Source organism: Ixodes scapularis, unplaced genomic scaffold, assembly GCF_016920785.2.
Source record: "Ixodes scapularis isolate PalLabHiFi unplaced genomic scaffold, ASM1692078v2 PGA_scaffold8__174_contigs__length_109621045, whole genome shotgun sequence".
NCBI classification, from domain to species: Eukaryota; Metazoa; Arthropoda; class Arachnida; order Ixodida; family Ixodidae; genus Ixodes; species Ixodes scapularis.
Window position 1 is genome coordinate 72020480 of NW_024609883.1, and position 72089 is coordinate 72092568.

Sequence of the window (72089 nt, forward strand, 5' to 3'; positions counted from 1 at the left end):
GGCCGCCTTCCTCTCACCACCTGACCTCACTCTCTGCACATGGGTATGCGCGAGGGAGCGTGATCACCTGGATAAAGTGCGTGTGGCTGTGTCACCGAGCACGTAGCTTCCACAGCACTGTCAGCTTCGGGGCGAATGGAGTGGGGAAAGCAACTTATGTTCGAATTTTGAGCAACGGGCTAATCTTCTAGGAGGAGAATGGCGGTGTCCGGGTACACAAACGAGGATCCGAGCTAGAGGGGAGTCCCTCCTTTCCGTCTTCTTTAACTTTGGGTACAATGCGCGATGTGTGAGTTGAGGAGGAAAGCTAAGGAAAAAGTTGAAAAATCGTTTCACGACCCCTTTAAAGGCGAAGCTTAAAGGGACACTGACAGGGTATTTATGCTCGCCGAGGTTTTTAGTTGTACGTGACATATGAGAGCTCAACTACCCAGAACAGAATTTGCGGCTCGAAATTTGGTTTCTTTCCGCCCGAAAACCGCCGATCAAGAACTGGCCGGTTCGAGTCTCGCTCACTCTCTTTTTCGCGGTCACGGGCCGTTTTCTAAGGTATCGATGCGACCACCAAATTTAATCAAAGTCGTGGGTCACTGAAGGCACAGACTCAATATTAAAAATATAAAAAATATGAAACCCATTTTTTGTGGCTTCTAAAAAGCTGTAAATACGTTGGTTGAAAAAGAAAAAGTTCCACAGACAACCGGAAGCATTCTGTGCGTTCGTCGTTTCGCGTATCGTGGGACTCGCGGGGACGGCGATGGCAGCGGACGACGGGCATGGGACCTCTATTTCAGAACTGTCGTTCGCGGTACCGGCGAATTCCGTCTACCGTTAAAAGAGAAATTTGGGACTGATCAAAAGAATTGGTATTCATCCCGTACGACACGCCCGGCCACCAAGCCGATTTGCACGAAGACGTCGCCAAGCCGTCGCCGAGCCGTCGCTCCCTTCTCGTGGCTGAAGACATCGCTGGCGCAAACGTCAAGCACGACGTGTCTACTTCGAGTTGAATATGCACGCGTACGATTTCTTCACTAGGTGCGAATGTCCCCAAAACTTGGTGCTTCCCGACTTCGACCCGGGAGTGCTTTTGCTAGAGAAAAATCGACAGCAAACTTTCCAACTTACAGTTTACCGGCTGAATTATTAGTAAGGAAAGAGATCCGCCAGTAAAGAGATGCCCCAGTAGCTCAGTGGGAAATACGTCCGCTTCACGCGCGGTGGGTTCGATCCACCGTGAAACTTTTTTTTTTTATTCTCAATCATTTTCTAATGTTTACATATCTTTTTTTTTTTTTTTACAGTCATTACTGAAGAAACAAACAAAAAATAACAAACAAATGTTGTGGACGATACTTCGCTGAATTAAATGGTATGGGATTTCCGTTTTGACACCTGCGAACTCAATGTAATCACTTTCCACAAAATGCAAGGAGCATATAAATCAGGTAGCGTCCGCTTTCCGAGGTGCCCGTATATGTTCTACAGGAATTGCTGCCAGCCATTGGTCCCGATCCCGTTGATTTTTCGGAAACTCTGTCGCACAATGCCACTTTTTTTCGGATGCAGGACGTGTGAGCCAGCTCTTCACGTAACATCTTGGGTGTATTCTTTTCGGAGCCGATCATGGAAATTCACCACGGGCACTCACTACTCATCTCCAACTCCTCAATGTACAAAACAACTCATCTTGGAGTACAGAACAACGAGCGGAACATACATAACTGCAAAAGAATCCCACGGCGAACGGTTCCGCATGTCGTCTGCTACCGGGGAGAAAAAAAAAAAAAAAAAAATGCACGGTCGGGTGTAGCCACGTGACTTCCGCCACTCACTCTCTTCTCTCCACTTCTCCGACCTCCGTCGGGTTTCGGTTTCGGTTTCGAGCAGTTGCGTCTTTTGGCTTTATTAAAAAAATACGCTACTCTGTTGCAAAATATTAATTGGGTAGTCCTCCGACACGATAATGAAGCGCCTGGCAAAAAATTAAAAAAATATTTTGGGGGGTGTCAGTGTCCTTTTAAGCGTCCTCCAAGTTTTTGCGAAAATTGCGAAGGAAACTTTATCCTCAATCAGAAGTCACAAATGAAAACCCAAGTTTTCCAGGGAAGAGGAAAAACAACCCGTTATTGTGGATCATCGGGATATTTAATAATGAAAAAAGCAAGATACAAACAAAATCATTCTTACTTCGCTCTTGCCAAAATTACCCACAAGGCTAAATGTTTTTATTTTATTAGTAACTTTTGATTGAGGCAAGTGTTTCCTATGGATATTTCCACGCAGCAAATCTACCACCAGGCCCCCCCTCCATGGTACAGTGCCATAGCATGCAAAGCGGGTTAGTTCCACATGAACCAAGTTGCACAGTGCATTTACAACAATGCTAGTCTTTCTGGAAATGTGGGCCCCACGAAGGGCCCCCAAAACTTGTTTTTGAGAGGGGGGGCCAACTAGACCCCCCCCCCCCCCGGGCCGGGGGGGGGGGGGGGGGGCAGTGCCCTTGGTATCTCAAACTAGACCCCCCCCCCCCCCCCCAGGGCCGGGGAATCAGTGCCCTTGGTATCCCTCAGGCGCCGCCTGCCATGCCCGGTGCTGGGTGTTTCGGGGGGGGGGGCAAAACATGCCTTGCCCCTCCACTCTGAGAGCTGGGGGGGGGCAAGCGCCCCCTTGCCCCCCGGTTGGTACGCCCATGGACCGACCACTTTGCGACTCCTTGCTTACTGGAGAGATGAATGACGACTGAGCCCTTTAAATCGGGCGGCAGCTTGTGCCACCTAGCCGAAGCTTTTTATTTTTTAAGCATCACTTCTTTACTGTGGGCTTGAGTTTTGGGGCAACCTGATAGATGGCACCAGTGTGCTCTCGAGTAATCATCATCACCATAAGCGGTCACACCTAAATGGAAAGGTGTGAGTGAGGCAGCCCAACACCACCTAGATAAGCAGAAGGCCTCCGCACCATCGTCACAATCGGATAGATTGAGGCCAGAGATTCGGCATGAGTGCTGAGCCAGTGCTCGGCTCGTGTTTAATCAGCGCATCAAAGGTCGGACTCGGGCCCAATAGCAGAGTTAGCGCGATCCGACTCTGATGACGTTTCATGAAGGGAGGGGAGGCGATGCGGAGGCGGTGACAGGTCAAGAACGAAGTGGAAGCTCCTCCCACCTCTTTCCACTTTAGTAGAGCGAACAATGAAGAGGAGGCGACCTCCTCTCCACCGTTCGCTCTGCTGAAGTGGAAAGGGGTGGGAGGAGCTTCCACTTCGTTCTTGACCTGTCACTGGCTATAGGCGGTGTTAGGCAGCCTTGAGAGAAAACACAGCACAATGCGAATAACACAGTGGGCCATAGCGTTGCTTTTGCAATATACACATATATTTGCATATACTTTGTAAAGTATGCTCATAAGTTTGGTCGCGGCGATAATTTATTATGATATAGCATGCAGCAACATGGGCCCTGCTTTCTTAAACTTCTCCAGCTCTCATCTTAAAAAAAAAAAAAAGCAACAATACACACACACACACGCACACACACCTACCCTTGTTCTTTTTTATGGATGACACTCAAGATTGCAGCTCGTGACACCACCTTTGCCTTTTAGCTCCACTCGTGCCGGTACACTTCAATTCTGAGGGATGTTCAATTCAGTCGACGGAAAGAGCAAATTCGATCAGCTTCGCAACATGCAAGGCACATTCTTTTCAACAGTAGCGTCATCAATCCTACAAGACTAGCCCGGAGGGGATATTGACCTTTCAGTAGCTAGCAGGAGGCTTACGCTAAGGTACAAGTTTGTACTTCCCTCACGACGGGCGGCCATTTAAGGGCGACGTCATCGTGCAGCTTGCCGAAAAATCTTGCTACCCGAAAAACGAACTTCCTCAAAGCCTCATGCTGCTAACTGACATCATATCAAGAGACTTTGCCCAGAGAAGGCAAAGTTTCTCGGCAAAACACTTGCTACTGATGCAAGTACCTCCTACTAACTTCTGCTACTTTTGTGCTTTGTCTGAAAAACCTCTGTAGCGCCGTATTACCGCTGAAATGGCCGAAAGCCACCATTTTAACTGCGTAGCATTTACAGGGCGAGCTTTTTTCGCTTTCGCATCTGTGCCAGGATGTAAATTCGACCACGTCACAGTGGCGTCACAGTCACGGTGGTGTGACGTCGCACGACACCGTCACGTCACATTGTAATGTCGAGTTACGCGACACTGCAATGCCACGCGACAGACGTAGCTGCACAGTGAGAACGACGGGCACAGAGAGGCAAAAGGGACCTACAAATGCTACATACTTCGAGCGCCTTTGAAATGTATACCAAAGAGACAGGCGGTTCCTATCCCACATTCTCAAGAATGCACTCCGATATTTAGTAGACTGACACAGAGTCATCCCGAACAAAGTGTTTGGGAATCTCTCTTTAAAACACCAATCTCGTTCTTTGCGAAGATGCGGCGGCAATGCACATTTATATATAGTACTCTAGTTTTCATCCTTCCGTTCGCGTTCTTCCTTTTTCCTTTTTTCAGACGCAGTCATCCTGTCTCTCTTCGAGGCCAAATGCCGAGCGAAATCTCATTCCGACACAAAGAACGGCACAACTTCACCCCTGGTCGTCGAAGTGGTGCACTATAACCTCGAAACACGCTATTACACAAGTGATAAAAAAAGGTCAAAAAAGTATTTACAGGACTCGGTGTAATGACATACCTGTCAGGGATGTACATGGCTAGTTAAGGCTGGTTAAGCTGATGTTTACAGGGTGACTAGTCAGTGGTAGTTGGGTATAAAGGACTCTGTTGACGAAAAAGCTGCTACGTGAAAAGAGGTCACTCAGTTGCCTTCATTTTCTTTTCCATTAAAAAAAAAAAACAACCACAAATGAGAAACAATAAACTTTAGGCTCAATGTATGAATTCCCAACTGAAACTAAATTAGGTTTGCGCCCGTCATGGGGGCTGAGGAGGTTATGTTGTCGAACACTTCACGCACTCTCACAAGAGGGTTTAAGTAAGCTGCATTTGCGGTGGCATTAAAAAAACATACCTATAAAATCTGTAATAATAGCTGCTATGAATATGATCTAAAAACGGACAATGTAAAAACGACGGACGACAGTGCAAATTGAAAGCCCCGGACGCGATGTTCGCAGCCCGCCACCATACGCGATGATTCACGACGGTAGGTTAGGACATCGAAGTGATTCGGACAAGCCCGAAGAAAATATCCCGCAAGGTTAGGACATCCTAGTAAGCTCCATTATGCGGTGTGCCGTTAAGAAAAAGATTCCTATCACGCAAACGTAATGGCAAACTGGGCTCGGCGAGACGTCATGATTCAGTGCCGCGATCGTTAGAGCAACAAATTATATTAAACTGGACAGAGCTGCTAACCTTCGAGTAAATAAAAACGCAACAAAAATGGATTTAACCAAACGTTCAACCCTTTCTGCTGAGCAGCAGATGCCGTCGTAAATAAATGCTGTCGTTAAAGTCTAGTGGGACATTTCCTGCCGTTCCCCCCCAACCCCCGCCATTCAAATCTCGAAAAAACAGTCGAGATTGCTTTCACTCTTGTGCACAACCTGAAACCTGCAAACGCCGACATACTGCAGCGTGCAAAGAAAAATATAAGCACGACAAGTCACAGTACTGCCACACCACAACACTCTTCTAGTAGCTCGGCATTTTGGGAACAGAACTGTGGCGATACCGCCGGCTACAAAACGGTTACGGCGAGTTTTCCGACGCTTGGCAATCCAAACTTTTTGTTAGGTGCATGGCACTGCCGAAGCAGATATGCTTGAGACATTGTACTTGTACGTCGTTCGGGCTACTGCAAAAATGAATCGCCAGGCAGTCGGACTAAGCGGGACGAGACCACCTGCAGTGGTCGTTCCGCTTCCGTCGGGAAAACGTGACCCAATTCGCAAGCCGCTGGCTACGGCATTAAACGAGATGTGTTTAGCATAAATGGCTTTTGGGGCCGACCCTCACAGAGCTGCCACCCCTCGCAAAGTGACACCCCAAACTTTTAAAGTTATTTTGACAAAAACTAAATTCAGTTCACGATGCAGCCGGTAACCCTTTTGGGGCAGCCACAGTTCCAATCAAGCCACGTCGCATCGCTGCCGTCAAGGCAACGTTGAAACCAGACTGCGTTGCCGACGTTGACGGGGCATTGTAGCCATGTTGTGTCGCCAACGGCCAGGCAACATCACAATAACGTCGCCTCACCGACATTCAGGCGACGTCATAGTTTGGCTCGAGGTCGTTTCCAGCCGTCACCAATGGGGAAGGTGCCGAGCAGACGACTTCGTCGCCATCCAAGGTAGGCGATAAAGAAGCTGCCTGTCCGTTCCTGCTCGTAGCCGAAGCCAACGGCGAGGTCGGAGACGTTGGCACTTGTATCCGAAGTCGCACAGAGTCGACGACATCCAGAAGGTTCTTGGCGTCCAGTGCGAGCGCATGCGCTGACCCCAACATGCCCTTGCGGTATTCCGCGTCCAGAGTCGTCTTTGAGTACTTGACAGCCAACTTCATGGCTTGAACTAGATTTGCCATGTCTTTACTGAGGACGCGATGTGCCATCTCAACCTGTACAATGGAACGACACCAGCATGACATAAACCACATGCCCTCACTAACTTCTAGAGTGACTTTTGACCTTGTTTTCTTATGGGTCTAACATCATCTACCTACATCATGAAGTTCGAAAATCAAAAAATTCTTTGCGTCCACATTTGATTTTATATAAAAAAGCTACCAGAGTCCCAGTCTTTCCCTTCTTAGTGCCAATTCAATTGCACGTTTTATAAAAAAAAAGCAGGATGCAAATAATTTTTTTATTTTTAGCCTTTGCGACGTAGGCATGTATATCACGTTCAAGCCATTAAAAGCTAAGTCAAAAATCACTTTAGTGCACTTTTACAACTGCATAAAAAATTATCGGCCTCACCAAATGTATTCCTCAAGGCAGTTGAGAACTTGAGGATGCCTAGCATAAATAAGCCCTATAATTTCTCCAAATTTCTCCAATAGAGAAATTCCGGAATTCAGACTGGCCAATTTGATCACTATCATCATCTGAAAAATGGGATATCTGCTATACTAATGGCGGCCTTCCGTTCACTGACGGAGGAAGAAGTTGAAGATTCTCCTAAACAGATGACTCAAGGCCTGTACATTCTAGACGTTAGCGCGACGTGAAGCAGGAGTCGGATGCAAGAGCTGCGTAAGCATTAATTTCTAACTCGGTCCTAGTCAATCTGTTAGTAGCACACACTCGGCTTCAAAACCCCTTGATGTAAAGAACTTTGTCAAGGCGTCTATGTGGGTTGGCGCTTCATTCTGACTGGTTTCATCTTTTTCGACATCAACACTGAGAGATAAAAAAATAATTAACTGTACAGTGCAGCGCACATTCTCGTTTACCGTTGACTTGCGAAAGTGACGGTGCTTCATAAAATACTGCAGACCACAGGCTCATTGCCACCATTAGTACGGTAAAAGTTAAACTGCCATTTGAGTTGCCAGATGGCACTGAATTGCGGAAAGGGTCTATTATACTAGAAAGACTTCCCTGAGCATGTAAGCCAAGCAAGGAAGTTCTGCATGGTGGCTTTTTGTAGGAATGAGCCTCGATACACACATACAGCTACACCGATAAACACTGGCCATGCTACATTTGAAGGTTTAGCAAGCAGGTTGACAGTTTCAATTGAAACTCCCTAAAGTTTTGTAAGCTCGTCAAAACTCTCTAACAATTCTTTCTCAGTTTCCCTCATGGATACCGGACATACCAAATCGGCTCCAGAAGAAGACAACTCAGAACCAAACGTTAATTTCTCAAACTTAATTTCTTGTTCTGGGGGCTAGACCAGCATAAAGACATTCCCGACAACAACTAAATCCTCTCTTCCAAGTACCATAGCATGAACTCACTCCTATAAGATTAGGTGAATAACAAAAATCAGCATCCTCTTGTCGCCACGTTCAAGCACATTTGACCAGCACACTTATTTTCCACGCGACCTTCGACCATTTAAACTGAGAAAAAGACACGCAGTTGATTAAGTTAGGGCAAAGTTACACCCCCTCAGTGAGCATGAACATCATACCTCTTTTTTGGACCAAAGTGGAAAGAAGGTCATAAGCTCGTCAACGCTGGCCAGCAGGTTTCGAAGTTCAATGCCGACGTTCTGGAAGAAGCGTATTGCAGCTATGAGCACAGAAGCACCAAACACTAAGGTACGGATGTGCCCGCTGCACGACACAGTAAGCTTAAAAGCTACGTCGATGCTTCGTTGCAAATAATAATAATAATAATAATAATAATAATAATAATAATAATAATAATAATAATAATAATAATCCTTTATTTGTATAATGCCCCAGAACAACCTATTGGTTACAGTGTGGTAGCACATAAAAAATATAAAAAGAGAAAAAAACAACAAAAAAAACACCTAAAACAGTACACAATCTGCTCAAGTGGGTAAGTTGCACTGCACTAAACTCTTTGCCTCAATGCTGTCATAAGGTGTTAGGTTGCCCTTGTTCGGCTTTGCTTCCTCACAGCTTCTGCGTTCCTCCCAGCTTCCCTGAAAATTCTGTCAGTGTTCCTCGCGTTTCACGACATCAAGATTTCGACAAGACATAATTTCCAGAGGAGCGCACGAGGCATTTCAGATTAGGAACAAAGGCAAAGATTCTGTAAGCGAAGTGCTCACAGCCCCATCAAAGAAAGAGTATATGAATATGCCAAAAAGGGTTCACAAGGATATGACCAGGCACTCCCACAGCGTGCAAACCAACGCCTCGAACCCACTACGGTTAGCAAAAGTCAGTCTTTCGACGTCTCATGTCACAGTTTACTGCAGAGGTACGGCTTGGTGCTGGAAGTTTGGAGCGAAAATTCTTTGGCATTATAAAGTGTCTTGTAAATCCGTGGAAATTGCAACCGTGTCGCAACGCGACTGTCTTACTGGGTTTTGTCGTAGCACGTTTGGTTCTTAGAAACCTGTCAAGAAGGGAAATGGTGGTAATTGACATCAAAAGTCCAGCTGCAACATGATCCATCAAAAACCAAGAACTAAAATTATCCTGATCTTACAGACAGAGTCTGCATACCCGGAACATATTTCCGCAGCATTCTTGGGGGCATGTGGAAGACTTTGCAGTTATTCTTTTAATTTATATTTTCTTTGGTTGTACGACTAGCAACTGAGGGAGAGGAGAAGGAGACAAAAGTGCGCAGGGATCTCGGAATGCCAAGCCCTAGCTGATATTATTAGTGGGTACATGTAAAGCCTTTGTCTCTGCTCACTGTTCGAATTCAAATGCCCAACACAAGAGGTCAGCGTTCAGTGTTCCGACGTTCCGACCAGAGCTTGGTGCTCTGACGTCCTCGCAAATTCTCGTCTCCTGCTCTCCCTCACGTAGCATGGTCGCGTGACATAGTCACGTGGTTACCCACACACTTCCTGCCCTTGATGTGGGTGGACTTTCTCTTCTTCACAAGTCTCCCCTTTGCCGCAGTGGTAGGGTGTCGGGCTAAGTATCAGGGGATCGTGGAACTTCGTTCTTTCCTCTCAATTAATTATTACCTATGTCTTCTCAATTATGCATTCTTTTGTACAGATTGATGTCTGCAGTATGTTTCGTACTGCACAGGACAGAGGACACTTCATAATGATTTCTGTGTCGTTCCGTCACGCTTTCCTCGGGGACCTTTGTGTTAATATATCAATAGATCAATCTACCTGGTTAGAAAGGTAAAAATGAAGACACTGTTGTGGGCAATCTACCACGACATTTTGCAGGCGGTGCCATACAGCACTTGTCGACTTGCATGTGCTGCCAACAGATGGCGCAAGTTGAGACACGAGAGGATGCGGCACCTCTACCAACTGGAACAAGAAACGGGGTGCCCATGAGGAACCTAGAAATCTGTTTTCATGTTTAGCTTATTTAAATAAAGATCGCCCCACTTTGAAGATTGTACATTAGAGAGACACTCGCCGTGCTGAAGAAACTGCAGTACAATTTTTTTGGAAGATCGTCGGCTAAGCTTGGCTTTGGCATGCCCTCCAGCTTCCGAAATCTGTCGGCAGCATTCCGAAGACATCACGCGTCGTCTGCGAAATTCGGCCATAGATTGTTTGACGTTGGTTTTTTATTCTACCCTTTTGAACAAGGTGAAGTCATCCGTGAATATTTTCACTCCAAACTACCACTACGTAGCCAAAACCTCCATAGTAAATCACAGCGCGATATGCTAAAATCGATTTTTGCAGGCTGTGGATGCTTCTACTTGTTTTATAATGAAACTTGAGTTGTGAGCCTGCCTCGTATCATTCAACCTGCCTTGTCCCCGTCTCTTTTGGTGCCTTTCCCAAAATTTTATTGACCAAATCTTTGCAATTAACCCCTTTATTCTGCAATGATTGCGAGTTCAGTGAACGCGTAATGCGTGAGACGACCGATGTCCATCCATAGACAAGAACCATCGGCAGAAAGTGAGGGTAGAGAGCGTCCCCTTAGACACAGATGACGTGTTAGAACCCACCTTGACGTAGTCCAAGTAGTCGTCCACCCTCGCCTCCGTCACCCCTTGCGAGAGGACCATGACCGACCGGACAACCCTGGTTGTGCTCTCATAGACCCGGTCGTCCGTGCGGTCCATCTCCACGGTGGGCGGGTGGTGCCGTGACGGCTGCGAAGCGGTCAAGGGGGCCGTGGCCGCCTCCGACCTCTGAATCTGGCACTTCTGCAGAAAACCGAGAATGGTCGCACACGCGCAGAAAGGCATCGGGTATGCCCTCCTTGCTGAGAAGTGCGCATTTCCCCCTTTATGCGGCGAATTGAGGTACTTGCAAGAAGCGAAAGTATGCAGGTGAGCTGGATGGAAAACACAAATGATCTAAATCTCGAGACGGAGAAACAAAAAATTAAAGGATGGCACAACACTAAACGTGCGTTGCACTGTCCGCTATTTCCCTTCTTCATACCTCGAGGCTTAGGTTCCCGATGAGGTGCTTGTACGTGCGCTCGAGATTGGTTACTCGTCGTCTCATGACAGCGAGTGTGTATTTCACATGAAAAAAGCACAACTCCCCTTCCACCAAGGAACAAATCCCATGAAAACTGCTTTGGACACCTTACGAGATAGTACCATGCGCAACATGGTTCTTTCTTGAGTTGAAAATGAGCGTGGTTGAAGAGACATCTTTCTGAGAAACCACGAAAGAAAAGAAGCAAAAAAAAGCCCTCGAACGGATGTGAGGACTTCCTCCATATCTCGTAGTTAACTCCACTTCCAGATCTCCTCGATTGTACCACTGTGCTTGCCGACAGGATGCAACCTTTTAGTTGTCCCTCCTCTAGCGTGAACTTCCCACCTTCGCGACGTTTGCACATCTCGCGAGATTCCAGCGTGCACACGCGGCCAAAGCACCACCAAAGGCAACGGCACGTGCTGTGGGCCGGGCATCAAAAGAAGGCGCCTCGGATTTCTCGTCCTGTCGGTGGCTACAGCACCACCACTTCCTACTAGATCAAGAAAGAGGGAGAAGACATTTGTCACAGAACTCACCGACTTCTTGTCTACCATGGAGTACTCCAGAGTGCCGTTGGAGGCCTCTGTTCCAAAGACCCGGGGACTAGCCGCCGCTGAAATGATATTGAGCGCCGGCTCTGAGAGTGCGGTGAAACAAGCGTGCTTACGACTTGCACGCTTGCTAATTACATACTGCACAAGCAGCATTGGAAAAGACATATCCAACATGTGCACTGTCTTGCAGCAATTGCTCATGCGCTTACAATGTGAGGTAACTTTTCAAATTCTACAAAGGAGCGATTGCCAAAAGGCGGGACACTACATTCCCCAAAACCCCATCTACTTTGGAGGCCTCAACAGTGCATGTCAGTTTAAGTTAAAAAGAGGCCGCACCTCCACGTGGTGAATGATGTTGGTTGGGGCGAAGCTCTGGTAGTGCTGATGATACTGATTTTATTGTTCATAGGTAGTGCTGATGGTGCTGATTTTTTTTTTTATTGCTTATATGTAGTGCTGAGTTCCGGATTGCATTTCGACTCCATTATTACTGCTTTATGGTCGGTGAAATGCAGAGCCAGTGGTTCTTCTAGCGAATCAGCTTGGACCCGCTAGTAGCTGTGGGAATGCATCTCCACCGCTTAAGTCGACGGTCCATGTCAGAAAGAGAATGTGTGGTATGGATCGGGGTTACATACGCAATTGAGCATTTGACCGCAGCACCCTCTAGTCTAAAAACATTGAGCCAATGAATGCAAAGTTTAACGCAATAATATACACATTTGACCGCAGCGCCTTCTCCTGTATAGTTGTGAGCGGCTACATGCAACGTTGGAGTGTAGCATAGTGGTTAAGACATCTGCCTCGTAAGCAAGCGGTCCTGAGTTCGAACCTCCGTGCGGGCGTGCGTCTTTTTTTTTTAAAGTAAGCCGATCCCGGAGGCAGTGCAATCGATGTGAGCACAGATGTCGAACGGACAAGGCTAGACCCTAAGGAGCTTCTCCCCTAAAAATTGTAGATCCGATCCACTTCACGTGAAGATGGAAAACCAGCGAAGCTGCTATCTTTACAATGTCTAAGACGATGCCTACAGGACGACATCTAGGACGACTTCTACGACCTCAACAAGGACACCTAGAGGAGGATGCCTAGGACAACTTCTAAGACAGCCTCGAGGACGTCGCCTAGGACGACCTCAGGGACGACTTTTAGGATGACCTCAAGGACGATGCCTAGAGATGATGACAAGGGATCAGGACCTCACTATCTGATAATGCCAAGAAAGGCTGACTCACGCTGGTTGCCCCTCTTCTTATACTTGATAGTGGTTCCTAGAATAAAGCGACACTACAGCTAATCAGGCTGATAAATCTGGGGATCTTCCAGAGCCTCCCATACTCTCGAGCTCCTCTCCCTCAGTGCACACAGGTGGTCAAGCTCCTCCTTGCATGCCTACCCCTCCGGTCACATGACCCACCCGTTAACCAATCAGCATCCAGCCCCTCGCCCCTCCTCTCCTACCCGTCAACCAATCAGTATTGAGCCTCATGGTCATGCTTTTATTTAGACTTCCCTTTTATCTGGGCTTTACAAAATGCCGAACACCTAGCCAAGGAACGTTTCACGTTCAGAAGCGGAGCTTGGATGTGCACCAGTGTTCACTGGGAGTGGCGTGTCCTACCTGGTGAGGTGGGGCTCGTCCCATTGGTCGTTCCCATGCTGTCCGTCTCCGACCAATCGCTGCACGATGCTCGCACCCGGGTTGGCGTCGTCTGTCCCGGGAAAAGCGAGTTTGCCCAAGCCAAAGCCAAAGCAAGTGACAATGCAAAAGCTATATGCCAAAGCCAAAGCCATATTCAAATGGCAGGCTGCCCGTCCATGGCAAGTACAACAGCAAAGGACAACATGCAATTTGATCTGTATATACTATCTATAACTTAAACACCACACAATCCTCGGAGCTTTAATAGTCCACACACCGCTATTCCTATTAGCTCGCAAAAACTTGCAAAAAGCAAACCTTTTTATCTGACAGAGCTACGGACGGTGCACTGTCAAGCTGTCAATAAACTGTTGTCTTTTTTATGGGCGTCAGATGTTCTGATTTTATACTTGCGGCACCATAATATACAGAATGGGTGATTACTAATTTCTGAAGAATTAGTAAATATGCCCAATGACCTTCCAGAATATTCCAAAAAGGAAGACAATTATTTTTAATGAAGCGACGAATTCTAATTCTGTTGAATTGCCATATGTGACGCACAATCCGCTAAGCTAAGAAAAAAAAAAAAATCAATGAGCTTTTCTTTGCATCCGCTCAAAGGCCAGTAAGCTTTTCCCCGCATTTGCCGGTTTTGCGGTGGGCTTTTCTCCTGTGAGCTTTTCTCCGGTGAGCTATTCTCCAGTGATCTTTCCCCGGGTGAGTTTCTCTCCACCGCCCAGTAAACACTACTCATAGCCACTACTGCCACTTCCAAGCTCAATTTTCAGCTCACCATCCCTGTAAAGTGCCCCTAGGAATCACACCAGAGCCGAATGATGTCTAATTAATTCATAAATCAATCTCCGTTAGCACCCTCTAAAGCTCCTCACATGAATTCACATAACTCAGATGAACTTCCATAACATAACGAAATGTGAACTCGCATAACTCATGTGAACTCACTAAAATAATAAAATATGTACTCACGTGAACTCACTAACATAACGAAATACGAGCTCGCATAACTCACACAAACTCGCATAACATGACAAAGCGTGAACTCACGGGCAACGGATCAAAGAGTGTTGCTTCCTGGCTCAGCCACCTGGAGTCCTCTTCCGTCTCTCGCTGTTGGCTCTGGAGCTTCATTTCGAGCAGCCGCTGCTCCAACACTTCGTGCTGGTCCGTTTCCTGTCGGAGCAGATGCTTAGCGGCTGCTCTCGAAGCTCCAAGAAGATAAACAAATGCTGCCATCCCATCGATAAGCTACACAGCTCGTCACGAAAGTCGAAACCAAACGTAAAGGTGATCAAAGCTGTTATGAAGAACTGGAAAAAGGTTTCCATGAAAGTCTGAGTGGCAATCAACGTTTCGCTAAGAGACTCCTTTTGAAGGTTCAATTTTGAGATAAAAAGCTCCCATTTATCTACAGTAACCCCCGATTATAACGAAGTCAACAGGACAGCAGAAAAATTTGGTATATGCGGCAATTTGATAAAAGCGACAGATCCAAATAAACAGTGCCCGCAGCCTTGAAGGTGGATGGGAGCGCTGCAGAACACTCTGACCGCATATATAATCAAACAAATCTTGGTTATGAACAACAAGTGGCAGATTTAACGATTAAAAAAAGTGAAAGCTGCTTACAACTCCCTGTAACGCCGAATTAGAGCGCAGCTCTTGAGGAGGAGGAGGGAAGGGCACTGGGGGGGGGGTTAAACTAACCAGGGGGGGTTCACGTGACCTTGGGGGGTCACGTGACCCCCAATGCCGATGATGTCATCACTGACGTCACTGATGACGTCATCAGTGACGATGACGATGCGGGTACCGATGACGTCATTAGTGACGTCACTGATGACTTCGCCAGTGATGATGACGATGACGATGCGAATGTCGGTGACGTCATCAGTGACGTCGCTGATGACGTCATCAGTGATGATGACGATGACGATGCGGATGTCGGTAACGTCATCAGTGATGATGACGATGCGGATGCCGGTGACGTCATCAGTGATGATGACGATGACGATGCGGATGCCGGTGACGTCATCAGTGACGATGACGATGACGATGTGGATGCCGGTGACGACATCAGTGACGTCACTGATGACGTCATCAGTGATGATGACGATGCGAATGTCGGTAACGTCATCAGTGATGATGACGATGACGATGCAGATGCCGGTGACGTCATCAGTGATGATGACGATGACGATGTGGATGCCGGTGACGTCATCAGTGATGATGACGATGTGGATGCCGGTGACGTCATCAGTGACGATGACGTCATTGGGGGGTCACGCGACATCGGCGGGGGTCACGTGACCTCGGGGGGGTCACGTGCCCCCCACGAGGTCACGTGACCCTGGTGGGGGGCTCGCGCGGTGCATTATGGGACATTTCCCATGGTGCAGCGGGGGTCACGTGACCTTGGGGGGTCACGTGCCCCCCCACGAGGTCACGTGACCCCGGTGGGGGGTTCGCGCGGTGCATTATGGGACATTTCCCATGATGCACCGCGCAATTACGCCAACGCCGACGCCAACGGCGACGGCGACGCCGACGCCGCTCAAGCCGGAAACGGGCCCCTAAGAGCTGCGCTCTAAAAATAATTAAGTGGAGTTTGCCGATAATTTCATCTGGGCATCAGTTCTCCTCGAACTGCTCCAGGCATTGCAAGACCACTGTCACCGCTGCTGCACTCCACTTTGTTTTGAGGCAGCCATAGGATGTTTCGCGTCTGCGCAGTCGTTGGCTTTTCCCGAAATGTCTTTCCGACGTCGCATCTGGCTGCATGCAAACTCCATACGATCGCAGCATCTGTAGCAGGAGCAACAATGCAAACATGTTTTCACATCCTCCTATAGAAATCGTTGCAGCTTTGGGAATCGTGTGCCGGCTCAGCAATGTCCACAAAGCAGCTGGCGATCTTTCATCTTTGGGTCGCGGGCGCGCTTCCTCTTGCATGAGAAACTTCTCGAACCCGTCCAGTATGCCTTGCTTGTTCCGAAAAATGGTGGACTGTGTCGAACAGCCAATGCCAGAATGTCGAATTCTTTGGCGGTTTCGGACTTGAACCGGCCACTTGTCTCAACCTCGCAGATCTAACTTTCCGTAAACACTCTCACTCTCCCATACGACGCACGTAAGTGTGCACGCCGCAAGCATGCCTGCACAGGCACGCGCGTCGAGGGCTCCCGAAGGGATGATCTCCTCCAGGCTCCTGCATCACTCCCTAGACCCGACTGCGACAGGAGTCAGACAGCGTCGGCAGCAGACGCCATGAGTGGCGTCGGAATGGGGATGCTGCTCTTGTTGCCCTCTGCCCCTGCCCTGCCCACATCGGCGCATCGGCATCGGAAGCTGCGCTCTGCGCGCCTGCCCTCCGTCACCCGTTTGCTTCGTTTTCTTGTTTCCCGTTCGCCTCGGTGGAGAAGGGGGAAGAAACGCAAGGGTTTCTGTGCACCTCCGTGTAGACTTGAGTGTTTTCGGCACCGCGGCCTTTGTAATAAGCATGGTCGGCCATCAATACGCTTTAAATAATCCAGTTCAAAATGCATGCATTTTGGTCAGCACCATGTTGAACTCCGATAAAAGCGATAATTAGAAAAAAGCAATTTTGATATAACGAGGGATTACTGTAGAGCAATGCCAGAACCAGCCCACTCTGTTAACTTGGAATTGTTCTGATCAATACAGTGCTGTTAGGTTTCACACTAAAAAAAACAACTTGGGGGATGCTTAAGCTTCGCATTTGAGAGCGGAACATGATAGCGTTATCGGGTACCGTTGGCAAAGTCTGCTAATATAAATGCGTCCTCGTTCCCAAGCCGTGCAAGCGTGTGCGTGGTCTAGTCGGTAGCGTCACGTATCACGTGACGTCACACATAGCTGTGACTTTATGATCATATCGACCAGCTAAATTTGGCGGGAAAGTTTTCCACTAGATCTGGCGTGAAAATTTTCTGCTAAATTTGGCGGGAACATTTTCCCGCCTAATTAAGCGAGTAAATTCCATAATGCAGCACGCGCAGCCACTTGCAACTTTACACATGACATCACACGTGGCTGCACGCATTAAATGATATTGTGTTAAAAAAAACCTACACGAAGACAAAGATAAAAACGAAACATAGAGATGTGAGCGTTTACGTATATCTGTGCTGTTCTTTGCCTTCCTGCAAGCTTTTTGTACGACTTGCCTTAGTGATAAAAAAGGATGCATTACAAACAAGCCCCTTCTCAAGCATTGCTTGGAATCAAGTTTAGTGGATTTAAACAAAGCCACAATTAACACAATAAGAGGTTCACAGAGGTGGATCAAGCCATGTTTGTCTACAATTAAAATGCAGTTGCGTGCTTTTCAGAACAATCAGCACACTCCCAAACAATTCCCGCTTCAGTGGTAATTTTAGAAGCTTCACAGAAATCCATGCTTTTCAGAGACTGTTCAAGCAACTTTCTATTGTGGCAAGGTTCCAACAACAGACTAACACACATGTGAAAACACGATTATCCATTAGAGTTCTTTAGTTAGATATCAAGTAATATTGGCCGAAATCCATCAAAACATTAAGCATCGCCGAAAAAGCACAACACCGAAAACAACCATTCATGCCACACTACGACCACAAGTCTGGAACTACAAAGCACACTATAGCAATGAGCCATGGCAAGTACAAAACAAAAGTAAACCTAGGCACAACTGAAAGTAAATTTGAACCGACGCAACAAAAACGACGACAAGTGCCGCCAACATATGACCGATAACACGCACAATAAAAAGAGAGCGGCAGGCATGCACGATCAAGTTCTTGCCTCACAGACCAGCTAGCGTCTCACAGTGCACAGCGATCATGCATTTGACCCCCCTGGAGGTTAGAAAGAAATGCGACGAGGCCGCGAAAATGAAATTCAGAAATCCAAACGTGCAGAAACGACGACACAAACAATGCCGGCGGGGCCTTGCGACTTTGAGACATACCACAAGGTTGTCGTAGCTTTCTTGCTCTATCACGAGATCCTGGAAACACGAAGATTGCTTTTCAGAATGTACCGTTTAAAGCATCTCTTACAGGAAACAAGACAGTGCAACTGGCACCAAAAGCCAACCCTGCATCTTAACGAGTTTATAAAAATATTAAAAAATTCTCGACCGTACGTATGAGGTTTATTATGTTCTAACGTATGCACCAGACCACCCTGTCCACAGTTTCCACAACCATAAAAAGTACCGTCTGTTATTAATGACACGCGACTGTTGTAGTTTGGGTGACTACTACATGTGTAACTAGATTTGCAGTCAAATAGAGTAATAGTTACTTGGTAAATTTGATCAAAACAGGTGAACTGTTTACCTTGACTCATAACAGACTCCTCCACCTACCTAAATTAATAAGTCTGAGAGGCACGAAGTCATGGCAAGAGAAAGCGACAGAGAGAGGCAAAAGAGAATGAGAAAGTGAGAAAAAGAATTGTGCGAACTGGATCACTCTGACGAGGGCCAGGACCAGGGAGCAGAGAATGCAATGAACGCCAACTACCACCCTGCAGAACCCTTTTGAAGAAATTGCTGTCACGTGACACGAGGTCACACGACGTGGTCGTGTAAATTTCCCTACTCAATTTAGCAGGAAAATTGACGTCACGTGACTTTAGTGTAACGCTTCCAGCGTGTCGTTCGTTCGCGATGCTTGTTCACGACGCTCCTTCTCGCGAAAAACGACCCGTAAAATATACATTCTGTATTAACCTTTTTTTTGACGAGATATACTAAAATTGCTTAAAACATTACTTTTTTAAGATATTAATAACTAAACTTGCAAGTTATAGCTTTGTTGCTTGTGTGCACCACCAAGGCAGAAGTCTAAAAGTGGCTCCCTTGCGTGACCTCTATGGATAACTATAGATCTTTTCACCCTCCGCCGCATGGGCGCTGCCATCTTGGAATCACGTGATGCGGCCGCCATTAGGTTGCTTCAACTTTTCGCTCCGCTCTCCCGTCCGCGCCTTGGCGGATGCGTTGAATTCGTGTTTTTCGTCGCGTTTCACCGCGTCTCTTTCCTTACTCCGTAAAGTGTCATCCAATACTTATACCTACCATGCAATTGCATTACATCATTATGCGGCCAACTTCTGTAGTTAATTTTGTAACACGTACGTTTTGAATATTTTTTACCGTCGGCTTGCGGGATACGTGTGAAAAGGCTTTATAAGAACAGGAATCAGAGTTAGCACTTGCGCACATTGAATACATATATGACTGAAGAAAGCCTCGATGGTTCAAATACCAATAATATATGAGAACTGAGGCTTGGTTACTAATAAGGGCGGAACATTTGGAATAGGAAGCCCAATGTAATTACATATATAAGTGCGCATTGGTGGCAAGGAAGGAAACCAAAAACACTCAGCGTAATTAGCCACGTGTTTTTCTTGAAAGCATGGTATTTTGTAGTCACAACAAATCGAAAACAGTTTTTTTTATTACACTAGGGAACTTGTGGACAAGACGCGGAAACAAACGTTTAGTTTGAATTATTTTTTATGCTAGAAATAATGGTAACACCTTTTGGCGGACTAGTTGGTTCATGATTTGTAGAAATAAATGAACTGCGCAAAGGACGAGGCCTTTGCGCAGTTCATTTATTTCACAAATAATGGTACCGTAACATTAGGCAACTTGTTTGTTCGCAATATCACACCTATATCTGTTTTACGTTCTTAATCACGTGTGTGATATAAGCATTCGCTTTATCGGTTTATTCATGAATTCCACGGAATTGTATATCGTGCTTGGTACCATGTCCATAGTCTTTCAGTTGCTTAAGTCATTTTTTTAATATAATCATGCAGTTTTAATTAATTGATTTCAACACAAATATTTTGACTCCCCGCGTAAGAAACTGTCACAGACAGCTTGATAGTGCCTATGATTCACAAAATGTGACGCCGAAAAGAATCTTTCTGCATGAAAATCCCCCGAGTGAAGCCGGTTGTTGACGGCGAATAGGGAGTTACTTTCAGTAGCTGGCAAAGTCGAAATGTGCAAAGCATATCATTTCGAATCAGTGAACAGCTTTCTACACAGGTCCATTCGGTGGCGCCTGGCGTTCGACTTCAGCCAAACTTATCGGAGATCATTTCCTTTGCGCTCTTCAATTTCATTCAGCAAATTTTACGGAAAATGAATATCAGACTTTATTTGAAATCTGGCATTCACTTATCTAACCATTCTCATACCTTGAAAACGTCGTCAGCAAATGTCCATATAACAGAAAGTTTATTTCATAAGGCCAATATTTTGAAATTCTGTTAATGAGTACTTTAGTTAAAGAAATTTTCTAGTCAGCCTAGGCTCGTCTATCAAAATATTTCTCAAGCGCTTAATTTCTTTAAATAAAACCAGGCCGAGACAATATCACTTTTTTTATATGATCTACGTGATTATATGAAACTTTTCTAGTCATTATAAAAGACGTTTCCACTCTCGAAGTTAGAAAAGGTTGGTGTACGAATACCAAACATCGAACAGTAAACTTGTCAGTTCATCTGTTCTTGGTGATACAGCAGATTGTTAATCATGTGGTCGACCTGCTTTTTCACTAAGCACTCATGCAATATAGTCTGTTGCAATATAAGATGATCAGTTCAATACCTGACTTGAGCGCGAGCTATCTGCCTTTTGTACTGCTCGGTGCTCGCACAGCCAAAGCACGGCGGCAGACAACGAACGCACGCTGCGGGCGGAGCTTGTCCCGCTCTTTATTTTTTTTTCTTCTGGAAATTAGTGTCCGCGGGTACGGCCGTGGACAATGGTACTCCTCCCTGTGCATCAGCACAGTTGTTTCACCGCCAAACCTGGCCGAAATTAACGATGGACGGAATCAGACGTACATCGTGTTCGTAAAAAAAGATCGCAATTTAGGCTCGAAACCATTTTGTGGTTTGCCAAGTGGCTCAATACTATTGTTTCATTCGCTGTGTGCTACAAGAAAGCAATTTATATCGCAAAATTAATCGAAAGTGGCATGAAACAGCATTACAATCGCGTGCACTTTGAAACCGAAACCGACCAAATTGAAGCAACCTAATGGCGGCGAGTGCGCCAGTGCCCTCTGCCCGCCGGTCAGGCAACTACTGAAATGAAAAGGTCTATAAAATGTGAATAATGTTTGTGCATACGATAGCTTCCTGTAAAACAGTCAACTATCGTAAAATAATAGAGGCACGAGAAAAACACTTATATCCATATTTTTCGCCATTCCACCATTCTCGGTTGCCGCGTGCTTGCGTGCCAAATTTCCCTTTTCTCGTCAGCTATTTGCATATCCTTTCACTAGATGGCGCTGTAGTTTCGACCTTCAAGGCTGTTGCCAGACTAATACAGTATAGACCACTTACAACGTAACCGCTTATAGTGCGGGACCGGGTATAACGCGGCTTTTTTAAACCACCGGTTCGCCTCCCATAGAACTCCATGTATTAACATACCGCTTAAAATGCAGGCGCGCGAAGGGAAATACCGGTTATAGTGCAGTTTCTCGAACAGCCCGGCGGCCGTGCTGACTGACCGGCGCAGCGAGCACGTTTCCCTGTGCGGCGCTAGATAACAGCGCGAGCCGCAAGCGGCACCCGTGGGGCAAGGAGGATGTTGGAAGAAGCGAAGAGAGAGGCTTCAGTTGCCATAGCGACGGAGGGACGCACGCACGTGTCGTTCACGTGCGTGCGTCCCTCCGCTGCAACGGTTGGAAACAACCGCATCGACCTATCGCAGGTCGAGGAGAAGTGTTTGCGCGCGTTGCATGCCGGTCGCGGGCAGGCTGCTTCTATTGCTTCTATCCGCAAACATGGCGTCGGTTGTGATCGTCGACGTGGTAGACGGCGTGGTGGAGCTCATCGTTCGGCGTAAAAGCGCTATCCTTGACTGAATTTTCGTTGTGTGTCGCTATGATAACCCAGCACGTACTAGAAGGGAAGATCCACCTACTTGTGCGGCGATGTTGTGGCAGCACTCTCAAGACGGCAGAAACGCCCGTGTCGTCGTGTTTGTTTACTTCGACTAAAGTGGTGCTTTCTAAGCATTTGTGTTTCTGAACATCGCCCGGATTTCATATTTGGAGCATTTCATGCCTGTGCTCAAGTTGAAGGTATTACTGGCGCGTACCGTATAAAGGATGCGAATTTTCACGCGTTTTCATCGCCGGAGAAAAGTGATTAGGGTTAGCAATCCTGAACGCTGGCAATGTCCGTCCGCAACCCGCGACGCCGTTAAAAGGCTCCGCCAGGCAAAAGTCGCTCATTTCTTTCAAAATGTGTGACAAACTTGAGAGAAAAGTGTACTAGTCTGGTGAAATAAAGACTTTCCTCAATCTAAGCTTTATTTTTCATCTAACATAAAATAATTCTTTTACAAAGGTAAGTTGTCTGATGAATTGTCTGATGGCATGTATTTTGGCCTGAAAAATTGATGTTTTGGTTATAGCGCGGTACCGCTTATAGTGCGAATTTTCGCGACTCCCGCAACATACGTTAAATGCGGTCTACACTGTAGTAGTTAAAAAAACGTGATAAAACTGACACTATTAAACAAACAAAAGTTATTTTGTGGTTTGTTGCCTGTATGCAGCACTCATCAACAAAAGGTTAAAAGCGTAGAGAAGGAAGAGAAAGACAGAAAGAGAGAGACAGGCCGACCTGTGAGGCAAGGCTCGACCTGCGGCCGGATGACGAGGTCGCCGCGGCCGCGCGGGGAGAAGCAGACGACGAGGTCGTGCTCTCGGCCGCGCTGCTGCTACCGCCTCCGCCCGGGAAGCTACCGCTCCCAGCCATGCTGCCTCCCCCGGCGTTGGTGCCGCTACTCCCGCTACCAACGTCCTGTACCGTGAAGGTGTTGGTGGGCGACGCTGGCGCCACGTAGGCCCACGCCGGCGGGAGGCTGCCGTCGTTCTCTTGAAGCAGCTGCGCCAGGACTTCAGGGGTCTGCGCCACGATGTAGGTGCCCACGGTGGGGGTCGGGGTCTGGGCACCGCCGCTGCTGCCGCTACGGTCCAAGGGGTGCCTCGAGGGCTGAGGGACACGATTCGGGGACGGGTTGGGGGAGGGAGGGGCTGGCTCAGGATTACAGTGGACCCGCAATAATTCAAACTCAGATATTTCATACTTCCGGTTAATTCGAACGAATTAAAAAATCTTGGTTGTTCTGCTATGTTCTCAATGCATTTACAAGCTGCTTAATTCAAACAGTGTTTTTGCTTTATTCATACTATTTGTGCATGGCAGCGGGTTATAGCCCCGTTGAGTGCGCCTCCCACCGAGCACCCGAGTACTGCGGAAAAGCAATGCCCCTTGGTCGGTGACTGAAGAAAGCAAACTGAATCGACAGATATAAACTGGGGAGACATGGGTGCGAGAATCTTACTCACCTTTGGCGGCGGTTCGTCTGACCCAGAAGATCCTGCAATTGCGGTCGGCAAAAAATGTTTACATTAACGCCTCGCAGGTCATACACGAGAATCGGTGCACGACAAAACAGCTACCTCAAGATTGAAAAAATTTAGCCGTCCTGCATTAATCTACAGCACAGTCACGGCAAAGTCGTTGGGCCTCGGCGTCGCGTTTACGCACAGTGGGGCGCATGAACAAAAGCGTCAGGAACAAAATAGACATCTGACCATTTTGTTCCAAATGTTCTCGTTGTTTTTTTTGTTCCAGAGCGCATCAAAACGCATCTCCTGGCACGAGCTCTTGGCATTGACAGTGCTACGACGGCATTTTGCTATTGGCTATTTCTTACCTTTTTTTTTCAGAGAGTGCATGCAGTGGTAGGTACCACAAAACTTCTAAGTATACACCTTTTCCGCGTAGTCGTCGCCATCTTGCGTGTTGCAGCGACAGCCGCGCCGTCTGGCGTACGGTTGTTGTGCGCCCATTTTGGTATGCGGAGAGCAGCGTTGTTCCTAGCTCCCGCGTTGTCCCCATTGACCCCGTGCATCGTATCTTCATTGTTTTCACTTTAGTGAGTTCTTAATTTATTTGTTATTAAAAGTGTGAATTAGTCTTGTGTTCTGGCGTGCTTATTCCCCTTCATGGCGCCCGTTGTTGCGCCAACAGCGCCGAGAGGTTCGTCAACAGCGTCGCCGGTAATTGAAATCGGAGGCATGTTCACATTTCCTGAGGACGTTTTCCAGTGTTTACTCTTCGCGTGTTGTTGTTTGTGAAGAATGACAGCCTTCTGCGAATGACTAACGGGGGGTTTCTATGCGCGAGCGAGGGCGACCCTGGGCATAGAAGTATCGCCGTTTAATCGTACAAATATTCACAATCGGAGTTCGCGACGCGACGCGGGTTTATTATTATTGTGCACCGTCGAGGTACGATCGCTAGTTACCGGGACATTTCTACTTCGTATGATGCCCAGATGCGTCGGAATCACTGTGGTCGGAACTATTCAGGAGATGGGGGTGAAAGGGGAGGGGGGGGGGGGATGACGAGGATTTTGCGCCCTCTTTTCGTATTGTTTCCATTAACGTATTTTAACGAGCGTCGCTACCGAGCAACACACAAAATTATAGCGCACATCCTCGTAGGAATGAACGGAATGAAAAACAAAACTTGAGTAGCCAATAACAATCATTACACCCAGGGTCTTACATTTTCACCACAAGCTGCAAAATTCGTTCTACATTTGACTTGTCGAGGCCTATTACTGCACTTGTAGATGTCCGTTTCTATACTGCCTATTTGCTTTTTTATGTGCTGATATTGCATCGCTTCCCTGCTGATATCAGCGGGAAGCGATGCAAAGTGTATAGGTGGTATTCACTGAGCCTGCAGGTTCGATTTTGCCACGGAGCGCCACCGTCGATCCGCCATCTTCGAGGTCGCTATTCGACGTTTGATTGGCTTGTGCATGCGGTCGTCAGTTGGTAGTGTGTGCTAATTTCATATCGTTGAAGCACCTTCGTTGAACAGAAGAGAGAAAACAGTTTACCTCGGGGGCGGGCCGTTTTAATTCCCTTGTTGCCGCCGAGTACCGTGTGTAAAGGCTGAACCGCATGTAAGCAATTCAGCGATCGAGCCACGAGACAAGACGGGCGACGGCGACGAGACAAGCCACGACGACCCGCTTCGCTGTCGCTCGGTCACTCGCGCGACGAGGCAAACCGTATAAAAGCGACGGGGGCAAGCTACCAAGGCTATGAGCGACGATTTCCAGAAATCTAAAAACCGAACGACGCGACGAGCATCCGTGACAAATCTCCGTTGCTCGTCGCCGACTCCCGCCGCTGTCGCCGTCGCTCGCTCAATCGCTTACATGCGGTTCACCCTTCACTGTCGCTCGTCGCGTAGCTCGGTTTCTAGATTTTTTGAAAACTTATCGCTCATCACTTTGGTCGTTTGCTTCCGTCGCTTTCATGCTTTTTGCCTTGTCGCGCGAGTGACCGAGCGACAGCGAAGCGGGTCGCCGTCGCTTCTATTGTCGCTCGCCTAGTCAAGGCTATCGGCGCGCTTTAAATTGTTCAGGCTAATAAAAAATGCGACGCACTTTTCATTAGCTGCGCACTCGGTGAGCCGCACGATATGTTTCTGCACAAAACGAACACCGAAGGCACGACGAACGACGCGGAGGCGATGGAGCAACACGGTTACACGGCCGTAGTGCAGAAAATCCGCTAGAGAAAAAAACAATAAGGGAACTAGCAAAACAAAACAAAGAGTAATCACACCGTGCTACAAAAGCCCCAAAGTAGAAAATCACAGTTCTTGTAAAAGAGCTACCGCCGTGGCACGGCGCGCGACGCGCGTCATTAGGGAGTTTTTGTAGACCGCGCTGCCCCTTCCGCTAAGCGTTCCGCAACGAAGAAGTTGCTACTGCGCCTGCGCGCCGATAGGCTTGACTGTGGAGTTCCCGCTATCGTAGCGGGTTGCGGAGGGACCTTGCGGGACGGCGGAAACGATCTACGAAAACTCCCTATTGAGCCGATGGAGCAATGCGGCCGCGGCGGAAAGGTCCGATAGCGACAAAAATGAACTAAATCACACACAAAAAATATTCCCACGGCGATTTAAAAGCACCAAAGTCTAAAAATAACCCATAGTTTCGGCCAAAAAGACCCTTTAAAGTTGTAAAATGTTGCTATCCCACGCTGAAAGGTCCGGCCAGACGGCACCTGACACCAACGTGGGATAAAAGCAGACCTCGAAGATGGCGACCGTGGTGGCCAATGCCAGCGCACCTCGCGAGTGACGTCAAGTGAATGTCACCTATAGGTTATACGTTACAGCCGCATTCGCTTTGCGATCTTCTTGTGTTCGGTGCACAATTTGTCGCGCGCTATCTTCCGTTTTCGGAAATTGCTGCTGCAGCCAACGACTGCGCAGTGGCAGCCCGATGACCAAATATGCGCGGACATGATACATCGACGTATTAACCCACCTTATTACAACTCACTTCGCTGTCAAGGGCTTCAAACCCCATTTAACGCGCACCACTTCAGCATCTTGCCAGCCGGCTAGGCCTGCTCCCGCATACCGGAAGTGTTAGAACCGGAAGAACTATTCCCGCTGTGCGACGAGTCGCCGAGTCGAGGCTACGCACGTTACGCGCTGGGTCGAGGTTAGACGGAAAAGGTGTATAAAGCGGGGTTGTTAACGCTGTGGCGTAGTTCTGTGGTAACGTCTTTGCTGTGCACGCGGCTGACCCAGGTTCAGTTCCTGCGGGCGGCGGGCAATCTTTTTCGAGGATATGGCAGTGACGACGACGAACGCCCCACTACGTTAACTGCAACGTCAACAACCACGACAACAGCTACAACACAAACAACTACAACCTCAAAAACGGACGTCATTTCCAGGGGTGAGAAGAGCCCATAAGAGCTATTGCTGTAAAATGTGCTACTATATTAACAGTTCCATGTTTTTCCCTTTTCCCACTTTTTTTTTTTTTTTTTTCAAAAACTCTTAAAAGAAAAAAGACAAAAAAAAAAAAAAAATAAAGGTTGGTCTGGTTTTGAGTTGCAGCGACACTAGCTTACGCCGTAGATCCGAAAATTTCACCAGTGCAATACATTTCCAGACGGGGGTCTTTAACGTGCACCACGCAGTAGTGATGCATGACCGCACACCGGTACGATGCTAATCCAGATCGAAATGGGCAGGAGTCGATATTAAACCCAGGATCTCTGGATTCTGCAGCGCAGGCTTTCATTCCGCGGGCTCCAAGCTGTGGCATACTAACACACTTGGCCAGTGGTCCCCCAAGATAAGGTTACTAATTACGTCTAATGTAATGTAAGTGCGCTTAAAATAGATTATTCCTTCGACTGCCTCACTTTAACAATACATTAAAAAGTCTGGTAAGCTCCCCTCTGTGGCCAATTCAAGATTTATTAATGTTGGTGTATCTCAAACCCCAGATATAAAGGCATGTGGACTTCTGGACAATCAAAATAAGAGTGGAAATGGCCTGTTTTCCCATTGTTTCGAGTTGTTCTTAACTAAATGTCATTTCGTGCTCACACACCAAAACGCCAACCACTCGTAGATAACTTAATTACGTAGAGCCCCGAGACCGAGACAAGAGAGGACAGAACAAACACAAGGTCTCAAACACAGCTACGTTTGAGACTTTGTGTTTGTGATGTCCTTCACTTATCTCCTTCTTGGGGTTCTTGCGGGCAGCGGGCCATCCATAGAGTTATTGCGGTACAAATGGTGTTCCAACAAAGGGGCATATCTGTGAGAGGCAGCAAAGTCTCACCCCAGGACATGGCTTGAACTCGGCGATTTTCCCTGCGCATGGTGTCCTCCAGCTGCCTTCGTTCCTCGGACAGGATTTCGCTGGAGATTGTAAGAACTTGCGTTAGAGATGCAGACGCAACTTGGGTTATGCACTTCCATAAAAAAAGCTGGCCATCTCTTTGGAATGTCCCTAAAGCATTGTAAATGCAGAGCATTTAAGGAGCCCCCTTCGCATCTCCTCCTTTCACAGGCACAGTAAGGAGGCCGCCAAGGGCACTTTATGAGGGTTTTGCAAATATGCAAAGCCGTCAGCGTGTCACATTTGTCAGGGTGTCGTGTGATATTTGACATCACCAAAGCCATATCTGCAGACACAAAAAGCCCCAAGAGCTGACCCCGCAAATGCCACGCATTTCAAACCTCGTTCGAGAAATCCGACAATGCGCTTATGAACACTGGCCTACAAACCATACGGTTAGTTGGGCACGCGCGCGGGCGGCTCACCTGAGCACCTGCTTGACGTCCCTGAAGCAGGGCCGCTTGGACGGTTCGTACGACCAGCACTGGGACATGAGGCTGTACAGGCGGGGTGGGCAGTCGGGGGGCAGAGGCAGCCTCTCCCCGTCCTCGATGCGCCCAATCACGTCATTGTTCTTCACTCCCTGGAAGGGCTTCACCCCCAGCATCAGGATCTCCCACATGCACACACCTGTGGTCACCAAAGAGAAAAAAAAGTGATAAGAGTGAGGCATCTCGGTTCCAGAAAACACGCTGACTTCTCTCGCAGCATTGATTTCTCTCGTCATACTAATGTCCGTCGTCACAATGGCCCTTCTCGATATGTTGATCTCAGTCAACACGCTGATCCCTCCTTGCACAGCTGCCTCTCTTTACACACTGATTGCGTTCCACAGATTGATCGGCTTCATACTTAGTATCTCGACACAATGATCTCGAGACACGCTGATCTTTCAGAACACTAGTCTCACAGGCCATTTTGTGAGCCATTGCAAGGGGATGGCAATTTCGACAGGAGTAGCCCATTAAATACTGAACAGAGAAGAAATCATATGTCTCGTCGGGAGTTAATTACTTTACCGCATTGGATGAGGCAGCTAATTGTATAATTTGAAATGAAGAAAGATAAGGTCAGATAAAAAATAAAAATCCTAGGGCTAAACCTAAAAACTAGGGCTGGACATTAATTAAGCCAAAGATAACAACTAGCAATGGCTTAGTAGGATGCAGTATGCAAAGGGAGATATACCCCACCCACGATGCGCGAGTGAAACGGCAACGCCAGCCGCCCCTCGCTCACCGAACATCCAGACGTCGCTGGCGGCGGTGAAGCGCCGGAAGTTGATGGATTCGGGCGCCATCCACTTGATGGGCAGCTTTCCCCGCGACGCCTTGTAGTACGAGTGGTCCTCCACCCAACGCGACAGCCCAAAGTCCCCCAGCTTCACGCAGTCGTGAGACGAGACCAGGACGTTGCGTGCCGCTATGTCCCTGCGAGACGGCCATGATTGAGTTGCCACAAGCAAGACCTCACCAAGCAGTCCGACTAATGCAGTACCATAAACAAATTGAGTAATCCTGTGTTAATTTACAGTACAGTCAGAGTGATAGCTGCGACACGTCACGGCAAAGTTCTTGGGCTTCGGCACTGTAAGGCGCGTGAACAAAAGCGTTTGGAACAAAAAAAACATCCGACCATTTTGTTCCGAACTTTTGTTTCTTTTTTGCTCCAGAGCGCGTGACAGCCCCTCTCCTGGCACAAGCTCTTGACATTGACAGAGTTATGACGAGATTTTGTTACCAGTTATTATTTTTTTTTTTTTTAGAGCGTGCATACAGTCGGCAGGGGGGTACTACAAATTCCGAATGCTTTTGTTTCTTTTTTGTTCCAAAGCATGTGAACATGCATCTCCCACACGAGCTGTTGGCATTGACAGTGCTACAACGGCATGTTGTTATCGGCTATTTTTTTTTTCCCCAAGAAGCATGTGTAGTGGTCATCAGGTACTACAAAAACCTGAAATACAAAGCAGGTTATTAAAGGCACCATGAAGGCAATTTAATTTTTTTTAAAAGAGAAGGTGTTTTCGGAAGCATTGGGGTCCTGGCATGCCACACAATTTTTTCTAGAACGTTGTGACTCTTATTTCTGTACCTGCAAATAAATTTGCGAAACCGAAACAAACATTCAGATTTCTTTCCTATTCCGCCTCTGGAAAGAGAAGTGACGTCAGGGAGCACTGTCGGCATCGGTAGGATTTAGTGCACACTCAGTGTGGCTCCTGTGGTTTGCTCTAGTGCACTGCGGTCTGTGAAGAAAACCTGGAAGAAATGGACGACAACGCTGCGCTTTCCTCAGACGCGGGAACTTCATGTTTTTACCCAAACTCCGGCTGACGTGAAGGTGCTGCTCAAAGTCTTCTGGTCAGAAATGCAACGAACAAATCCTGACACCGCTGTCCACAGCCCTACGCAAGACGACGGCGCACAACCAAATGCTGCACATTGCAGCATCGGTCGGCAGTTTATGCAAACTAATGTCGCCCGATCGACCGCACGTCTTTAGCCGACCTTTCGCGCAACCTACTACTGCACATAAACGCGGCATGATTGGTGAGACACCAGTTCGCAAAGCGAACACGAGACGACGCACGAAACCAAAACCAAGAGTCCGCCGCCCCCAGCACTCGAGCCTTTTTCTTCTTTTTTTTGCCCATGGTTGCTCGATGCTTGTTATGCGCCCGAGGCAGCAGTGCGGGATGCGTTCAACCAGTGACAAACGGAGGGATCGCTTCAGATTATGCTTTTATACACGGTATGAAACCTATTAATTCCCAAATACAACTTCAAAAGATTATCCAATGTTCAAATAAACTTTTTTCATCACATCTCACCACCGAAATCGAAACCAAGAGCACGTCTATCGTTTGAACCAATCGCCAAACGATGAGCCTGTTGTCGTCACGCTTCGACGGCGCACTTTAGTTCACCTTTCTGCCGCCGCCTCGGTGGGGTCTCAGGCATCGTTCCCGGCGCTATTATTACCGCGCCTGTTTGCTCGATTGGTGCGGCACCCAAACTTCTGTTCGGGCTAGAACTTGGTCAACAGTATCTGAGATGTGCCTGACATCCATTTCAATCGTCGAATAAAACTTCGAAACTGCCTTCATGGTCCCTTTAACGCCGTGGCCTTTCATACTCTCCAGCTGCTCTCCTTCAATGCACACAGGTGGTTGAGCTCCTCGTCTACGTCTCTGGTCACATGACCTCCCTATTAACCAATCGGTGTCGATCCTCTCCCACCCGTCAGTCAATCAGTGTTGGGCCTCGAGGTCACGCCTTTATCTGGGTTTCAATTCTATCTGGGCTTCAGGAAATGTTGAACACCTACACAAAGAATGTTTCACAATACAAAAAAGTTGCCGTTTTGTTGTACTAGTGTGGCGAAGGCAGAGGTATCACAGAATGTTATGTTTTAGTGTGGAGAAACTGTGTACACATGCAAAGCAGCCCCATGTCGTGCAAGAGAAGTGTGTGTGAGCGCCCCGTGGATGACTTACTTGTGGGTGCCATCTTCTGCGGGTGCAATGTATATGCGACTTTCTCAGAGCCTGTTAGAGTGCGAGATGCTGTAGACTGAGCGTGCGGTAAACAGAACAATTGACACCAGCTCGTGGCAAAAGAGAACCAAACGCTTGGAACTACCTCAACGTATTGCGACAAAGGAGTCTGCTTTTTTGTTTTACAGCGATAGCTGTTATGGGTTCCTCCCACCAGTGGAAAGGATGTCTATTATTGATGTCATAGCTGTTGTTGTAGTAGTTGTTTATGTTGTAGTTGGCAATGTAGGGCGGCCGTCGTTGATGCTGCTAAATCCTTAAAGAAGAGTGCCCGCCGTCGCCCGCCAGAATTGAACCCGGGGGTCCACCGTGCGTGAAGCTGGGACGTTCTATGCTCTAAACTTGGGGGTTTTGTACGTGCTCTTTAGGAAAAAAATACTAGCCTCTAACAAAACATTGTTGTAGCACTGTCAATGCCAAGAGCTCGTGCCAACAAACACACATTCACGTGCTTCACAACAAAAAAGAAACAAAAGCGTCCAGAACAAAATGTAAAACAAAAGCATTTGGAACAAAACATATGTTTACTCTGTTCCGAACACTTATGTTCGCGCACCCCACTGCCCCATGGTGCGTGAACACAACTCTGACGCCCAACGACTTCGCTGCGACGTGTCGCAGCTATTGCTGTGGCCATGCCCCCACCGAGCCCCAAGCCTGACCCATAAATCCATCCCTACAGCGGATCTTAAAAGTAGAATCTTAAAAATGCCTATCATCTGGCACCCGTCAATCGTGTTGTTGTCCTCCTCGCCTGAAACTCAGATTAATGCAGGACTGCTCAACTTTTTCCTTCTGTCGCTCTCCCTTGCACTCTTTCGCTGGGACAGCCCAAAGCGCGCTCGTTTCACGAAGCAGAGCACCACCGTAGGTCTAAACAAGCAATGTTTCACCCCCGCCGGGAGTAACTCTTCAGCCGCTACTAGCATCCATTCAGCGAGGAGGCGATCACTGCATCGGTGCCCGTCGACTCCCATCACTAACACCCAACTGGATATGGTTAGGCGCCAGTCACATAACACATCCTGCATTAATAAATCGGTAAAGTTTATTCAATTTCTTAATAACTAGCACTGCAGAGTCCTGCAGATGGTACAAGCTTTTCTATAAGCAAAGCCTGCGCATCTGCATTACTGCAGAGCCCACGGACGGCCAATCGCTGCTATGCACAAAAAGATGCTGGCGAATAGCGAGGCACCAATGACAAATTAAATACCACCACGAATCTCGTTCTCAAGCTGGAACATTGTCGGAGCCTCATCATTCGTCGTTCCCTTTTCGTAAATGACGACGACGGGCATTTGCGTCCCAAAGTTTTCGAGTGTTTCAGGCGAGGTAAGCTCATTCGTAAAAGAGTTAACGAGTGCAAAAACGATCTCGGTTCGGATTCCGCTTCGTTTAGCGCCGTGTCTGGCCGACAATCAGTGTCCGACGAATCGACGTCTAGAAAACCCGAGACCGAGAAATGGAGAAGGGGGACGACGCACACACAAGTGCCGTCCCCCCCTTTTTCGGTCCTCGATCTCAGGTTTTCGAGACGTTGAAGGTTCACCGGAGCACCTGCATGTTTTCTGTTATTTGTTTACGAAACGGAGAGAACCAGCGCGCTTACCTGTGCACAAACTTCTTGCTCTCGAGGTACGAGAGAGCAGTGCTCAGTTGGTAGGCGTACTGGATCAAGGTGGCCAGGTCTAGCCGGTGCTTGTTGCTCTGCAGGTAGGCTCGCATCTGCAGTGTGCAACGCCCCCAGTCACGAGCTTGTACGCTTTTGTTTGTGCGAGGGAATCTGGGAGCTGCAGAGTGCACAGGTAGACTTTGGGGTCTTAAAAGGACACCATGATTTTTAAAGTTTATGGACCTATCAGATAGCTGACAATACTACTAACTGAGATCTGATCCAGGCAGATAATACTGTGCTCCAGAAATCGTTTACTGTGAGATACCGAGCAAGCACCCACCCCAAAGATGGAGATAATCTGGATAAGCTGGGGGATGGGTGCTTGTTAGGTTTAAAAGTAAAAAAGGCAGGAAGGGAAGAAAGTAGGGTGGGCTTCACCGCTTAGCACCAGCATGTGCGCATCAAGCTTCGTTGCACTGTGGTGGCACGCTGCGGCCGACGTATGGGAGCATCTCAATTAGCTAGGTGTGGTCAGAAGTCTGGGCGCTTAATTTTTGAACATTTCATAAGTGGCGTGTGGGCGCTTACTGTGACACGAGCACATGCTCGGTGTTTTCCGGTAAATAGAAAATGAACCGATCTCCTCCCTTCTTCTACAGTCTAAGATCAATTATTTTGAAAACATTTACTACGTCCCCCTTGCCCCCATCTATTAATTAGACTGTTTCACAATTTTCCTAATGAAACATGTGCATCACGTGATACACATCGATTCAGGGGCAGAGCTAAGGGGGCGGGGGAAAATTGCTACTCCCTGAAACTCTCAAGAGCAACTTTCTTTATGAAAAAAAAAAAAATGACATCCACCAACTTCTTTAAGGAAGAAATGTTTAGTTCTTGGTGAAATGACAAATATTAAATCAACAAAAATAGACCAGGGCAATGCTTTCCCACTGACGTCACATCTGTCCGTGACGTCCAACCTCTGAGCAGAACAACCACCCCCCTCCCTTTGCCCTCCAAGCCCCAGGCCTAAACCATAAATCCATCCCTGCATGGACCTTAAAAGTAGATGTCTCAAAAATGTCTATCATGTGGCACACGTCAACCATGTTGTTGCCCTTCTAGCTTCTCAAGATCACGACAGCAACAGGATGATGATGAAAGCAACGCATTCTCGCAATCGAGCTTAATTACGATTTAATCCCAAAAACAACCGCATCTCCACGTGGTGAATGATGTTGATTGGGGCGAAGCTCTGATGGTGCTTGTCTGCGTAGACGCTGAGCCGCAGCATGCCGAGCCTTTCGTTCATTTTCAATCCATGTCACGCTGCGGTCAAATGCTCAAATGCGTATATAACCACGTTCCATACCACACATCTTCTTTCTGACATGAGTGAAAACGAACAAAAGGCTCGGCATGCTGTGGCTCACCGTCTACGCAGACAAGCACCACCAGAGCTCCGCCCCAATCAACATCATTCAACACGTGGAGATGCGGTCTTTTTTTTTTTTACACGAGCACCGGAGCACGTGCTTGTGTTCTCGTGAGCACGTGAGCTTACGAGCAGGAGCACATGCACCCGACAGTGGACGGACATACGGACATGGCTAGCCTCTAAGGAGCTTCGCCCCTAAAACCAGACGTGATCGCAGGAGCGTCCACAGACCTCTCCGTGTTTGGCGAGCTCCATGACTATCCAGATCGGAGAGTCAGAGCAGATGCCGACCAGCCTGATGATGTGGGGGTGGTCGAACTGCTGCATGATGTCTGAAAGTGGCAGAAAGACAGGTTTTAGAAGATCAGGCAAAGCCTATAAGTAGCCAAGCTCCTAAAGCCAGCCCTAAAGACCAGTTCACGCATGCATTTCAGAGCTGTGCAATAGCACAAAGTCAGCACCGAGTCGGTACATAAAGCTCGAGCTTTATATACCCTATCGTGCCTGCCAATTCATTAATTACAGAAATAATCTAGTTTCCATTACACTTTTCATACACCTATTCAAAGCATAGTCACTGCGTGAAGTCAGTCTCTACCCAAAAACATCTGGCCCTACGTACGGTCACTGCAAAAACTCACAGGCCTCTTCGAGGAATTTCTCTCCCATCGCCTCCTCCGTCTCCACTTTGCAGGTCTTGATTGCCACCGGCACAACTTGGTTGTCTGCCTACGCCCAGAACAGAAACAAGCAACATTAACATAAGCAAACAACATTAATGTAAACAAAAATAAATTAACATAAACAGACATACATTAACATAAACAAGGAAAACATAAACAAATTGCATTAACATATGCTAACATTTACATAACCATACACTGTTCAAATAAACAAACATTAACATACGCAGAATTAACATAAACCAGCAGAATTAACATAAACAATCTAAGAACATTAACATAAGCCAACATTAACATAGTCAAACAACATTGGCCTAAACAAATGCTAGAGACCTCCAAAGGCCAATGCCCACCTTCAGAACGTAGGTGCCCTTGTGGACGTCTCCAAACTGCCCTTCTCCGATGATGTCGCCCAGCACGATGTTTGACCGGCACAGCTCGTAGTCTTTGGCTGCACAGGGAAGAGAACAATTAGGCTGCAAAGTAGTACTTGATAATAGCGTAAACTCCGCTTACATAGTGCTTGCCTCGTGACAGTCAAAGGTAAAGAGTGACTAGATAGTTAATACGACCGCCCTGATAATATGTAAACAGTTTCTAGCGTCACGCAGCAGACAGTTGTGACACCTGGTCAAGCAACCAATACCCAATGCTTTTTCTAGTGAAATTTGAAACAAGTGTTTTTACGCCAGAAATAAGGAAGAGCTCACTTGCTGGTGTTGAATAATCTCCTTCTTCATCCACAATCTCTGCATAATCCTCTGCAAATAAAAAAAAATTTTTTTTTTTTTTTTTTTTAATTTTGTTGCATTTGGCAAATATTGCTCGGATTTCGGCTTACCCGATACACCATGTTTCTTGGCGTCGGCCGAACTGGAATGATTCCTGTGCTTGAAGCCTGACCTGTAAAATTCGGCCCCCCAAATAAGCCTTAGGAAAGAGAAACCCGTAATGGCCCAAGGTATGGCTGGACATTAAATGCCCCATTCAAATCGTATAGTACTTGCAAGTAGCACGATATAGGATTGATTATACCCTGCAATGCCAAGAATGAATTACTTTGAAACCCTACTAGGTAGATGTCATAATGAAAATCAGTCAATTTAGGGTTCAAGGTAGATTTATGAATGACTATAAGAACAACAAATGAAATTCAACCTTATTAAAATGTCCCCTTTAGCTGACTCGCTCAAACAATACTGAAGCTCATTACGCACTTTATTGACTGCCATGTTGTTGTGTTGACAGTGTTCAGACCAAGTAGATTTCAGGCAGTGTTTTGGAGATGTAAAAAAAATTAAAAAAAGCCAAAGTTGAACCTTACCTGTATTTAGGTGGATGTGCATCTGAAAACAGAGAAGTAAAGCACCTCAGTGTGAACACTAATAAAGTTATAATAATACTTCCACATTAGCATTTTTCCCCAAAAGTCACTGACTATCCTAAATGTTATATAAAACGATATATGTTTGCTTAAAACCTACATTCAATCTATTGTGTAAGTGTTCCATGCTTCTATTTATTTATTTCGTAGCAAGAATATTTCTAGAAAAAAATGACAAGTCTGCTATTTGTCATATTTGCCACGCTTTATTAAAAATTAAATTATTTTTTGATTCACCAACTTGAATTTGCACACACTAAAATTTCTGCCCTTGTCATTTGAGTATTAAACATTTCATTGCTTTGTTTTATCAGTAACGGTGCCACTGATGTTCATCCAATAGCTCCCTCCAAAAATGAACCTACATACACACCAGGCACGTAGCCAGGATTTTGTTTCGGGGGGGGGGGGGGGGGGCCCACCCATGACAAAATGCTGTATGAGGGGGAGGGGGGAGAGGAGGTCCCAGCACAATGGAAGATTTCGGGGGGGTGGGGGGGGGGATCTGGGCCCCATGGGCCTCCCCCCTGGCTACGTGCCTGATACACACTATCAAAACTAAATGGATTAAATAAATTATATTGAAACTGAAATGGATTTACTCTTGTCGTTCCTAACATCCATCAAGGTCCATTTGTTCCCAATTTCTTAAATATACAAGTTTAGCCTTTGTCAAGTTACATGCAGCACAACTTTTGTACTTCTGCCTTTTTACAAACTGCACACATTATAATTGAGTTGTGCCTCTCAGGACGAGCATGACAGCACACGTGACTAATTAAATGACATCCGAACACAGACAAAAACAGGACAGACAAAGCCACAAACCTGGTTCCGTTTCCTCAGCAGCTTCTATGCGGACAAAGCACATGGTTAGCAACGGTGGTTAGCAGCAGTTAGTTGGCAAGCATCTTCACAAGCACGACGGCACAGATGAAGCACACACAATTCAGCTGAAGCGTCCACGGCAACTCGAGCCAGGCAACACGACTTAAAATAAGGGTTGACTCCTTAATTTGTCAGGCAACTAAAACAAGAATTATTGCAGCCTTATACATTATGCATGCTCGTACGGACTGCCATGTTTTATTGAACAGAAATACTTTGACTATCTCAGTTAGTTTCAAAGTTACACAAACTACACATTGCTCGATAAATTCAAGTGTTTCAGTAGAAGGCCATTGTTGTTGATGCCCTCGTGTCCAAAAAGATCTGCCTGATGTTAAAATGTGTTACAGCTTGGTTTTGGAATTGACATTATCTAACAAAAACAAACAAAATGTTCGCAATAAATGGTACTCAAGTACTGCTCTAAAAATTGCTCATTAAATTATAATAAAAACCAAACATCCACATAAATAGCTTTAAGGCAAAGTTTGAATGTCCTTGGAGAGCTGCGCATCAAGAACTGAGGCCACCTACAAAATTGTTTTTAATTAATTAGTCATTAATTTGAAGTGCACATGTGTAACTCTGAAACTGCTTGACAGGGCCCAATTACTGTTTTTTGTGTTGAAATGATAGCAATGCTTTCCTGAGCAAGCCTAATTTGTTTGCTCTCATTCTGGAAGTAATAAAAAAGAGAAGCAACCGACTTTCATTGTCTAGTTTCCCCTTAAGATACAGGAGCACAGTAAGAACAGTCATTCTGGTTTGGCACTTTGTCAATCTCACAGATTTATGACACAAGTTAGCTTTGTCAGTCGGTAACGACAAAATAGTCTAAAAGACAAATCTGAAACTTCTAAAAGCTAAACTGTAGAGGCCACGGTAAATTAGAGAAGGAGGCAACTTACAAATTTAATGAATGGTTGCAAAGACACAAGTAGGAAACGCACAAAGTGGTTCTAAACAGGCTTCGATAACAGCGCATCATCTGCGTAATTTCCCTTGCCGTCATCTGTTTCAAGTTGTTTAGCATATTTTGAAGTACATAGTTCTTATAGGTGAAGATTTCAACCAGCTCTCCCAGAATTTCAGGCATTTAGTTTTATACACAAGAAAGATTCACTGCAACAATGTGCGAGTTCAATCAAAAATTGCTGTGTCTAACTTTCTGGACCATGGCCAAGACCGCTAGAAAAAACAGAGCCGAGCTACACTTTGTTAGTATTTCAGCACAGCCACACTGACAGCCACATTCAGACGACACGGGTGCGGCATCTAGCCAGCGCAACACAGACATAGTAACATATTTTGTCAAATGTATTTTGACCCTTTCATCGGTAAAACATACATTGCCGCACATACTACATTGCCGCCAAAAACACAGCAAACAAGCATTTCCACTTGCAGAAGAAGCCGAGCAAAAAAAGAATCCCCCCAAAAATTTGCCTGCACTGCGACATATTCAAGCATAAAGTCGCAGCGGCGATAGTATTTCTGAGCGCATTACCGGCATCGCAAAGATTTGCGATCTGCTTCCATAAAACGCAATGGTTAACCCACCACATGCTCTGTGAGAAGGCAGACACCTGGGCTTTGTTTACACTTGGTGAAATTGGGAAAACAGCCTGTTAGAGTACGCTCGCAACGATTCAAACTCGGATATTTAGTACTCCTATTTAAAATATTTTGTTGCCCTGCTGCTTTTAATGTATTTATAAGCCGTTTAACCTTCTGACGGTCAAGTTTTTTTCCCCAAAAGGTGCTTCTCAGTGGTTGGGTTTTGTTTCCAAAGAAATAGGTGGAGAAAAAGTCCATGCACGAGTTTTTCCTTAATTATTTAGTGATATGTACAGTGCTTGCATGCCGTTTAGGCTTAAGTGTCAAATATAAAATACAGAAGGCGAAAAGTTGTCACCTTTCTTCATTTCGGTCTTATTTTGGCGCATCTGCTTCCACGACATTCCAGCGGCTTCAGATTCCTAACCGGAGGTACTTTACAGAGCTTCTCCGTTTGATGACGAGCTCTCATACTCTGAATTTAATTCCGGAAAGCGTTGGAAGTCTGAGGCGGAAGAGCCAGCGCTCCCATCGGCAGTGCCAATGGGAGCGCTGGTATGCAAAGCGAGCATCACATGCACGGAGCGCCTCATTTGAAAACTATAAATTGCCCAGCAAAGTGAAACACTGTGTGAATATGATGCTTATATAGTTCACCAAAGACATAACAAATAGCAACACCTCCTAAAGTGTGCCTAGTTTTGCATTTAGGTGGGCGCTTTCAAATGTGCAATCACCGTCATACATGCACGGCAACAACCATCAGAGGGTTAATTCGAGTGGCGTCTTCGTATAATTCATACTTTTTGTTCTTACGGCCCCGTTGAGCGTGCTGCTTTCCAAGCACCCGTGCATGGCGGAGAATTAACACCCGCAGAGCTCGCTGCTGCAAGTGTTGCTTCTCCGCAGTGCACCGGTGGTCGGTAAGAAGCGCACTCAACGGGGCTAATGGTCGACATTGGACGACTTTTTTGCCGGACGAACAAACTTAATTCTGTTTTGCTGTTTGTTTTGCCGGGCGAACGAACTTCATTTTGTTCTGCAGCTCAGGCTGGAGGCCTGACAAATGAAACTCTTCCCTGCCGTGCTCATTCCGTCGGCGACTGTGGCAGACGCCGACGCTGGGCGTACCTTTCCTGGTCCAGAAAGACGCCTGGGTGCCCTGAATCAGGCGGCAGTATCCGTCGACGAGATCGGCGATGCTCTCTGCAATCGCTAATGACGGGCAGGAGATGCTCAGCACCTGGAATGTAGCAGGTAGTCGAGATTAGCTTTTTTCTAGTTGGTTGTGATTAGCATTTCACCGATGTTCCTGCCGACCGAACCCGATGCAAGATTTCAATTTGCTGAGTTCACCGTTGATTTAAAGGATATGATCCAAGCCCTACTATAGATACGGCGTTGAAGCCAGAGCAACTGACACTGAGAGGATTAGCGTGAAGAGCTAACGTTAATATTTTAAAGCGATAGCTTTACAGGCAACATTTTGTGATGATTTCAGTGCCGGAATTTATAGTCGCCTGTCGTTGCGGCAGAGATCAAAAAACCTTCATCTCTCCCCTCGTGGCGCGAGGAGAGAGAAGTAGGGTGTTTCTATTGGCCGCCCCACTGGACGAGGGAAGAGAGGAGAGCCCCGACGAACCGCCAATAACGGTGCAGTGACGGAGAAGCGTCGGGGGAGCATCTTCCCCCGTCATCTGCTAACGATCGCTTCAATACAGGTGCCTTCAAACATTACTCTCGTTATACGAATTCTCACTTTGACAGTATCCAGTTGCTACTTGTAATGTTGGAGTGGTTTAGAAACTTCCACCACGTTCCATTTCACTATAACAGCGGTTGCCAACCACCGGTCTTTTGGGGACTTCTTCTCGATCGGCAGAAGTGACGGCGAACGCCCCCATTGGGGAGGGGGGGGAATAAATGATGATTACAATGACAAAAGGGCAAAGAAAACTAAATGCATGCAAGCCAACTTCAAAGCTCTGAAATATAGATTAATCAACCCTACTCATCTGATGCTCATGTAAAACAATCAACATCAATTGAAAAAAAAAAAAAATTATTGCTTTGGTGGCTAAGGGTTTTGGGGACCCTAAGAAGGCCTTCAGATAACACAAAGGGTCCGCAGACCCCCCTTTGAGAACCATTGCACTATAACATCCACAACTTCTCGAACCCAACTCGAAATGTAAAATATGTGGTACCAAAACTCGTATCATTATAAGTATTATTGTCTTTTTTTACCGTAATATCCTGAGAGATACCCCACCTAAGATCAAAAGCAAATCGGGTGAAAAAAAGGAGTGGGCTAAGTCCTGGTGTGCAATAAAGAAAAGGTGAAAAGTGCTAGTTTTAGATTAGTGGGGCCCACGAAAGGTGGGGGCCCATGAAAGTTTCTGGAGTCGTGGTGCATACGTAGCGACGCATCTGCCTGCTATGCGAACCGAGGCCCCTCCTTGAAGTGTATGCGGATGTCATCTAATTTCTGTACTCCTCCCATTCGTGTCCCTGAACACGCACTGATAATGTCTCCCGCATGGGAGACGAAACGTCCAATTAAATTGTTAATATTGTTAATTGCCGAGCCGGTGCAGTTCGCTTTATCATTATGAATCCCGGCTTTTAGAGCATTTTTGCAGTTTTAGATTCTGCGGCCTGTGAAACTTGTGATCGCAGGGAGGAGCCGAGATGTGCAGGTTGAATTTGATTCATCTTTCCGATGAACCAAATTCGACTGCTGTTCCCAGTCAGCAATGTTCGCTTATCTCCAGCCGTGACTAAGTAACACCATTTCTGCCAAGGTCACCATTGGCAGGGCCCTGCAATTACTAAAAATAGGCTATCTTTCAATGTTACAAAAAAAAAATAGAAAACCGTGCCAAAAATGAGGATGGGTCATCTATGGGAGTAGGGCGTCTCTCGGGGTATTTCAGTGCTCTACTTCACACATAAAAAAATTTGAGAAAAGAATGAAAATTAAAGATTGTTTGGTCTAACATGTTGCAACCTTTTAGGGCACTCAACACGATGCCCAATTCTTTTTTTTTTTTTTAATGTTTCTAGAAAAATATTTAATGTACAAAGTGGAGTACACTAAATTTAGCACAAGCCACCAAAGCTCAAAACCAAGCTTTGAAAGTCACCTCACTGTTTTTTCTTCGCACGAAGGATATGTCTTCAACAGACAACAATGGCTCAGTTGCATTGTGAGCTTTTCCAGTTTCAAACTTCTGCTTTTTCACACACTCTGACATAACAACCCGTCGGTCATAGATCCATCCTGCGCAACTCCAACATCCAAAAGACACTCGCACAATTTTACAGCAAGAATATAAGTTGCGAATTGCTCAGGTGACACAGACTAGCGAGTCTGAGGCTGCGATAATCGGCACTAAAAATGTTGACTGCTGCTACACCTTGATGCAAACAAACAAAAAAACAAACGAAACAAGGGAGGAAGCCTCACCTCCGAAGCCCCGGCAATCTTGAGCTGGAGGACGGGTTTGGGACTAGCGTCGTTTACAATGGTCTGTATGCTCTGCACTTGCTGGAAGTTGGCAATGTGGTTGGTCTGTAAGGGTAGAGAAGAATAATCTTGACCGAGCCACTGTCAAAAAGAGCCATAAAGCACTTTTTGGGTCCAAAGGATATATAGGTGCATCTGCACTTGCTGGGGCGCCACCTTGCTGTGGAGCAAGTGGGTAGAAGGTTCACTTCTGTTCCCAACAAACACCGCGAGATGGCGCAGCGGGACAGGAGCTAGAGGAACCGTCCTCATTCGCGTGCACACGTTTTCAAGGCTGTGCGGCGCGCGACCTCACCTGCACGCCAAGCCCCAATGCAACGGTGCCCCGCGACAGTCCTTCCATATTGGTCGTGCAAAAACCATCTGCAACCACATTCGAAGGTGTACACATGTACGAAGAGAGAGTGCTTTGCAGATGCTCAAGGCGTGGCTGCAGAAGATTCTGTCGTTACATCTGTGGTGAACGCCGCGTCTTTTGTATGATGTACGGGCAGTGCGACTGTACGACTGGGATTATCATATGCGAACGACAAGCTCGATGGCATGTGTAATGAGTGTGGCGAAAGCTTGAAGCCACCATGCTGATAACACCAACACCGTGAAAGTCGACAGTCTGGAGCTGCTCTTAATTCCGTCAATGAAGGCAGAATAAAACGACAAAAAAACTGCCATCCTACTAAAACATCATAGTGCCCTTTGGCCAATCCTGGCTTGCCACAGTGACGTTTTTGCCCCACAATTCCAGGGTTGCTCCTGTCTGGAATCTTTTCGTCACGTGACGGAAAGTTTTCCCTCTAGAGAAAAACTAAAACACCAGAGGCTCGCTGCCAACGTAAAGGGTAGTAGACCAATCAGATCGCTCGAAGAACCTAACTGAAGGACGTAAGTTTGGGGAAGCAGCCGTGGAGAGAATCACTGGAAACGTCTACTCTTTCTCAAAACTCCACGAACACGTCAAAAAGGTGGACAATTGGAAACGCCATTTATATTTATGACCTAGGGGTGATATTATTTCCAAACAATTAAAATGCCATATGAAGTGTGTTACACATGCTTCAAAAATATTATTAAAAATTTGCAATTCTTTCTTTTTTAATTTTTATGTAAGTTGACGCCACTTGTGGTGACAAAATTTACTAGAACGGAAAGTGCCAATGTTTTCAAAGCGACTAAGCAGCTTATCTAAGGACCGTGATACTATGCACATCGTCGTTTTATGCCAAAGAATATACTGCGGCTGCACACTGACCAGTCCCTTGCGGTCGGTGAGATAGCCAATGCCAAGCTCCTGGTTCACCACCAGTTCCACTGGAACACTCCAGCCAGTCTGAAAGAGACACAAAGAAGAGAAAAAAAGAAAAGTCACTCAGAAGTGCTAAAACAATTTGGCAAACTCAATGCCGCGCCCGCTTTACAAAGCGCTCTTCAAACGAGACGCTATGCTCAGCTTGCGTACGGAAATGATAACCTTACGTTCGCACATCCGTCTCCGAGAAGACGAGACAACGGAACTGTTACGATCGTAGCAATGTTTTGCACCGTTGTTGACCTTTGCACACTGCTTTGCATTGTTTGCTAGCAACTGTCACGCACTGCCATGTACCCTAGTACTGTATTTCCTGGACTACAGTCCGCACCTGGTGTATAGTTGACAAGGGCCGATTTCAGCCGAAAAAAAAAAAGATTTCCCTTAAATAGTCTAGACCCGGAGTATAGTCCGTAGGTGCCAATTTTAGCTGAGGGCGAGGAAAACACAGTGCTAGCACGATTTCATTTCATTGTTCCACTGAAACAGAAAAACAAAAGCCTGGAACCACTGGCTTCGGGCTTTCGTTTTCCAAACATGCTCATTTCGAGAAAGAAGATTGTTACTCACAAGATATCTCATAGTCTGAGAATAAATTATACTCATGGAAATAGAGCATGCTGGTGAAATTACGGTGTTAGAGGAGAATGACATAGAGGATGAGGACCGGACGGCCCACGTTTCGTCCGGTCCTCGTCCTCTACGACATTCCTTCGCTTCGTCCTCGCCCTGTGTGTTATTCCCCTCCAACAACGTAATAAATTATAAGTTAGAGTAATTTACATGATACACAAGTAAGAGATACGAGTCTGTAATTTGTGAGGGAGCTGTAATTGCCGGATTTGTAGACAGGAATGACGTGGGCCAATTTCCAATCGTCGGGTGGCATGCCGGTAGAAGGCCGAGCTTCAGCCAACATGCCGAGCGTAGCGATACGGCCAAACTTGTTTTTGCGTCAAGCTCGTGCGTACCCCGAGCGCGCACGGGAAGGTCTCTCGGTCGTAGGGCAGCACGGGCCGGACCAGCTCCAGGAACCGGAACATGCACTTGTCCTCGCTCAGCTGGGAACACTTCTTGAACTGAGCCTGGATCAGCTTCCTCAGGGTCTTGGGCTGCACATGTCACAAACGCAATGAGGAAAGAAAAATAAGAAAGGTTAGGGTCCTTTCGGTTATTGACAGGATGAGACCAGCGGGTAAGAGTTTCGGATGCCCCACATCCGGCGCGCGGAAGACGTTTTGGAGGCTCGTGATCGATTGCGTCAATCGATCGCGATCGATCACGCAATTGTGATCGATCGCGTCAAAGCGCAGTGGAAGACAATGCGCGCGTGCTGGAGGCCGGGCGTTCGAAAGAGATGCCCCCGCCGTTTTCCCTCTGTCGGCGACCATACAGGCACGACTGTTACGCACAATTCAACTAAATGTGTTCCGAGCTTCGGAATATTTGGGCTGAACCGAGCAGAGAAAAGGGTGTGTGGGGTAGAGTGCATCTAAAAACTAGTTTAAGTAAAAAAAAAATGAGAGTAAAGTAGTAAGTACACTCGGTGCAATGTATTTGAAGTAAAGTACTATAAATAGAACATACTTTTAAAGTAAAATACAACTAATTTTTAACACAAATCTTTCATTCCCCTATACAATGTTTTTTTTTTCTTTTAGACTGGTATGCATTGCCCCAAGAGTAATAGGGATGCATTAGTTTTTTGTTTCTTTTTTTGCAAATGGCAGCAAATATTAGATAAAGTAAAGCGGCCACAGAGTAGTTGTTTTACCCTGTCAAACTACCATATATTGCCACGTATTGGTCGACTCCAAATATAGGCCTTAACACCCCCCCTCCCCCCCATCCCCCCGCCCCCATATTCTGACCAATAAACAAATTTTTTTTAGTTAATTTATTGTAAATTTTGTTCATATTAAGCCCAAGGTTCAAAAGTTTACCCTTTTACACAGTGACCTCCCTTAGGATCTTTTAATGGTGAGTAAGATCGCCCATTCGCAAGTTGAAAAGCAATATATTGCGACACATGTTCCTTCCCTAAGCTCATAGTTGAACTAACTGACTGCGCAATAGATTTATAAAATATAGTTGTTTAGGAACTGTCTCTCTTTTATTTGTAAGTCAAAGAAAATATCAAAACCCCACCCATCTAAAACATCAACTAATTCAGATGTCAATACAAACATTGCCAAATCTGATCATGATGGTGTGCTGGTGGGTGTCCAAGCCCATACTCATGCCTGCCAGATGCTAATTTACACAAAGACCTCATTTCTGCGCATCACGAATAAATTGCTAGCGATAATCGGTAAAAAAAATAGTCAACATTGCAGAAACAATATTTCCTCTCCGCTTCGCTCAGTGCAAACCTGTCTCAAGAACTCTATTCCACACCTTTGTAGACATTTCTTGCCAAAGTGCATAGTCGGGTCGTGTTTTGCCTACAGCAGCCCGAGTCTAGTGACCCGGGGAGGGGAGATGCTTAATTGTGACGGCTTTGAAGGCCCTGGTTAAGGCGGTCACAAATAGTTTGTACACTAAAATCACTTGAACTTGGCTAGAAAAGTTTACCAGCCAATCACCACAGGTTATTCTTTTTTTTTTCTTTAAACGTCAACCCCGGGGGTCCGGTGCGCACTGACGAAGTCAATGCGAGCCCTTATCTGCACTTCGACAAAGTTCCAAATGAGGGTAACAACAGCTAATATTTTTAATTCCTATGCTGGTGCTGACCAAGCAAGAAGTAGCGAGAGTTCAAAAGGCCGTGAGAAAGCCGCGCCTCCAGTACAACCGGAGAAATGTGTCGTCTGCTCGCATTTCTGGTGAGAGTAGAATATCTCTCTCGGTCATCCTTCAAAGTTGACAAAGCCTCATTTTGTGAAACAAATGTAACGAGACAAAATTTGGGGAATGTACTTCGAAGTTGGGAGTTGTACCTTCCTCGGAAAGTACCAGAAATAATAATTTAAGCAAAGTATAAGCACATCCTCAGAGAATGTACTTCAAGTATAAAGTAAAAGTTTTCTCAATTCTCTTGAAGTAGCACTTTAATGTACTTAAAGTACTTCCCAACACTGAGAAAAGGCCTGCAAATGCAGTCATCTTGCACACTCTTACTCTTTCTCTCTACGCTCATCGAGTGGCAGAAGAAGAAGCCTTCATCATATAAGTTTGAACAGCTACACCAATAGATGATAAGTATGAAAACTGAGCTTGGAACAGTTAAGTCGTCCTTGTGGCTTTACTGGGCCTTCCAAGAATCTTGCACACTTCCTTACACAAATAGGTGCACTTGCTCAAGCCCAACGGATCTACTAATTCGGAGAGTGGTTCGTTCCTAGTTTGTCGACTTGCTAAACAGTTGCAGGTAGAATTACCCAAAAGCCACACACAAAGAATGGGTGCCATTTTACTCCATTATTTGACTGTATCATTCCAAAATGCAAACTAAGCTTCATGTTTTTCTGTTTTTTCTACACACCGAGTTTAGCACGTATCACTTGACTATCACAATCTGAAATGTTTTTATGTGTATACATTTTTTCCATTTACAAAATGTGAAACACCACAACGTATGCTGAAGCTTCCATAGAGTTTCGACTTGTCAAAGAGCTCTGTGTTATGACAGTAATAAGAGCATGCAACTTTCGCGTTGGATATCCAGCAGAAAAGCAGCCCTACCTTGTTCGATGTTATCACGTTAGCTGGCAGGAACTTGTGCAGCCCAATCTCCTTCTCTATGAGCTCGTAGTTGGATTTCTTGTCGAGTGCCGCGTGGGTCATGTCTTTCCAGAACCTCCTGCCAACATCATCAACTTCGGTGGTCACTATCCATGTCATATCATACTTCAGAAGATGAAAACAGTACAAAAGACGACGGACCAGATGAAGGAAGACATGGACAGAGTGTCACTTCATGTCACGCTCATCGCCCGAATCAACGCCAGTCTTTCTCCAATGCTACTCTTTGTGGAACTCATAGTTGACAACAGATGGCTTCCTTTTCACTCACAGCCATGCATTGCCAACTCAGAATTGCATGTAGTATTGTTAATTCAAAACAACATGTATCACTAATTTAAAGCAACTTATCTCGGCAGTATTGCATCACTGAAAAATAAACTTAGGGAAATGAGGCGGCAAACAAGAAGCACTACCGCTAACTCTCAAAGAAATGCCCACCTATAGTGAAGAGATGGATAGGAAAAAAATATCAGGCGCATAATCCTTTGGGACGAGACAGATACAAAAATTAGCGATAAATGTGACTGCACTTGCTACAAACTCACACGATACAGAAACCGATATCGCAGACATGTCAAACCTGTGTTCAACAGTGCTGGTTTTTTACTTTAAAAATGTTATTGCATATAGTTTCATTGATTCATGTAGAAAATAATTTTCAACATATCTAACAACAGTCACGGCCCCTTTACGGAGGACGCATCTGGCAGTTGATACTTGCATCAGCAGTTAGCATGAGTGCCAGCAATCACTAAAAATAGCAATCAAAACAAACATGGCGGCGGCACCATCAGCTAGGTGGCGCAATTGCTACAACCTAATGTGCGCAATAACTCACGCGTGTGACACTACAACCTTTCTTAATTATTATTCATGGCTGCTGGCACACACCACTGAGAGCAGCGATGGAGAATAAAAGAATTGGCAACAAAGACAAGATGGCGGTGGTAAATAAGAGATTTTGAGAACTCACTGGTTGCAGTTTTTTGTTTCACATTTTCGCATTCTCGCTAAACTGCATTGCAAAAACAGTGTGCTTAATCCCGCTAGAAGCACGGCCAGTATTTTTCTCTAACCAAGCAAGTTCATAGCACATTCTATTTTAACTGGTGGCCTGGTGGCTAGAGGGAGTCCTGTCAGATATCAGGTAAATTTGGTGAGGCCGGCAATGTTTCGCTAATTTTCCGCCCTGGATACCACAGCCAGCATTCATTCGAGAATATATACCACCACTGGCTGAAGCCACGAGCACATGCTGAGAATACGCATGGCCTTAAGAAACGAGATGGATGTATGGATGGGCAGTTGCAGTAGTGGGTGGTAACATGTGCCACCAAGAGGGATTGGTCAAAAACAAAGTGGTCAGGTGTCTCTACCCTAGAAATGAGCTTGCATACAAAGGCCATCACCAACACTACCTACGCATACCATGATTAGCTTTGCAGACCTAATAATTACAAAAGAAAGGCTTACCTAATTTCTAAGCAACATAGATGAATTGCCAGATCTTGGTCAATGTCGTTACACTTCACCAGGAAATCACTCTGTACCTGCGGATGAGAGAAAGCAACAGAGTGTGTTTTAAGGTCATGTTTCAAGACGGCTGTCTTGAGAAAGAAAAGGAAAGAAAGAAAAGAAAGAAAAACCCACCTGTTTATAAAAGTATGCGAAGAGCACTGGGTCCTTTTCGTAGAACTCTTTAAGGTTGCTGAGGAGATAACGCACCCTCAGTTCAAACCTGCAAAATATATACACCACGTAAACAGTCTTGAAAATAAAAGAAATGGACGAGATGATAACAAAATAAATAACAAACAAAGAAATGAGAAAGACGAAAGAATTACCACAGCAGTAGTAATCTTTTTCTGTGTCAGCGGCCAAAACGGAAAACAAAACACAAGAGATGCAACGGAATCATCCGCTACTCTAGCATTGCTGGAACATTCTTAGACCATTATAACCATGAGTGAGCAATTTTGACTGTCCATCTTCGATTAAAAATACAAACGAATGATAGCGGAAAGCCATCTTTTTCAACAAAGTTCTACTTTTGTGAAAAGCGTGATGTGCAGGCAAACCATAAATGCTGCAGAAGCGACACTTTTGGTGTCCGGTGTCTCCCCCAACCTAACCTTTTAAACTACGGTATATCCACAAGGAATCAACGGGACAAGGAGGAGAGAAAGATAAAAGGGTATTCACAAGGGGGAGAAATCCCTCCCTTTGATCCCCAGAATGTGCATCATATGGTAACAATGTCACACTTGTGCACGAAGCCTTGCTGATGTAGACATCCCAGGGGGATGGGGAGCTTTTGCTAGGGCTGTGAGATCTCTTTGCAGTTGGCGGTATTTTGTCTACGTGTATGGCAACTTAGATTTTTCTCTGCAGGATGCCGGCGATGGCATCGGGATCACCTGACTTGTGGCTTGAGCTGTTGAGCGTGTTGTTCGTGGCATCTGAAGGAGTCTTCGATATTCACCAATGCCATCCTCAAGCTGCTCCTCATACAACTGGTTTTGGATTCCACATTATTTGTGTTGCACCCATCCATTTAAAAAACCTCTTTCTTTTTTTCTTTTCTTTAGCAGAAAGCACTTCATCGTCTTGTGAACCTAACAGTGCAGCTGCCATAATCACGTATCACCGTTCTATGTACGCCTCCCCTTTTCTCCTCTTGTCAGCGTGCACCAAGCACTGTTGTCAAGAGTGTGACCATTAAATGAGTCTGACAACACTGACATCCATCTTGGCTCCTTGCCATTTGTGGGTTTGCTGGAGTTGGGGACGGAGTCCCACTGGTTCCGCCGATCACTGACGTCACACACATCTTACCGCGAAAGCATCCCCCGTGTGAGTACCCCATTAGAAATTAGAGGAATAGGTCAAACCACACGAACCGGGAAACTGCTGCACAAATTGGCTTTCCCCTGCTACAGATCACCTCTCCCCTTTCTTGTGCTGGTGTAGCAAAGGAAAGCTAACTTAGAGAGACACTGACCTCCCACCCCCCAAGAATACATTAGCTTCTTAAGTGCATGGACAGCACACATATATCACAAAATGAACTTTTCTTCACCAAAAGAATCTTATATGTGGTACAACGCTTCAAATCTATCTTAGACGGTCGACAAAAATCAGTATCACGCTGCGATTTACTACAGAAGTGCGGCCAGATAGTGGAAGCTTGGAGTGAAAGTATTGACAAATGAACTTTCCTCATTCAAAAAATAAAAAGTTAAAAACCGTTTTGGGCATCCAAAACGTTATTCGCACACGGCACGTGCCGCCCACATAATGCTGCCAACATATGTTGGATGCGTCGACAACACCCTGGCTTTGAGCTTAGCAGACAATTTTCCAAATGTTTTAAATACGCTTCCTCGGCGTGGCACATGTCTCTGTAACGTAATATTTCCAAGGTGCAATACTCTTTTTGAACAAATTAAGTATGCAGTGCTGCCTGCGAATGCCGCCGTAGACAGCAGGAAACAGGTTGCTCAGTTTGATATTTTGATTGAGGCAAGTTCATCCGTTCATATTTTCTATCCAAGCTGCCACCACCTAACTGCACCTCTGTAGTAAATCGCAGCGCGATATGTTGAGCAACCAAATTTTCCGGACTGTTTAAAGTGAATTCGAAGCGTCACTGTACAGTCTTTGTCTTTGCCAAAAGTTTAGAGCCCACCGCAGGCATGGCTGGAGCGAGCTCGCTCTGGCTATGCGTGTGGTAGGCTCTAAACTCGTGGCAAAGACTGCACATGCTGTATTTATGTCGCACAACGCACTTTAAGTTGAAAGTGATTTTTAAACTAACTTTGAATTCGAGACATTGACTTAGAAATCAAAGTTGGTAGTTTCTCAATAGCTCCCGATTCAAAATATGTGTAGCAATAAATATATTGCGCTACTATATCTTTTTTTATGAAGTTCTTTTGTGAGATATGTGTTCGATTCGGGAACTTACAGGCGCACTAGGCCACTTTCTGTGAGAGTCTATTTATGGTCATAACTCAATCTGCTCTAAGCATCCTAAGAAACCAAAGGTTTCATTCATGTGCAGCTAATTTCTCTATTAAAATCGGTATCAAAAGATTGATACCAGATGGCACCACTGCACAAGAAAGGGCAGAGCCCTGCCCTTCCCCGTACAATGGCACCCTTGGTTCTCTGTGATTGTACCGAGCTAATCTATCTTTTCGTGCCTATTTTAATGGAGAAATCGGCCACGCACGAATGTTATGTTTGATTTTTTTTAGGATGCTTAGAGCCCATAGATTGAGTTATGACCATAAATAGAGTATTGCAGAGGGCGGTTTAGTGTCCCTTCAAACAAAAGAGAGGCTAGTACAGTTCTTTGCAAGTGTCAAAGGAAGATGGGCGATGGCCGTTTCCAGTCGACCGATCGGATAAGAACAACTGTCACGACTGGCGCTGTTAAACGATCTCCAAAAGGAGGTAACCGCTTCACTTCAAGCATGACACAGGACGGTTCGTCCACAGCAGTCTCCCTAAGAAAGATGAGGGGGAAGTGAGCAAGCGCGCTCACCTCCAGTCGCTGGTGTTGTGCTGCGGGAGGTACTTCTCGACCACCTGGAACATGGTGGTGTCCTGGTGCAGCCACTGCACCTCCCCAGTGGCCGGCTGGTGCAGCCGCAAAGCCAGCAGGGACCCCAGCGGCAGGGGCTTCTCTGACAGCTGGGATTCCAGCAGGTGGATGATGCCCTGCAGAACAGAACGCGGGAAAAACCACTTCAATTTTTTTGTTCCCTTTTTGGAAAAAAATACATTTGCAGAACCCTGTTGCAGACAATGTGTGTCCCTGTTGCAGACAGCCTGTAGCAGATGACCTTTTGCAGACGACCTCTTGGTTGCCTGCAATTATGCTGTCACTTGTATGGCCCACCACCGACATCGCGACAATAAGCAGCGCTGCTCCGTCGCTGCTGCACCAAGCATATTTTGGTGCCATTTCATCAACCCTCTAGTAAACCTTTTCAAACTGGGTTCTTATACAGGGTTACTAGGAACCCTAAAGTATTCTAGTTGATGGACTGCCAAGCCTGAGAGCGACCTGCGGCAGAACAGGCACACGCCGTGTCCGCCCTCGCTGCTGTGCCGTTGCCAGGACTGCAATGGGCAACGGTACGACACCTCCTACATCGTCGGACAGAAATTGAGGGACTGCATTTGAGGACACGGTGAACGAACCAGAAGGGAGACTTGTTATAGGTGCCATATCGATATTGAAAGGTTTGAGGATTCCCACAGTGAACAAGCAGTACGGGACACTTAGTACGGGGTATCCCCAAAAATAATTAGTGTATTTTTTTGCCACAAATATAAACTATGCATCGCCGAATGCTCTATCTCTTCCCAGACGTGGTGCTAGCAAACCGCACCAGATGCGAAAGTTTTAGAGCTCGCTGTTATCTAATTCAAAAGTTATAAACGATTTTCAGAAATCTTCGATCGAAAAATGGCGGCCTACGAAGCCCACACTTACACGCGGATGAATTACGTCGGCTACCGAGAACAGGCCCCATTTTCCCACTGAAAATTTCAGAAGCTTCTCACTTATGACTTTTGAATCAGTTCAGGTTTGGTTCTGAAAATGCAACAGGATGCTTAAAGGGAAGATGGGGCACTTCTGCATTTGAGAAAAAATGCTTGAATTGCGTTCATTTGGTCTTTAGAATAACAGATATCACAATTATATTTTAATGTGACGCACCGGAGAGCCATAAGAACAATTTCAAAATAGCGCCGAAGCTCCGCCCTCCTAGCATTGGGCAGCCAAAAGATCCGTCAATGACGTCACGTATAGCGACTTTCTTTCACGTTTTCTCGCGTTTAAGAATACTTGCGCAGGAAATGGTTTCGGTATTCGGGTTCACGGGGCAAAAATACACTAGAATTCACTTCTAACTCATTTTTCTCAAGAAGCTCCGTAGCTTCCCTTTAAGCTTCGCCTTTAAGAGTAGAATGCGACAGCTAAACATATAAACCCCCGCTCGTTCCCCAGCTGTGCAAGGAGGTCTGTGTGGCCTAGACGGAAGCATGTCTGGCTCGCAACTGAAGGGTTGTGGGTTCGAATCCTGCCTCCGCCTAAAATTCTTCAAATTTTTTTTCTTTAAGGCAAATGAAATCACTTGAGACATGCAGCTAGTGAACTTTAATTTTCATTACATGTCATGTTTTAGTTACTTTCATTCTATGCGTGATGGTGTACGTTGTTTGAAACTCCCGCGCGACGTCATGTGGCTGTGATGTCATAATCCTATCGAACAATACGGATTTTCCCATCCCTCAAAGCAGAAAAGCCAATGCCGGCTTTTCTGCAACACAATCTCCTTAAAGCTCTCGCTTTAATACAGCACATGGTCCAGGCCACTAGCGCTACATTTGCATGCAAACTGAGTGCCATGCAATGCATTTTATTTTTGCGGTGAAAAAAAAAAAATAGCAAGTTTCTTGGGGGACACGTTGTCCACCCCGGGGTGCCCGCCAAAACACTTTACAGGGTTTCTTTCACCGCAAAAATACACTAGGCATTGTCGAACGCTCATTCTCGGGCCAAAAGTAACGCTAGAGGTCAGAACCATATACCAAAATTTCAGCTTGAACTGATATCTCATTCAAAAGTTATAAGTGATTTTTTAAAACGTTTAATGGGAAAAATAGGGCCTATTTTTGCCCATTTTCGGTTTCTAGAGCCATAGAGCTCTATGTATTCGAGAACTTTGTTGGCAACCATTTTCCCACTTGAGTTTTTCAGAAAATCACTTATAACTTTTAAATAAGATATTGGTTCGTGCTGAAACTTTGGCATCTCGTTCGGACCTTTAGTGCTACTTTTAGGGCGAGAATCAGCGTTCGGCAATGCATAGTTTATTTTCGCAGTGAAAAAAAACCTTGTAAATATTTTTGGGGGACACCTTGTACATAGGACCAAGAAGTGTTAACAGGCACCACAGCCACGCCAACATCGCCGAACCCAAGCCCCCGCGACAAACGGAAGCGCGGATTCACCTTGACGTCGGTGGCATCGCCGCACTTGACCGCCTTGAAGGTGTCGTTGCTGAGGTGCACGCGCAGCGGCGACTTGCAGTCCATGGGGCCCTGCTGCTGCCGGTGCTGGGGACTGCCGCCGGCCCCCCGGGAGGAAGGGGGCGTGGCCGCCGTCACCCGCGGCGACGTGGGGCGGCTCAGCCTCGAGGGGGACCCGGACTTGTGGCCGTGGTGGAGGGGACACGGAGACCCGTGCTTCGGGTCCCCCCTCGGGGACGCCTCTGCCGCCTCATCCTGGAGCCTGGGTGGTGGCAAGAAGACGACCGCGGTTGACGACCTCGGATCGACGTGACACTCCTCATGGTACGCATCTCGTTGAGTGGGCTCGTTTGTTGATAATGCGATTAATGCAAAGGCATAAGCGAGCTGGACAAGAATAATAAGAATCCCTGGAGAAGGGGATAATAATCCCCATCTCCAGGAATTATTATCGTTGGGCTCATATCGCTGTTTCTCGGTCTGCGGATTAGCACTTGCCACTTGGTGATAAACCGTCGACTTACTTGAAGTCGTCCTCCGCCCTTTAAACAAACGCCAAAGGAAATTTCCGTGCTTTGTTCTCGGCCTTAATGTGCAGCACATTGTAGCTACGCCATAGACTTTTTGGTTTTAAAAGAGAAAACACCGACAAAACACCTACCAGTGCCAAAACCATGATATTGGTTAAAACAGGAAAACATCGTTTTGGGGAAATTTTCCTTCCACATATAAACTGGTAATCGTTATAAATCATGTAAAGCGTAACTTGTAAATTAAATTTGAACTTTTAGTTATTAGTTTTTTTTTTCAAGCGATAAACACTGTTTTTAGTACCCATACAAAACACACCGCCTAAGTACGCCGCTCTACGAAGAATAAATATAACCACTTAAAAACGTTCGCCAAGTTTCCTTTTAAAGAAACGTCGGAAAATCTATGGCCTAGTTATAGTGTCATCTTCAAAACTCCTGTCAAAAATGCAGCAAAAACTTGCCTTTTTAAAATCATATTCGTTTTCCGACAAAGACACTAACTAAATTGGAGAATCGGCGATATATCTGATTAGCCAACCGCACTAAATCCATGCACTATACATGACGTGTTCATGTATAGTGCATAGTGCATAGTGCATGCATACATATATATATATATATAGGTATATATCCTACAAGACACGCGAGGGCAATGCCAGTGTGCGAGACAAGGCGTTTGCAGGGGAACCAGCAGATATCAGTCACGTTGAATCCCACGTAGCACCCAATGTCGCGCAAACACTCCCTGGGTGTTCTGAATGTTGAAGGAACGTTAAAACACCATTCGGAACGTCCTCGGAACGTTTGTATGTGAACATTCCCTACAAGCTAAGCTGCTCAACATTCTAGGAACGTTTGTTAACGAACATTTATATGCACAATGTTCTCGGAACATTCGCCTTCGAACATTCATATGCGCAAAATTCTTTGAATGTTCGCTTGCGAACATTCCTAGAATTTTCGCAGGTGAAGCCAACTTTACGGAGCTCTCATGCAACCTGTAGTTTGAAACACCATCCACTATATGCCACTTTGTGCCAAAAATATGCAAGTTAAGTGGAGTTTTTGGAAACTTAGTATAAGGGGACAGTTTTATCTTATATGAGTCTACGGACAAATGCGATATAAGGTGTAGGAGAAAAGCAATGGTTTTCATGTACCCTTTATAACTTGCGCCACCTAGCCTAGAAATTAAGAACGAAAGACCCTCTGCAATCTCGTAACTATCACCACCTGGTGTGGAATATCACCAGGATAACCTTTGGGGGATTGGGAAAAAGAACTAGAAACATCCCCCCCCCCCCCCTTTCCCCCGGCAAGGAAGTCGCCAATTTCCCTCTGGTCAAACCTAGTCGACGTTACCCCGGCACCGGGCCCACTGGGAGACAGAGTGGAGACTTTGGGCCGGAGCCACGCGGGAGGGAGTCCCAACTTTCCTTTGTACCAGTCAGCGGTACTGCATTAAATTCTCCCAAGATAATTTCCACCAGTCTTACAATCTCCTCTTTGTTGTTACAATGCACTTATCATCCATATTTCCATTCTCGTCTGCAAACACCAGTGCTTCAGCTAAATCCATCACCCCCTCCAAGAGGGCGGGAGTAAGCCCTGTGCACCTCAACACCACACGTTGTATTGTCTCGTCTTCCCCTTGGCATATGGCATACCGCCTATCTATGTCCTCATACTGTGTAGCACATGTCCTAGTCCTCAACACTCCCGTTCTAGCCTCGAAAAACGACCTCCCCCGTGAATTATGATACCAACGTTCCCTTCTAATTTCCTGTTTTCTTCGTCCCCTATACATAGTTATTAAAGCTGATTTTCTTTGCATTCTTTCCTCACATATCTTTCTCTCGGCTTCTTTTACTTTCTTTTTCACGGAGGTAGTCTGCTCTGCACCAGCCATGGTAACGAAGTACCAGTGTTGCCGTCATTCTCAAGCAAATAGTTTAGATTTCGATGTAAAAACCCGAAACAAAACTTCGAGATACTTACAAAACTAAACTCCAATATCGAAACAACAGATATATCCCGATTCAGGAATGCTGACTTCGCTTAAAATAACCCTAACCGGAAAATCAATAAAATGAAGCAAAGCTGCCCCTTAATGGTGCCCATAAACGAAAGCTATGTTGTTTTTGATAGAGAGTTTCTGGCTCTGAACCCACGCTCGCTCCCTACATCTGCTTCTTTCTAAATCGTAAAGCTGTAAAATGGAAGATGATTCCTAGAGAGAGAGAAAAATCGGCTTATTGGAAAGGTGTAGAGGTTATCCCGCGGAGATTGGCAGGATGGCTACTTCACACTTAGAGGAGGGAAGAGGGAACGTAAATATTATAAAGAGAGAGAGAAAAGAAAAAGGTATGTACATATATTTATATACATTCATTCATCCACACACACACACATCCTACAAGAGACATGCGGGCAATGCCAGCGTGCGAGACAAGGCGTTTGCAGGGGAACCAGCAGATATCAATCACGTTGAATCCCACGTAGCACCCAATGTCGTGCGAACATTCCCTGGGTGTTCTGACTGTTGAAGGACCGTTAAAACACCATTCGGAACGTACTAGAAACATTCCTATGCAAACATTCCCTACAAGGTAAGCTGCTCAACATTCTAGGAATGTTCGCTGGTGAACATTCATAGGCACAATGTTCTCGGAACATTTGCCTTCGAACATTCATATGCGCAACATTCTTTGAATGTTCGCTTGCGAACATTCCTAGAATTTTCGCAGGTGAAGCCAACTTTACGGAGCTCTCATGCAACCTGTGGTTCAAAACACCATCCACTACATGCCACTTTGTGCCAAAACTATGCAAGTGAAGTGGAGTTTCTGGAAACTTAGCATAAGGGATCAGTTTTATCTTATATGAGTCTACCGAAGAATGTGATATAAGGTGTAGGAGAAAAGCAATGGTTTTCAAAACTTGATAATGAACTTGGCACTCACTGCGTATGTAGAGGTGCAGTTTTGAATATACCCAATTTTTAGCATCTGAGGTTCAATACTTTGAATAAAGTATATCCTGCAATCGAGTGTGGGATGCCATGTCTACCTGTTCTTAAGCTCGGAGCGAGTAATTGGTTATGTATGCAGCACGTTTTGAATCAAAGAAGTTGACAAGTGACAGGTAGGAGTAAGCTGTTCTTAGTACAAGCTCAGGCTAGTGCGCTGGGAAAGCGGCAATATTGTGGTTCTAAAAATATATTTTGATTAAAAAATATTGAAATTCCTGTGAGGAGCTTTATCGCATCCATATATGTAGTATGGCTCATTGGGGCTGTTTCCTAAGCAAACCATAATTGTAGAATCTTTATAAATAAGCCTCAGAAAATGTTCCCTGAATGTAGGGATGTACCCACACCACGTTCCAAGGAGATTGAAAGGATGACGAAAATAATCCCTGGAGAAGGGGAACAAGAGGGACAAAGGACAAACATAAATTTATGTTTGTCCTTTGTCCCTCTTGTTCCCCTTCTCCAGGGATTATTTTCGTCATTCTTGTCCAGCTCGCTTGCACCTTTGCATTTAATTGCATTATAATTGAAAGGATGTCCCTGCATAAATTTGCAACATTTCAAGAAAGTTGCAGAAGTTCTTTGGATGTTCTGAAAACATTCTTAGAACCTTGTTAGGATATTTGAATGTTGGTTGAATGTCCTGGTAATGTTCTCAGAACGTTCTAATAATATCCCTTTGAATATCCCTTATTCCACCAAAGAGCGATAAGTGCCTGTGCCACATTATGGCAACATTGATAGAACCTTCTTACATAAATTTGCAACATTCCAAGAATGCTGCCTGTGTTCTTTTGAACATTCCCAGAATGCTCCCATGCTACGGGGGATATGTGAGCAGGTGAGGTCACAGGGTTTGATGATCTTTACAAAACAAATTTATAAAATACAGAGACGCCCTATATATTCCAGAGGCATACTTATTATCTCAGACACAGCTTGCCAACAACGCCGGATTTTCACAACCTCGGCTTTATCAGGAAAAAAAACTCATGTGTGTGTGTGTGTGTGTGTGTGCGTGTGCATGTGTGTGTGCGCGCATGTGTGCGTGTGTGTGTGTGTGTGTGTGTGTGTGCGCGTGCGTGCGTGCGTGCGTGCGTGCGTGCGTGCGTGCGTGCGTGTGTGTGTGTGTGTGTGTGTGTGTGGGTGTGTGTGTGTGTGTATTGTGTACACAAACCCATTCTTTTTTAGAAAAGAAAAAAATAGATTTAGTTGTTTCTGCCATTTACAATAAAGGCCCGTTCACACTCTTGCGACCTCTTAAACCTGGGTTCCTTAAAACTTCTTAAACCAGAGAACACACTGGCGCCATCTATTGGGAAGCAGTGTAAACTCGGCGGTCCGGCATATTTTGTTTTTATTTCTCGCGTATTATACTTTCTTTCTTGGCTCGAAAAACCTTTGTCAATGTTATAAACGAGCCTTTCTATGGGTATTACGCACATTTGACCTCGGAAATCCCGCAAAACCTTCGCTTTTGTGAAATGCAGTTCTAGGGTCACCGCATAGATGGCGCCACAATGTCAGTGTGTTCCCTCATTCTAGAAACATTTAAGAAGTTGTAAGAGATCTCGTCTCCCTCAGTCGTACTCGGTCGCAAGAGTGTGAACGGGCCTTAAAACAATGCTTATCATTAAAAAAAACAAAAAAACTTACAAGCAGGAGTGCTACTGCATTACATTTAACTGCTACTTTTTCCCCCCCTTTTTTTTTTCAAAGGTATTTTAGAAAGAAAAAATAAAACCATCACAGGAATACAGTTTGCAGCAGCCTTTTTGAACCGAACACGAAAACATCTTAGTATTTCTAAAACTAAACAAATCCTAATAATGGCTGATTCAAAAAAGAAAAAAAAAAACTAATAACCACAAGATTTCAGTTTTTAACTCCTCTTTTTTTTTCAGTTTACTGTCTTGCACTTGAGGGTTCCAGTTTCGATCTGAACAAATACAAATTCAAATTCAAATTCTTTATTTGACATTCCTTGTCGAACAAAAAATGCCAGGGCAGGAACAAAAAGCTACAATACAGTAGCTTGACGGGGTTCCTGCCCCTACCTTGGCATAAGAAACAACCAAACCGACAGTTTAAAATTGACAAGACATATACACAGAAATTCAAACCATGAAAAATATACATGTAATCAATTTACATCAAATATAAACTAATACTGACATCGTGCACATTAAAACATGTATTCCGACAGTTCATACTATACAGGAAAAATATAAAGCAAATACAACAAAATTTTTGCACAATTATTCACTGTGTGAAAAAGTGTTCTTTCAATGTTTTTTTACAAATGGTGTGTATATCAAGGTTCCTTTTCTCTAAAGAGTTTAGACAACTGGGCATGCGGTGTTGCAGCCTGTCTAACCCATGATTAGTACGGGAAAAGGGTACCAGCCAGGAATCCTTTTTTCTAATATTATACGATGCATCATGAGGCCTTTTAAGGTTACACAACTTGATAAAAATGGAATTGCTATTTTTAATGCTAAGTTTATATTTCATTATTAGATTAAAATTGTATAAGTGCTGGAAGGGAAGCACATTGAGTGAAGCAAATAATTCTTTTGTGTGGGCATCGTATGGGGCATTTACTATATGACGAATAGCTTTTTTTTGTAATAAATGCAACTTAGTTTTGTTAGCTTGCGACGTCACTCCCCAGACAAGGTTGCAGTAGTTTATATGGGATGCAAAAAGAGAGTTGTAGAGCATTAGCTTGACTTTAGTTGTTAGTATTTGTCTGAATCTACAAAGTATACCGCAAGCCTTTGCCAAGGTCCCAGCAACACGGTCCACGTGTGCATTCCAGCTTAAATGTTGATTAAAAGTTATTCCCAGTGTTTTGGCTTCATTTGTAACTTTTATCATTTCTGATCCAAGCTGTATATTAATATCGCGAGTTATTAATTTTTGCACAGGCGCAAATAGTATGGCTTTTGTTTTTGAAACATTAATTTCTAAGACGTTTACCTTGTCCACTCAAGCAGTTTATTCAGAGTAACATTTGCCAAACTAACGAGATCATTAATGTTATTTGACTGGAAAAAAAGACTGGTATCATCTGCGTAAATTAAGCAATTTGTGCACTCAATGGAATTTAAACAACACTGGTCCCAATACACATCCTTGTGGGACTCCCGAATGGACACTTAGAAGAGGAGAGCGTTTTTCGTTAATTACAACACATTGTTTTCTATGGGTTAAGTATGATTTTAGAAGGTCGCCAGGGATACCTCGGAAACCGTAATGATCTAGTTTAGTGGATAGTATTACGTGATTAACTCTATCAAATGCTTTTGAGAAATCAATAAAAATACCTAATGTCAATTTATTGTTCTCAAATCCGTTTAGTATAAATTCTTTTTGTGTCAGTAAAGCTAATTCAGTCGACATGCCTCGACGGAAACCGAATTGCCGCTCCGTAAGTATTGAGTGCTTGTCGCAGAAGGAAGAGACTCTTTTGCATATAATCTTTTCTAAACCCTTCGAAATAACAGGCAGTACTGAAACCGGACGATAATTCAAAAAGTCATTTTTATCGCCAGATTTAAACAAGACACTCACTCTAGCGCGCTGCATGCTTTCAGGAAAAGACCCCGTGAGTAAACAAGTGTTGAAAATATAACAAAGCACAGGCGCTAAGATGTCTAATACAAACTTTATAGGTTTAATTTCTAAATCATCAATGTCACGGGCCTTGCTATTTTTGAGTGTCATAAAAGTAGAGCAGATTTCCTCACAAGTTGTCGGCGCAAAAAATGCCGTATGTGAGTTAGGCGTTCCTAGAAATCGTTTTACTCCACTGCTATCAGTTCCAGGCACCACTGAGACTAAGTTCGTAAAATATTTGTTATATCCAATCACACCACTGTAAAATACAGTGATGTGATTGGCCCGAGTCATTCTGTAGCACCTTTTGGAGCAGCCAAAAGTTCATTATAAAGCAGCAAAAAGGACTTTTGGAGCACAACACTTCAATTTTATTCATACCACTGTGAATATTTGTTGGCTTGTCTATCCAACTAAAAAAAAATATCTACTTTGCCTTCCCACTTCTTTGCAATGGCAGGTTCGATTCCCTTAAACACAGCTGTTTAGTTGCATAGAGAAGAACTAGGCATATGGCAACAAGAGGATCATGGGGCAGCAGGGACTGCTGTGAATAGTCATTTTGGGTATGAGATAAAATGGAAACCAAATAGCACATTGCACTGATATAATGTTAGAATCATCTTAAGCACATAAACTGATGTCTCATCAAAGCTTTAAAGGTTGTAATCAAACTACAATTATTAATTCAAATAACAAAAAAATATGTTTGCCGTTGAATAAGGATTAATGACATTCAGTATGTATAACTTCATGATAATAACAAAGATCGGCATGTGAACGAGAAGTATGCCTTGAAACAAACCAGTCAAAGTTGTTATAGTTATTCCCAAGCTTCCTTTCACTGCTTCACCTAATCTAATTATAATTTATTCTCCTCATTTATTTCTCAAAAGGATAAAACATATATATATATATATATATATATATATATATATATATATATATATATGACAACTAAACGAGAGTTGAAATAAAAGTAAACCTAAGGAGCAGTTCTTATATTAATTGTTATGCTAGTACCCTCGATAAATCTCGAATTTGGAAAAAAAGATAACACCAGAATACCACTGCTTATTACCACTGTTATTTTTTTTAATATGTTTGACATCTGCGTGTTTAACGTTCCCCAATGGGGGAGTGATGTCCTTTTAGCGCTCGGGTGTGCTGTCGCGATGCTTACTTCGCGGGTGCGCTTTTCTGCAGCACACAAGAGCGCGGCCGGAAGCGCACTCAACAAACTCAACAACAAACTACCACATCGATCCGGACGTATAGCGGGGACTGAGCCAATATGCTTTCAGTATTAATAAGAGTGAAATCAAGTTTTGGCGCAAGGTTGGCGCAGAATCCTTACATTTGGGCCAAATGTAGCAGGGCGAGGTTCCGCGCAAATGACGCAACAATCATGCATCATCACTGCAAATGCGATAAACGCAAACCAGCGCTAGCGCACCGCAGTGCAGGCATCCGTGACAGACACATTTAAATTTCTGTTATATACCGCGCCACACTGTACAAGCTATCTTTTAGGGCTTGATTTGCGACGACGCGATCGCACTGGTGGCGCCGGTAGCGATAGCGGGGGAAAAAGGAAATGAGGGCATGACGACACTTCCGGTCTCCGTCAGCTTCACCAGTTTCGGTTTCGGTGATTTCCGATTAATTATCGGGAAAATTCGGACAGGAAATTGAGAACCGTACAAGCCACCTTTGAAAGATAGGAGCAACAGTCACTATATTTTGCGGCAGAAAAACTTCCCACGTTTTAAACGCGTACAATTCGTCTGATAGTTAAAAACTAGAGCTCCAATGTGTTTTCCTGCAACCGTAAAACAAAAAAAAAAACAAAAAAAACTTGGACTTTACAATTTAAAAACATGGAATGCGGAGTAGAAAAACTGAAAGAAGAGCTTTGGCTTTTTCTTCCTCTTGTTTTGTTCTTCTTCTATTTGTTTCTTTGTCATATCAAAGGGAATAGGAAAGTTCAAAAATCGCAAAAACTCCATTTCGGCTAGGTCATCCCCAAGTCGCCTCTACCCGTAGTGTGTGGGAGGAGAGAAGTAACCAGCGTAGAGTATAGCACGCCTTCCCACGTAGTTAAGGCACGCTGCGTCGGCGATCACGTTTTATCCAGGAAGCGAACCCCCCCAAAATCCCACGCAACTCGTGTCAGACACCAATCACAACGAAAGAAAAAAGAAAAAGAAGAAGAAAAAGGAGTCAGCGCCTTATTCGGATCTAGACGACATTCAATTACGCAAACACACGAACAAGTTTCCTTCCGCGATGATAGTAACATTTCCTCTGTGGACTGTGGGCCCCTCCTCCTCACCCCTCTTTTACTCGCCCCTTTCCTGACGCCCCCTCGAAACCATGAAATGGGTCATTAAAGATGTTTTCGAAACGGATTACACCTAAACACACTCGTGATAAAGCATCCCTCTTGGTGTTTAAAGGAAAGCTGCGAGGACATTTCGTTTAAGGGATAAAATCACGAGTTGAGTTTCAACATAGTTAATGCATCTTTTAATCATAAGTAAGAGGTGACAAAAAAAGAAACAAATACGACCTGGGTGTGTGTTTTTACCGCAAAAATAAGCCACGAATAGCCGAACGCTCGTTCTCCGTCCAAATGTAGCGCGATAGTGGATCGAACCAAATGTCAAAGTGTCTCGTAACTTGGCATTACCCAACACAAAACTTGTGATTTTTTTTTTTCATATATTTTACTGGGAAAATGAGGACCGGTTCCCGGTACCCGATGCCATTCCTATCCTTGTATGTTGTACTCGTAAGCTTCGTTCGGCCGCCATTTTCTAATTTAAAAAAATGTCAAAAATCGCTTACAACTTTTTAATCGGATGACGGAAAGCTTCGAAATTATGGCACCTGGTTCGGACCGTTTGCGCTACATTTTGGGTGGAAACTGAGCCTTCGGCAATGCGCAATTCATTTCAGCAAATATATATATATATATATACAGGGTGTTTTTTTTTATTCTTACGCATTTGTTAAAAAAAAAAACGTGAAAGCTACACTAATGCGCTCTGTGCAGGTGGGTTATACGGCCAGGCGGAGATTATGTGAGTGGCTAATCTTTGCGATAAGTTGGATAGTTAATTAAAATTCGTTAATTAACTTTTTAATTAGTGGAAATAGACATATGGTTCCAATTAGAAACTTGTAGAGCATCATCGAAAACCACTAAGTCAACTATTTTTGGAAGGATATAACGCCGGGGAAGCATTTTACAGCGTTCTGTAAAAACGCTCCATTTGGACGCGTTTCTAGATTTCAGCAGTTTCTTATCGGAGCGCATCACCGCGCCCGCGGTCCTGCTCCCCAGTGGCTGAGACGCGCAACAGACGTGCGCCCTACTTCCCTCCATTCTACGAGGGAGGCGAGGAGGTGGCTTCGCGCTGCGAACACCAGGGAGCAGGATCGCGGGAGCGTAGATGCGCTCCGATAAGAAACCGAAATCTAGAAACGCGTCCAAACGCAGCGTTTTTACAGAACGCCGTAAAACGCTGCCCCGGCGTTAAATCCTGCTAAAATTAGTTGATTTAGGGGTTTTCGATGGTGCTCAGCAAGTTTCTAATTGAAACCATATGTTTATTTTCAGTAATTAAAAAGTTAATTAACGAATTTTAATTAATTAGCCGACTTATCGTAAAGATTAGCCACCCACATACTGTCCGCCTGGTCGTATAACCAACCTGCACAAACCGCATTAGTGTAGCTTTCACGGTTTTTTTAAAACAAATGTGTAAGAATAAAAAAAAACACCCTACATATAATTTTTTTTCTTTTTTGAAAGTTGGAAGCAGGCACTTGGTGCACTGATTTTAATAACGAGAAATCAGCGCCGAATACTGGGCTTAGGTGAAAGTAACTTCCTAAATTTAAATGATTAATGATTTAAATGAAAACCTTAATTATATATTATATGGCAAACGAGGGAATAGAGAAAAATTATACATATATCCCCTGGCGTAGTCCCCATGACGTGCAATGCACGTATTCCAACCCCTTCGGAAGTGCAAGGATACCCTTGTAGCCACTCGTGCACCGCGGTTTTCACCTCTTCATCGCTGAAAATGCTTGCCTCCCAATCGTTTACTATTTTTTTTAGGGGGGGGGGGGGGGGGGGGTACAGTGCATTTAGGTTTTATCTCCTCTAACAATTATTTTCAGAAATCCACCACCCCTGACCTGGAAACGAAGCAAACGTTCATCACCATATAGCGGACACTCTCCTGGATCGCAGCACATCACGGACAACACTGCGCGCTGAACCAACCGAACCAACACTGATTATCCAAACGGTTACTCCCGTTTTCCTTCAGAAGGGTGCTTCCGCTGCAACGATGTTTTCGTTCGTCACTACGCGGTGCGCCTGACCCGGTCGCAGACGCGGCTGCGGAGCGTCCTCCACAAAAAATACAAAAGTTAGTGTTGTTTTTTTTTTTTTTTTAGTCTATTTTTACGCTTGCTGCAGAGGCACACACTAATGACCCTACTGCGCTTTCGTCCTGCGATGAATTTCAACTGGTTCAAAACCTTCACAGATCGCTGCTCTAACGCGGTGCATGCCAACAATGGGGCGGCCATCTTTGCACTGAAGCTGCTTCCACGCGCTGCCACTTGTTGGCCATTCTTTGAACCACAAAACTTCCGCTAACTATCAAATCAATAGTACAACTTCTCAGACCTTTAGTACACTTTTAAGGTTTACATTTGAATGGCCTTCGTTTAAACATTTGTAACGGGCAGCGAGAAACAAACCTGACATTTTAATAAACAGTCTCGAATTTCTTTATATATTCTTGGCCGCATGCGTCAAAAACTGTCTGAAGGCCATTCACGGTGCCACACTAATCCAGGCGCAGAATTCCAAGTCATACTGTTTCCGTAGTTTCTCGCTGCCGCACAACAGTGTAATTATCGACAACAATAACAACTTGTTATGCAATATTTTTTTTTACGTAGTATATAATTCAGTTGTTTTAAACTCATATGAATGTGTGTGTGTGTGTGTGTGGGGGGGGGGGGGGGGGGGGGCAGATGGCCCACACCAAAGACAGGGGAACTACTTTGAACTCGGACCTGATGTGATAAAAAGAATTAAAGCTCCGCCAACCCGCTGGCCTTTTTAATAGAACAAGAAAACAAATACACTGTCTTTCAAGTTGCTCAATTCAGGATAACCAAGCTCAACATGCCCCTAAAAACAATCAGTTAATTTATCAGTTCTTGCTTTCCTGATGATTTCTGTTACAACACTCTCAACAACTACTTCTCTTTTAATGGTGCTATTTTTCTGAAGGCGATAATCCAGGGCTCGTGGCTTTATCTCCGGCAGTTGCTCCTGCTGATCGAGAGTTCGCGCAGCCGAGGTGCATCCTTCAACTAAAGCCTCTTCATGTTTCAAAAGTAGCGCAATGTGCGTCGATGCAGGAGGCACTTGCAACGTGCAGCCCGAGGGAAGATCATGGCGGCACAGCGCAGCACTGAGCCAGATTTCAGACGCCACGAATTTCCCAGAAGTGGCGCGCGGCACGTGTCTCGAGCATTTCGACAACAATGAATGGCGCCACTTTTCCCAGAAGAGAGGGGCTTTACCTTCAACGAATAGCTCGCGCTTAAACCCTAGTAGCGGGTTCTTGTACATTAAAAAAAAGGTGGGAAGCAAAAAAATAAAGCGAAACAAAGGGCAAATGAGCACAGATAAGGGTAAACTATGTTATTACGTTACAATAGCACTTTCGAGCGAAAATGAATCGACGAGATGAGATCACTATGGCGCATACCATTTCTAGTACTCGATACATGGGAGCCGGGACTCATATCCGAATGCCTGCGGGCCACGTCCCAGCGAGCCACGGACCGCGTGTTTGAGACCCCTGGTATAATGTATATGTTTCTACTGTATAAATTCATCGATGTTCTTTCTTGGCTATTTGTAAATGTATAACACGACTTATTTCCTACCTGCTCTATTCTGTTCTGCTGCTACTATACTACTCTGCTATTACTGTTGTTATATTTTGGAGGCTTGATCGAGGCAAGTAAATTGACAGCCTCTTGCTCCTCGTGTGCGCCAACGTTGATTTTGTTGGAAGATAAAAAGAACTGCTGTCACCATAATATCGAATTCTTTTCAAAATCGCGAACACAACATGCTGAATGTTCATAGGCCGCGCCAGTGAATAGCCGAGAGTCAAAATGCAGTAAACTGCAATCTGTCCAGTAAACTTCAAGCACCAAACCGCTGATATTCTTTCCCATTATTCGTTTGTGCGCCGGAGCAGTACTCCTACGAAATGCAAGTCAGAAGTTTTCATTCAAACGCATGCATCACAAGCATAGCGTTTCCAGGTCAGCCCAGAAACCTCTGCTTCAGCTCGAACACAGCTGACCGCAATTGAATTCTATTCACATTATCCCACGACCCCCCCCCCCCCCCCCTCCCACACACACACACACGCACACACAACCAATTATCCAGCCGACGCCACGAGCTAATAGGACCAATTAGTCATTTAGTCATAAAGAGAAAAGGCCTAATTACTTGCACTTTTGACACTACTAGATTAGTCCCGCTACCTTGCAGCGTCTGGACTTTAGAGTATACGGCGAGGAGCAAGTGGTCTAAAATACGTATTTGGCGCATTTGGGGGGTAATCCCGCAGCGGCCACTCGAGGAACTGCACGTGACTTCTATTTTGGCTTTAATCGGCTATTTTGGCGCCGAAACAGATACGGTAGCAGAGGCTGCAGGGGTACCACCCCCGTCTCCCCAGCGGACGCGCCGCCAATTACTTTAGAAGTTAAAATGCACCTAGTTCGGGACGCACTACCTGGAATCCGCGGTGAGGCATGGTTGTATAAAAACAATATTAATTGTGCTGCAAAACTTCGCAAGCTAAAGGTTTTAGAAAACATCACACGCCCTTCATTTTGCACTAAACTTCAATAAAAGTTACTACAAAAAGATTTTCCGTTTGTTTTTACGCAAAAACATGCTTTCTAAAAGCTCAAGGAGACCACAGTACAGACAAATGACAAAGAGTGGCGCTGCTGTCGTATTTAGCTCGGTCTCGGTGGACGCCAGCAGCCCAGGTTTCAACCAACTTTACTAGAACCCTCAGTTGGGACACTCACCGTTGAAACGTGGGCCGCTGATTTTTGAAAGATGTGGTCGTGTTGTCCCCGTTTTAAATGTTTTACTCTTTCTTTATCCATGACTTAAACCAACACGCTCTTCTCCCAAGCACTCTGTATCATTTGTCTTAACTGTGGTCACCTTGAGCTTTTGTAAAGCATGTTTTTGCGTAAAAACCAACGGGAAAAACTCTTTCTGTAGTAACTTCTATTGGAGTTTAGTACAAAATGAGGGGCGCGTGTTGTTTTCTAAAATCTTTAGTTTGCAAGGTGTTGCAGTAAAATTAATAGTTTTTATACAACCGTGCCTCAGCGGTGATTTCAGGTAGCGCGTCCCGCTAGGGAGGGAGGGTGGCACCCCTGAAGCCTCTTCCAAAATATCTGCTTTAGCCTCAAAATGGCCGATTGAAACCAAAATGGAAATCGGGAGCAGTTCCTCGACTGGCCGCTACGGGAGAAGTGGTGGCGTTGTGATCGCCTTTACCTCGGTTCTCGAGTACGGATCGGTGCCACTCTTTCTGGGCAGTCTCTATGGTAGTCTCCCAACTGAGTGGTTCTAGTAACGTTGGTTTTAACAGTGAGTTTCCCATCTGAGGGTGCTAGTAACGTTGCCACACAGTGACGCCAGGCCGGGCCATAATCACCGGTCATGATTTATTTCAAATCGTATCGCGGGGATTAGCCATTGGTGTTATTAACGTGCGCATATAAATGTAATGACATAATTAACGAGTAATAAAATATGAAGACAAGTCAAGATACCTGCGAAGCCGAGAAGTTGGTGTTGCCGGTGGGCGCCAGTAAAGGAGTGACTCCGTCTTTTCGTAGGGGTCGGACATGGCACCACCGGATCGAAGACAACTCGAATCGTTCCAGCAAGCCAGACACCAGCTAAACATGGCGACATCGTGGTCAAGGTCCCCGCGAGCGCACCTACTGCCACGAGCGCCCTCTGCTTGCAGCGTGCGCAATCGCGAATCGCCGTTACGTTCGACGCTTCCCGCATACAAACATAGATGGCGCCACCGGGATTTATCGTCTTTCACGGCGCCTTTATCTCGAGATGGTGTTTGTTTTGCAGCATCTACTTCTGTTCGGGGAGTGACTCTTCCTATCTCTGCCAGCAACAATAGAGTTAACAGTCGGTCTCCAATGTCGTTGTGTCGGTGGTCACGACTTTAGAAAGCCAGCTCGCAAACGGTAGCCGAAAAGACAATTGGTCTCGTAGCACTCACAGACAAGCACGAAACGTCTTCCACACGAAATGAGGCTTGCTCCATTTGAATCTTGCCGCTGTAAGGTCGTACAGCCAACGCAGCCAACCTATGAAGCACGCACACACGAACACAATCCATGTTGGATGGCTACTTAGAAGTGACGCAAGACCTTCGCCGTCGATTCGACTAACATTTCCGCGGTACCGACGCACCACGGGCGCGCACTCAAAAGGTTTCACGACGGATCATTCACGTAAACACGACAGCACACCGCACATACATATAGCCGATGATCTCCGACGATCGTCACATCACTGACCACACGATGATGTTCCGCGTTCGTTGAAGATGCACTCTCTCAAAGAACTCACGGAAACTACTTCACACGCGCACACCACACACACCCATGGAGCGAAACCACAACCGTGCCGCGTTCATTCGAAAATCTGTAGCAAATCGCGCCCGAACGCTCGAAGCAGCGCGTTTCCGTTAGAGATAAAAACTGAAAGCGAAAGGGAGCGCTGCGAAGCGCCCAATGATTTTGTTTTCTTATCCATAGACCGGTTAGCGTTGGCGGAGCCGCGTGGGCCGACGGTCCAACGGTGGTCTACCAAACGGGTTGGAAAGTAAACACACACACACGACGTAGGCTATCTCTTTCTTTTTGTTTGTATGTCTATGTTTCTATTAGCCCACTTCGTCTTTTTTTTTTTTTTTTTTTCTTTTTTGTACGCATATAGGCGTAACCGTAGGTAGCCTCAATCAACCGTGTTCAGTAGAGAGGAAAGGAAGGGGGAAACATGGCGATTTTGAGTTCATTCCGTCGTCTGGTTCTCTCGGTTCTCTGGTCGTCTGCTTCTCGGAAATACCGGCTCACCTTGGCTTGGCTTTTGGCCCCCGCGGCGAAGCTGAGAAAACGAGGCTTCGGAGCAACCACTTATTTAACGTGACCTTTGAGCGCTCCTGGTCCTTTTAGGAGACGAACCGCCCTACTTTTTTTACGACTCGTTTATAGGATCGCGAGCATAGCTGCTGGGCTGGGTTCGAGGTTACGAGCGTCGTCTGCAAATGCTGTCGTCTTCCAATGACATGAACCCAATTTGACAATCGAGGTCAACTAGGACGTTGCCGTTTATTGAGTCAACACGAGCGTGTCTGTAATTAATGCACTTGTTGCAGCAAAAGGCGCTGAAGGTCTTGAGGAACTACCGAATTTTTCGCAAATCGAGGCATTCGTACAGAACGGCGCTGGAGCAACAGGTTCTTCAACGATACTCAATGCCTGATATTCAATGTCTGATGATCAAGGTCTCATATTTAACATCTCATATGCAATGCCTGATGGTTAATGCCTGATGCTCAATGTCAGATCATCAGCGTCTGATGATCAATGTCGTATGGTCAATGTCTGATAATTAATGTGTAATGGTCGATGTCTGATAATTAATGTGTAATGGTCGATGTCTGATTATCAATGTCGAATGGCCAATGTCTGATTATCAATGTGGGTGTTCAATGTCTGATGGCCATCCGTAATAGGCAATGACTGAATAGGCAATGTGTAATAGTCTATGCGTAATGGTCAATGTCAGATGGTTGAATGTCTGATGGCCAACGTCTGGTGGTAAATGTCGGTAGTCACTGTCTATGATCAATGTCTGATATT

General features: G+C 45.5%; 1 protein-coding gene across 5 annotated transcripts; it reads right to left on the bottom strand.

Annotated features, from left to right (window-relative positions):
• Positions 1-3354: 3354 nt before the first annotated feature.
• On the bottom strand, positions 3355-52525 carry LOC8051749 (focal adhesion kinase 1). 5 transcript variants are annotated; one of them, XM_040504595.2, is made up of 27 exons: positions 52354-52525; positions 49455-49542; positions 49278-49354; positions 47742-47859; positions 45029-45169; positions 44001-44078; positions 42692-42796; positions 40354-40465; positions 36723-36739; positions 36235-36301; positions 36104-36154; positions 35747-35844; positions 35352-35439; positions 34942-35042; positions 33264-33379; positions 29332-29522; positions 28518-28722; positions 28033-28112; positions 23696-23727; positions 22968-23339; positions 18256-18294; positions 14334-14459; positions 13245-13335; positions 11603-11679; positions 10577-10777; positions 8127-8207; positions 3355-6603 (listed from the first exon to the last, which is right to left on the bottom strand). In XM_040504595.2, exons 1-27 carry the CDS (start codon positions 52404-52406, stop codon positions 6250-6252), a joined length of 3159 nt encoding a protein of 1052 aa, XP_040360529.2. In that variant the 5' UTR covers positions 52407-52525; the 3' UTR covers positions 3355-6249. The 5 variants fall into 5 exon arrangements, with proteins under 5 accessions (XP_040360529.2, XP_040360534.2, XP_042142715.1 ...); XM_040504600.2 differs by having other exon boundaries at positions 36235-36296; positions 36718-36739; XM_042286781.1 differs by lacking the exon at positions 18256-18294 and having other exon boundaries at positions 10577-10774; positions 23154-23339; positions 36235-36296; positions 36718-36739.
• Between the last annotated feature and the right edge of the window lie 19564 nt (positions 52526-72089).

Excerpts from the sequence above, each read along its gene's own strand:
- LOC8051749 (XM_040504595.2), bottom strand. The coding sequence starts at position 52,406 with ATGTTCCAGGTGGTCGAGAAGTACCTCCCGCAGCACAACACCAGCGAC. Across the intron at positions 29,523-33,263 it reads AGCAAGAAGTTTGTGCACAG|GGACATAGCGGCACGCAACG; the intron begins GTAAGCGCGCTG and ends GCCGTCTCGCAG. Across the intron at positions 8,208-10,576 it reads ACTACTTGGACTACGTCAAG|AACGTCGGCATTGAACTTCG; the intron begins GTGGGTTCTAAC and ends CGCTTCTTCCAG.